The 72089-nt window shown below is 48.0% G+C and overlaps 1 protein-coding gene across 1 annotated transcript; it reads left to right on the top strand.

The window, feature by feature from the left end:
* Positions 1-55623: 55623 nt before the first annotated feature.
* On the top strand, positions 55624-57428 carry LOC138471427 (uncharacterized). Its single transcript, XM_069609062.1, has 2 exons — positions 55624-55669; positions 55816-57428. Exons 1-2 carry the CDS (start codon positions 55624-55626, stop codon positions 57426-57428), a joined length of 1659 nt encoding a protein of 552 aa, XP_069465163.1.
* The last annotated feature ends 14661 nt before the right edge of the window (positions 57429-72089 follow it).

The following is a 72089-nucleotide window of genomic DNA, read 5'->3' as shown; positions in this document are numbered from 1 at the left end:
TTCTCTCTAGCTCATTGTTGTAGCTGAGCAGTCTCTGGTTCACATTCCCTTCTCTCCAGCACAGTGGTCTACCTGAGGTGTCTCCAGTTCACGTGGCCTACTCACCAGCATGGTGGGCTACATGAGGTATCTCCAGTTCACGTCGCCTTCTTGCCAGCATAGTGGTCTACCTGAGTTGTCTCTGGTTCACGTGGCCTTCTCACCAGCACAGTGGTCTACCTGAGGTGTTTCTGGTTCACGGGCCCTTCACTCCAGCACAATGGTCTACCTAAGGTATCTCCGGTTCATGTGAACTTCTTGCCAGCACAGGGGTCTACCTGGGTGTCTCTGGTTCACATGCCCTTCTCTCCAGCTCATTAGTCTACCCGAGGTGGCTCTGGTTAAAATGACTTTCTCTTCAGCACAGTGGTCTACCTAAGGTAGCTCTGGTTCACCTGGCATTCTAGCAAACACAATAGTCTACCTGAGGCGTCTCTGTTTCACATGGCCTTCTCACCAGCACAGTGATTTACATGAGTTGTCTCTGGTTCACGTGTCCTTCTCTCTAACACAGTGGTCTCGGTGAGGTGTCTCTGGTTCATGTGCCTTTCTCTCCAGCCCTCTGCTGTACCTGAGGGGGATCTGGTTCATGTGGTTTTCTCGGCAGCACAGTGGTCTGCCTGAGGTGTCTCTGGTTCAGGTGCTCTTCTCTCCAGCACAGTGGTCTACCTGAGGTGTCTCTGGTTCATGTGCCCTTCTCTCCAGCACAGTGGTCTACCCAAGGTGGTTCCGGTTTACATGGCCTTCTCGCAAGAACAGGGGTCTCCTTGATGTGTCTCTGGTTTCTCGTGGACTTTTCTCCAGCTCATTGGTCTACCTGAGGTGTCTCTGGTTCAGGTGCCCTTCTCCCAGCACAGTGGTCTACTTGAGGTGTCTCTGGTTTCCGTGCCCATCTCTGTAGCACCGTGGTCTGCCTGATGTGACTGTGGTTCACGTTGCTGTCGCACCAGCACAGTGGTCTACCTGAGGTGTCTATGGTTCACGTGCCCTTCTCTACAGCACAGTGGTCTACCTGAGAAATCTCTGGTTCACATGGCCTTCTTGCCAGCACAGTGGTCTACCTCGGCTGTCTATGGTTCACTTGCCCTTCTCTCCAGCACAGTGGTCTACCTGAGTTGGCTCTAGTTCACGTGGCCTTCTTGCTAGCACAGTGGTCTACTTGAGAGGTCTCTGGGCCACATGCCCTTCTTTCCAGAACAGTGGTCTACTTGAGGTGTCTCTGGTTTGCTTGCCCTTATCTGCAGCACAGTGGCCTACCTGATGTGGCTCTGGTTCACATGGCCTTTTCGCTAGCACAGTGGTCTACCTGAGGTGTCTCTGGTTCATGTGCCCTTCTCTGCAGCACAGTGGTCTGCCAGAGGTGGCTCTGGTTCACATGGCCTTCTCACCGTCACAGTGGTCTACTTGAGCTGTCTCTCATTCATATGGCCTTCTCTCCAGCTCATTGGTCTACCTGAGCAGTCTCTGGTTCACGTGCCCTTCTCTCCAGCTCATTGGTCTACCTTCGGTGGTCTGGTTCACATGCCCTTCTCTCTACCAAAGTGGCCTACCTTCGGTGGTCTGGTTCACATGCCCTTCTCTCTACCAAAGTGGCCTACCTGAGGTGTCTCTGGTTCACATGTCCTTCTCTCCAGCACAGTGGTCTACTTGAGGTGTCTCTGATTTGCTTGCCTTTCTATGCAGCACAGTGGTCTACCTGATGTTGCTGTGGTCCACATGCCCTTCTCAAGAGCACAGTGGTATACCTGAGGCGTCTCTGGTTCACATGCCTTTCTCTCCAGCCCACTGCTCTACCTGAGGGGGCTCTGGTTCACGTAGTCTTCTTGGGCGCAAAGTGGTCTACCTGAGGTATCTCCAGTTCACGTTGCCTTCTTGCCAGCACAGTGGTCTACCTGAGGTGTTTCTGGTTCTGTGCCTTTCTCTCGAGCCATCTGCTGTACCTGAGGGGGCTCTGGTTCATGTGGTCTTCTCAGCAGCACAGTGGTCTTCCTTAGGTGGTTCTGGTTCACATGGCCTTCTCGCCATCACAGTGGTCTACCTGAGTTGTCTCTGGTTCAGGTGCCCTTCTCTCCAGCACAGTGGTCTAGCTGAGGTGTCTCTGGTTCATGTGCCTTCTCCAGCCCACTGCTCTACCTGAGGGGGCTCTAGTTCACGTGCCCTTCTGTCCTCTTCTCCACTCTTATAAACAGGTCTCTGATTCATTGTTCCTCTCTCTGGCCTTCTCACCAGCACAGTAGTCTAGATGAGGTGTCTCTGGTTTACATGCTTTTCCCTCCAGCCCACTGCTCTACCTGAGGGGTCTCTGGTTCACGTGCCCTTCTGTCCATTTCTCTACTCTTATACACAGGTATCTGATTCATGGGTCCTCTCTCTATCCTTCTCACCAGCACAGTAGTCTAGCTGAGGTGTCTCTGGTTCACATGCCTTTCCCTCCAGCCCACTGCTCTACCTGAGGGGGCTCTGGTTCACGTGCCCTTCTGTCCATTTCTCTACTCTTATACACAGGTATCTGATTCATGGGACCTCTCTCTATCCATCTCGCCAGCACAGTGGTCTACCTGAGTCGTCTCTGGTTCACGTGCCCTTCTCGCCAGCACAGTGGTCTCCCTGAGGTGGCTTTGGTTCATGTGGCCTTCTTGACAGCACAGTGGCCTACCTGAGGTGTCTTCGGTTTACGTGGCCTTCTTTCCAGCACAGTGGTCCACCTGAGGTGGCCTCGGTTCATGTGGCCTTCTTGCCAGCACAGTGGTCTACAGGAGGTGTCTCTGGTTCACGTGCCTTTCTCTCCTGCACAGTGGTCTACCTGAGGTGGCTTTGGTTCACGTGGCCTTGTTGCCAGCACAGTGGTCTACATGAGGTGTCTTTGGTTCACGGGCCTTTCTCTCCAGCACAGTGGTCCACCTGAGGTCGCTTTGGATCACGTGGCCTTCTTGCCAGCACAGTGGTCTACCTGCAGTGTCTCTGGTTCACGTGGCCTTTTCACCAGCTCATTGGTCTACATGAGGTGTCTCTGTTTCATATGGCCTACTCTCCAGCTCCTTGGTGTACCTGGTATACGTGCCCTTCTGTCCATTTCTCTTCTCTCATTCACAGGTCTCGGATTGAAGGGCCCTCTCTCTAGCTCCATCTTCTCTCAAACCCATCTCCAGCTATCCGGTCAGTCTCACTGACACCTGGGTCTTGTCTCTCTTAGTTAGGCTTCTTCTCTGCCCCTCAGTCTGTCCAGCCTTGGCTTTCCTAATTGGTTACCCCCCTCTTGAACCGACGTCCATGTTCTCAACGTGGCTGCTTTACCCTTGTTATATTTTCTACTGTCTCTTATCTACCTTGCGTTTCTATGTATGCACATCTACTGCATTTCTTCTCACTTATCTTCTCAGCGTATATGATTTCTATGTATTTTCATTTATGTTCACTTTGTTACTTCAGTCACATTCATTCTTTGAGCATTCAGATATTGTTTCAGTGTGCCCTCGTCTCTTCTCTTCATGACGTCAATTTACACCTGTCAGACTTCTATGTCCATTGGTGTCTGCAGACTTCCTTCTACTGCATCAGTTCAAGGGTATTTATTTATTTATTTGCATTTTTAAAGCGCTCATACAGCCCGCAGGCATCGAGGCGCTGTTACAGGAATTTTGTATTTTCTTAGTTTCGTAATTGTTTTTTGTTTTTTTTTGTCTTAGTTGCAATTTATAACGCGCTTAAACACCCAGAGGTTTTTAAGCGCGGACCTGGGGATCGAACCTGTGTTGCTTCGTGTCGTTTTGCTTCCAAGGCGCGCACGTTGCCGCTGAGCTATCCTCCCAGGTACACTCGGTACAGTTGTCTGAGTGCATAGCGTCTTTCATATCTTCTATGCGCTATTGGGAGGATACCAAGTGTCATGCACAGTGCTTTCTTGCTTATCTTCCAATATGATGGAAGTGAGGAGGTGGGCTCCATGAGTTATGTGTACATCTGCTTCTCTACATCCCCCCTCTGGTCAAGCCTTCCACGACCACCTCAATTTTCTTCACCTTTTCTTCAGATTGTGGTTTCTTCAGAATCCATATCTTTGGCAATGCACTCAGGCCACCTGCCTTCTTTATGTGTTCTTGTGCACTCCAGGTTATATGGCAACACTCTACGGTTGGTTGACAGAATACCCAACGCCCTACATAGTTCTTATGATCCTTGGGATGCCAGGGCACTTCCTTTCAGGTGCTCACGGATGGTGTTTTCGGTCTCTGTGTGCTCATCAGTTACAGCATTCACATTGATCATTATCTTCATCCCAATAGCTTTTTTAGCTGTTTTCAGGCATTGTCCTATGATTATCCTTATAATACAGAATACTAGCAATACAAACACTAGTATTGCTGCCAGTAGTTTGAAGGCATTTGCCATCCAGGTTGGAACCCATGGAAACAGGGACGAAAACCAATCTTCATCTTCGGTCTCATCTACTTCTTCCACCATATACATATGCAGGGTCGACAGCATAGTTATTGCTTCTGTCAGGGTTCCATTTTCTCTATAATGGACTGGTGGGTACATACAGCAAGAAGGTCCGATCTTGGTGCACACGCCCCCTTCCATTGCTGTAATCAAGTCCAGGACATACCTGATCTTGAGAGTCATGAGCCTGATGGCCCTCAATTCTTCACTAATAGCATTAAATCCTTTTATTTTTGTGTTGATTGTCTGTAGCAGTTCCCACCTGGCAATTTGTAATCACTTGGCATTCACTGCAGTTTGAATTCCTGGCATGAATATAGCTGTAAATATCACTGCCGTTTTACTGAACAATTTATGCTAATCTGGAATGTCATGGTATGTCGAAAAACATTTCTCTCTCTTCTGTCGGGTGAGGTTAAGCGAACTCTTCTTCCTTTGTTGTGCATCCATTTTTGGAAAGCTGTCTATGTTGAGATCACTTTGGGGAATCACCAATGCAGGAACACGTATGATCACTATATGAGCATGTTCCTCCCCAATATTTAGGCAATTTCATATGAGCTTTGGATCTGCATGCCCAATAGTGGTCCATTAGCACGGTAGTTCCTCCACTAATTCCTGATACTTCAACTATTTGCCTGCATCCTTTATTTTCTTCAACTGTGGTCAGTCCCCTGTTTCTGTGTACAGTGTTGCATTCTTCATAGGTAATATGGACACAGGTCTTGCTTCATTTTCAACCCATGTTAATAATTTCAAATACTTGGCCCATTCCTTTAGGCATTCATCATTCACTATTTGCACTATTTTTACTGGTGCTGTCATCTATAAGTGTGCACTGCATGTTAACATTCCTTCTTCCCACCCTGTACTAGTGGCAATTCGTCCATGTACCAATAGCTGAGGCCTCTCCCAGCATCCTGGTAATCCTGGTGTTTCCCAGGTATCTGCACAACCCAGTCTCTTTTGCTCAACAATCCTTATCTGTTCTCCAGTCAGACCACTGAACAAATATGAGCATTCTACTTTTTCAACCTTGGTCTCTTTCCATTTTCTGCATTTTTATGTAGGTATCCTCATATGGGAACGTTATTTTCGACATCCATCGTAGGGTTGCCCATCTTCCTACAAATTGACGTCTTGTTGTGCATGCTGCAAGATGGCTCAGAGACCTTTTTATCATGTATAGGCATTTCTGTTGCAATTCATGTTCTGAGTGCTCTCATGGCATAAAGGATGAGAGAACACACATAGCAGCTCTCACCTGACGTCCTCCTTCCCCCTTCCTTCATGTATTGGTACCGCATGCTATTCTTTAAATGGGCCAAATTATCAAGATTTAAGGTTATATCCTCATTATCTTGCACAGGATCCCTCTTAAGTCAGATCATTTGTTTGGAAATATCAGGGACAATATCACTTGTGCTTTTGGTAGGGATAGAAATTGATGTACATACGTATTATAAAACATCATTTGGTGAAATGTTATAAGCATCAGAAAGTAAAGGGAGCACATTGTGCAAAATTTAACTGCAAGAGGCACTGCAAGAATATCCATGTGTCAAAATATATCCTGTACAGTAGGCGTCTTCTTGCTAGCAATGTGTATCTTATATAATGGAAGATTCCCATTCTCTTTAATTCATTCGTTCATGTTCTGTCACTTTTATAAACCACACTTTTACAACAAAAATAAAATTGTAATATTATTGCAATGATGATCTGGCAATTAATAGGACTGTTTCTAGGATTTTCCAAAACTTTGACAATATCAGTGTGCCGTCTCACTAAAGCTGGACAAGATTGAAGTATGTATATTTTTCAGGCAACATGAAGTGTCATGTGCAGTCTTTGTGTAATTCTGTGAACTCTACGCGGTTTGGTAGTTTCCCTTTAAACTTGGGAATTGTCCAAAGTTGACATTATTTTTACTTCATATGTTCTTTGTTTTGGCTCTTGGTAGCCGATCTCGTCTGTATGTATGGAACTTCTTCTCTTGCTTCACTGTCAGCGGGTGTAGGAGGGGTAAGGGTCTCTCCTTTGTAAAGTTTTACATCATTAAAGTTCAGCCAAGCTCTTCTTCCTTTGAGTTTTACAGCAGTAGGAGTGACCCCTTCTACTGAGTATGGTCCTTCATAGCGGGGCTTATTCCAAGTGCGGAATAAACTTTTTACAAGCACTTGGTCCCCTGGATATAAACTAGGTGCTTTTAGCAAGTCAATATGATCAACTGTTTGACTGTCTTCATCAATCTTCTTCGACCCTTCCCTCCAATTTATGACCTGTTGAGAAATAAAAGAAACACCAGCAGTCATATTTGTCAAATAATCATTAATCTCATCCCTACATTTTTTGCTACACTAGGGGTATCAGTTTTTATTTGAGTGGCAGGAGCAAGGGGTACTCTCCTGCAGCATCCAGTCACCAACTCGTGAGGAGTTAGGTGGTGATTTGAGCTAGGCTGGTTTCTCAGGGCTAACAGAACAAGGGGTAGGCAATGTAGCCATCCCTTCTTTAAGGTAATTTTGATTTTAGCTATCCTTTCTTTAAGGGGTCTATTTAGCCTCTCACAGATACCATTCTCCTGTGGGTGAAAGCAGACGAAAACCTGTGCTTTATGCCTAATAGTAGAGCTATTTGTTCGAACAATTCATTTACAAAATGCGGCCCATTATCAGACCGCAGCACTTTACACACACCCCATCTAGGAAATACCTCACGTATGATAGAACCTGGCAGCACATGTGGCATCAGGGTATGTGCATGGACCTGCCTCAATCCATCTGGAAAAGGAGTGTACTACCACTAACATGTATCTGTAGCCATTGCATGTTTACAACATATCCACATAATCTATATGTCGATGCTGAAAAGGACCATTGGTTCTGGGTATTGCTCCTCTCACTGTTCGCAAGGTGTGCCATGCTGTGCCATGCTGTGAACTTCTGGCAAACAATGTAGTTCACAATAAACTGTGCAAAGTGTTCTAAATCATTTGATGAAAACCAGTCTACTGCAATCATGGCAGCAAGATTCTATCTGGTTATATGTGCAGATAATATATAATGGTTGTTTTGAGCTATCCCTTGATAGTGCGCCGAAAAATAATGGAATGGCAAGTAGTGATGATTAATAAATTCCTTTTATTTTTGTGATGTTAGAGCCTTTGTGGATGACACATGTTTCGGCAGAGCTGCCTTTATCGAATCCAGGCTATATAGATAGCTCATAAGTCACTGCATAATGCATAAAGGTGCTGAAGTTCACAGGGATGAATCCCTCCTGGTACAAAGAAGTATACGGAGGACTTCTTTGTACCAGGAGGGATTCATCCCTGTGAACTTCAGCACCTTTATGCATTATGCAATGACTTATGAGCAATCTATATAGCCTGGATTCGATAAAGGCAGCTCTGCCGAAACACGTGTCATCCACAAAGGCTCTAACATCACAAAAATAAAAGGAATTTATTAATCATCACTACTTGCCATTCCATTATTTTTCGGCGCACTATCAAGGGATAGCTCAACACAACCATTATATATTGTCACAAACGGAGTGGAGGGACTCTAAGTCTCCGTAGTAGCTAAACCTGGTGCGACGCAAGATCTTTAACATCACCTCAACTTTCATGGACAAACCCTTTTAATTTAACGGGGCGCGTAGGTACTGCGGCAGGTGTCATCATAAACAGTCCCTCACCAAGAATGCAATATGTGCAGATAATGAAGCTGATCCAGCACAATGCTCAGTGATGCTAGAGGCATTACTGGCTTTCCAGTGCTATCCTGCCTCCATATAGCCTCTGTGGGGGTGTAAAGTAGTGAGCCAGAGACAAGAAGGTAAGTTACCCAATAGTATTTTATTTTTACAGCTCACCAGAGGTTCAATGGTTGTGCACCCGGACTTCTCTTTATCCAATTAACTTCACTTAGCGTTCATAGCAACAAAAACGAAAATAAAAGGTCTTCCAGGTTGCTCAAAAGACAAAACTCAAGGATTGCAATATTGCTTGTCCACAAATGAATGCAGTTCAAAATATGGAGAACACAGGAATGGCAGCCTTTCTTTGTTCAAAACAGCAATATTCAGCCCAGAGCGTTTACTCAACACTTCCGAATGGTTCAGAGCCTTTCTGTTCAAGCTCTGCGGCCGGTGCTCGGAGCCAGCCGTTCCACACTGGCCTTGGCTGGACTTCAGTAAATAAGCAAACTTTCCTTTTTCCGCCGTTGGGACTCAGGCGTCTTCATCGACTGTGCAATCGGATTTGACCACAGGTCCGGTACGGTACACTCCGGTGAGTTTTCCTTTTTTCTCTAATACGCCCACCGGTATGGGGTACTGTCCTCGTACCATTCCGAGTCCACTCTGTCAGCCTCCTTCCAGTCCTGCAAAACGAGAGACAAGTTGAGCTGTTTTCTGATGCTTTTAACCCCGGTGAGTCTCCTGCCCAGTAATTAGCGTTAAGTGTTCCCAGCCCTGGGCTCCTTACACCTGAGGCTAATTCACCTCTTCCCAGCTTCAAATTCACAGAGTTAGCTTTGCATTTATCCCCCGCCTGCCCGGAGCCCCCATTATATGGAAACGTGGTTTTTCGTCTTTCTTGTCTGATTTCTATTCCCATTTTCTGGCTTTTGTTTTGATTATGTATCCGTTGGGGCATTCTGGGATATGTAGTTTGTGTCTTTTCTCTTGTGTCTCTTATATTTGTATTGTCCGGTGTGATAGTTGATTGGTGGGGCATTCTGGGACATGTAGTCTGGGCTTTTACTTGTTCCCGTGTGTCTCTTAAACTTGTCATTATATGGTCTGGTGTGATCATAGACTCACCCCCCTCCCTCTTGTTTTGTTCCGTATTGGCTGCTATTGGTTCCTCATCACATACTCCCCCCAAAGACTCATGCCGTTCGGGCATGTCAATGGCTCTGGATAGATAGTCTGCTACCAATTGATATCTTCCAGGTTTGTGACCTGTTATGAAGTGGTATGGTTGTAAAGTCAAAAATCCACCGTAGGACTCTTTGTTGGAGTCTTTCTGTGTTGCCAACTACTTCAGTGGAGCATGATCAGTAAAGAGGGTGAACCGCCTTCTTAGTAGGTAATACCTTAGTGTCTCTACTGCCCACTTAATTGCTAGGCATTCCTTTTCCAGAGTAGAGTACGGGATCTCATGTGGAAGTAGTTTCCTGCTATAGGACATAGGTCTTGTTCGGTACCCTGTGAGAGTACTGCTCCCAATCCACATCCTGAGGCATCTGTTTGCAAATAGAACTTTTTGTCAAAGTTAGGACAATGTAGAATGGGTTTGGAGGAAATCATTTGTATTAACGTTTGAAAAGCCTGTTTTGCCTCAATGGAGATTTGTAGAGGACGGTTTGTTTTCAGAGCGTCCGTAAGGGGGGCTGCTATGGTTGAGAAATGAGGAAGGAACCTCCTGTAGTACCCCACAAACCCTAGAAAGGCTCAAATTTCTTTTCTTGTTTCCGGCATTCTCAACTTTTGGATGGCTTGAATTTTGTCTATCAATGGGGTTACGATACCACCTCCAACCTCATACCCCAGATATTTTGTGGTTTGGGCAGCCAGTTTCGATTTTTTTGGGTTAATATGTAAACCGGCCTCTTTTAACGCCTGTATTACTTGGGTTAAATGTAATAAATGTTCATTCCACGTTTTACTGAAAATTATAATGTCGTCTAGATATGCAGCCGCATATCGTTCATGTGGTCTCAGTATTTTATCCATTAGTGCCTGGAAAGTAGCTGGAGCCCCATGTAACCCAAAGGGCAAAACCATGAATTGGAACAGGCCCTGGGGTGTGGCAAATGCTGTTTTCTCCTGGTCAGCCGGTTCGAGGGGAATCTGCCAATAACCTTTTGTCAAGTCTAGGGTACTCAGGTATGTGGCTGAACCCAGTCTTTCTATGAGCTCATCAATTCTGGGCATTGGATACGCTTCATACCTCGAAATGGCATTCAGCTGCCTAAAGTCCATACAGAACCTGGTGGAGACGTCTGGTTTTGGCACTAAGACGACTGGAGAACACAGGCGCTTTTTGAGGGTACAATGGTTCCTAGAGCCAGCATCTCTTCGATTTCTTTGGCGATCTCTCCTCTTTTTGCCTCCGGAAATCTGTACGGTCTAAGGCGTACCGTTTTCCCTTCCTCCGTTGGTATGGCATGGGTTGCCAAATGTGTTCGCCCTGGTATACCCGAAAAGGTTTCGGCTACTGGGTTCAATGTATCAAACAATTCTGTTCTTTGGTTCACATTCAATTGTTCTCCCAATTGCACATCCTGTATGCTACTAGTTTGGTTTGGAACCACTTGTTCTGGGATGGACATATCTGATAAGGTTGAACACAGCACACTTTGGGTTCCTTCTTTCCACAGCTTGAGTAGGCTGATGTGGTAATTTTGATATTTGTTTTTCCGTTTGGGTTGTTCCACCTCATAGTTTACTGGTCCCAGGATTTTGGTTACCTGATAAGGCCCGTGCCATTGGGCCAGCATTTTGTTAGTGTGGGTAGGCAGTAGTACCAGTCCCTTGTCACCTATCTTCAAGGACCTGGGTCTGCTTTCTTGGTCATAATACTTTTCTTGTCTTTCTTGGGCTCTACCCAGGTTTTCTTGAGCATAGTCCCTCAGTTTCCCCAATTGCTCCCTCGGGTCGTGAACATAGTCCGTGAGGGATGTTTCTTCTTGTTGTTCCCAAGTGTCCTTCAGTAATCCCAGCACCAACTTGGGTTGTCTTCCGAATAACAGCTCAAAAGGGGAATACCCTGTGGACGATTGAGGTGTATCCCTTAGAACCATTAGCACCCATGGTAAAACCCGTTCCCACCCCAGTCCTTTAGGGCTGGTGGCTCTCCTTATCATCTGTTTAATGGTCTTATTATATCTTTCCACCAAACCATCTGTCTGTGGGTGGTACACTGAGGTTTTTAGGTGATGTATACCTAGGGTTTTGCACACTTCCTTCATTACAACATACATGAAATTGCTCCCTTGGTCTGTCACAATCTCAAGGGGTATTCCCACCCTAGCAAAGAAGGGTAATAGTACATCGCACACCTATTTAGCTGAGGTTCCTCTTAAGGGGAACGCCTCAGGGTATCTAGTGGCGTAATCCACTATTACAAGGAGGAACCTAAATCCTCGATTAGAGGGTTCTAATGGCCCCACTATGCCCATTCCTATCCTCTGGAATGACTCCTTGATCAGGGGCATTCGTTGCATGGGTCCTCGGGCTGGTGTGTGGTTGCTCGTTTTCTGACATATGACACACTCCTGGCAATATTTAGCTATATCTGTGTATATCCCAGGCCAGTAGGAGTTCTGTAACACCCGCTTCCTTGTCATGTTTTCTGCTAAGTGACCTCCTGTGGAATGATCATGTGCTAGCTGAATCAGCGTCTTCCTATAGGACTGGGGAACCAACAGTTGTTCCTTTTCTTCGTTATTTGTTCCTCGTGTCACCCTATAATATAATCCTTGTTTCTCCTTGAAGTATGGAGAGGTAGCTGGGTTCTCCTCTTTCTTTAAGGCTTGTTCCCGGGCTCGTTTCAGGGTTTCGTCTAGACCTGATTCAGTCCGGAAGGATGGCAGATGATCCCCCACTCGCCAGTCTATGAGGGCAATATCTTCTTCTTTTTCCCCACTCTGTTTATTCTTCCTTTTCTGGTTCTTTGTGAGTTTTCCCCTTATATACCTTCCTCTTGTCTCTGTTTGTGAAAAAGGGGCTTCCTTTAACCATTGATCAAACTCAGGAATGTCTGTTCCTATTAGGACGGGAGCGGGTAGGGTAGGGATAATGGCCCCTTTAACCAGTAGTTCCTTCCCCTATAACCCTAATACCACTTCTTTTGTTGGGTATCCTTTAATATCCCCATGTACACATTTAATGTCAATAGATCTCACCTGTCCTGGATCAGGTTCGCTCACATGTGGTTGTATGGCCGTCTGTCGACTTCCGCTATCCATCATAGCTTGTTGAGGATGTCCATCCACTGTTACCTCTATCACATAGGGCAGCTTCTTCCGATTTCCATGAGGTTGTAAGGTCCCTATTTCCATGGGTTTGGTTTTGTTTCTCTTGGCACAAAACCGGGCAATGTGCCCCCATTCCCCACATTCTAAGCATTGGGGCGTCTGTCCTTTCATTAGGTTGGAGCCGTTATTAGTTTTCAGATCAGGTCTTGTTCTCGGCTCCGGGGCGCCTCCTCGGTTGTTACCGCGCAATGAAGGTATATCATGGTGGTGCCTTGATGGTATCGTTGTAACACTGCGAGGGATTCCAGCTTTTTGGTAGGCCGTGGCTACATCAATAGCTTCCGACAGGGTCAAGTGGTGATGTTGCTTAACCCACCTCTGGATGGGCCCGGGTAAGGCTTCAATAAACTGCTCAAGCATTATCTTCTCTTTTATTTGCCCCAGTGTGGCTGTATTGGTCTGTAACCATTTCTCCGTTAGGTCCTGTACTCGAGAAAACAGCTGCCTTGGGCTTTCGCCGTTTTTTAGTCGGTTTTCCTGGAATTGGAGCCTATATGATTCATCGTCCATTCCTAGCCTCTCAAGTACAGACTTCTTGATGTCGGCATATGGGGTGTCCCCATTAGGATTGGCCGCCTGATAGGCTCCATGCATCACTCCCGTAAGAAGGGGCGCCAGAAAGAAAGACCATCGGTCCTGGGGCCATTGTGCTGCTCGAGCTATTCTTTCAAAATTTACAAAGAAGAAACTGGGATCGTCTCCCGCCTGGTATTTTTGAAGCACAGTCGGTGGAATGGCTGGATGTGACCTCTGTGCCGCTATTGATTCCCCCAGGATCCTCAGGGCTTCCCTGCCCTGCTCTTGGGCTGCAGTTTGTACCTGTAGAGCCTGTTGCAGGGCTTGTCGGTCTGCTTGGGCCTGATGGCCTTGCACTTACACTAGTTGTTGCAACGGTTGCCCCTTAGCCAATGCCTTTATGACTGCCTCCATGGTAGACGTGTCTCTGTGAATCCCACCGCTGCCACCACTGTAAAGTAGTGAGCCAGAGACAAGAAGGTAAGTTACCCAATAGTATTTTATTTTTACAGCTCACCAGAGGTTCAATGGTTGTGCACCCGGACTTCTCTTTATCCAATTAACTTCACTTAGCGTTCATAGCAACAAAAACCAAAATAAAAGGTCTTCCAGGTTGCTCAAAAGACAAAACTAAAGGATTGCAATATTGCTTGTCCACAAATGAATGCAGTTCAAAATATGGAGAACACAGGAATGGCAGCCTTTCTTTGTTCAAAACAGCAATATTCAGCCCCGAGCGTTTACTCAACACTTCCGAATGGTTCAGAGCCTTTCTGTTCAAGCTCTGCGGCCGGTGCTCAGCCGTTCCACACTGGCCTTGGCTGGACTTCAGTAAATAAGCAAACTTTCCTTTTTCCGCCGTTGGGACTCAGGCGTCTTCATCTGCTGTGCAGTCGGATTTGACTACAAGTCCGGTACGGTACACTCCGGTGAGTTTTCCTTTTTTCTCGAATACGCCCACCGGTATGGGGTACTGTCCTCGTACCATTCCGAGTCCACTCTTTCAGCCTCCTTCCACTCCTGCAAAACGAGAGACAAGTTGAGCTGTTTTCTGATGCTTTTAACCCCGGTGAGTCTCCTTCCCAGTAATTAGTGTTAGGCGTTCCCAGCCCTGGGCTCCTTACACCTGAGGCGAATTCACCTCTTCCCAGCTTCAACTTCACAGAGTTAGCTTTGCATTTAACCCCCGCCTGCCCAGAGCCCCCATTATATGGAAACGTGGTTTTTCGTCTTCCTTGTCTGATTTCTATTCCCATTTTCTGGCTTTTGTTTTGATTATGCATCCGTTGGGGCATTCTGGGATATGTAGTTTGTGTCTTTTCTCTTGTTTCGCTTATATTTGTATTGTCCGGTGTGATAGTTGATTGGTGTGGCATTCTGGGACATGTAGTCTGGGCTTTTACTTGTTCCCGCGTGTCTCTTAAACTTGTCATTATATGGTCTGGTGTGATCATAGACTCATCCCCCTCCCTCTTGTTTTGTTATGTATTGGCTGCTATCGGTTCCTCATCACAGGGGGATAAAGAACACCTTGTATCTTCCTGTTAAGATCGACCTTACAGCTCTATTAACTGTACACTGGATAACATATTAAAACCTTCTCTCATCAGCATGCAATGTTCTGGCATTTGCTTAACATCTTCTACTTCAAAATTAGAAACATTTGGAAAATAAGCTATTCTTTTGGCTTCAATGTCTGTGGCTTTATTACCGCTAGAAATTATGTCTGCCCTCTTAGTATGGGCTGTGCACTTCACCATGGCAATAGCCAATGGTAGCTTTAGTACCTTAATGAGCTTGTCCAATAGCGGCACATGTTGCACTGGTGTGCCATCTGCGCAGAGGAAACCCCTCCTTTTCCAATTTGACAACCCAGTGTGAACGGTTCACGTCACATAGCCGGAGTCAGAATACACTGTCACTTCCTCATCCTCATATCTCTGGAGTGCGACGATAAGCACCACTAATTCTGCAGCCTTTGCTGAGCAATGTGAAGGCAATCTTGCACTTGTCAATACTTCAAATTCACCATCACGTTTTAATTTTACTATTGCTGATGCAGTATGTCTGTCTCCTGTTGTTTGATCAATTTTTGAAGAACCTTCCATGAATAGAATTTCCCCCTCTTTGAGAGCCTTTTCTCTAACATGGGGAATATCTTGTAAAACTCAGTATATGTTGTGCTGTCGTGTACATAGTCCTCCTTCCCTACTGGTTCTGCTATGAATGTTGCTGGATTCACTGATAGAAATAAAATATCATATCATACTGTACATCTAACACTTTTGATCGCAGGGTTCGAAATAATCAATTGATACCCTGACACTCCTTGTGTAGGCAATGTGCTTTTGGGTTTCTCCAAAATGACAAATAAGGAATGCTCGACGAATAACGTCATTGAACATCCCATTATAATACTTGCAGCTTTTTCAATTGTGAAAGCATCAGCAGCTAATGCCTATTTGCAAGGGTAATGTCCTTTCATTACTGGGTCTAGAATACCACTATAGTAGGCTAATGGTTTATTTCCATGTCACAATGTTGCCTTCTGTGCAAGAACTGCTGTCTTCACTTCTCCATTTGAATGTGAGAATAAGTTAAACTCCTCATTATAGTCCGGAATCCCTAACAGAGGGGCTGTACAAATCATCATTTTTAATTCTTCGAATCCTTCAGTCATCTCATCTGTCCATGTTATTTTAGTTTCACCTATCTGTGCTTTCTTGAGTCCTTTTAAAAGTGGTAGAATATATGTACTATAGTCAAATCCCAGGCACTGCAATAATTACATAGGCCTAAAAATGGTTGCATTTGCCTCACTGTCTCTCGTGTTGGAGTTTTGATGATCGATTCTGCTCTCTCAGGTGTCACCTTTCTCCTCTCTTGAGAGATTAACTGTCCTATGTACAGGACCTCTTCCTGGCAATGTTGACATTTCTCTTTGTCTACCTTGTATCCTTTCTCTACTAGTACTGTCATTAGTCGTACTGAATCTTCTCTGCACCCTTCCCTTGCTTCACTGCACACTAACATGTCATCTATGTACTTAATTATTGTGATCTCAAGTTGTATGTTACCTAGGTCCATCTGAAGAACCCCATTAAAAAATGATGTAGACTCACAGTACCTTCGAGGTAATCTTGTATGTTTCCAGGGCCGGTTTATATACAAAAATGAAGTCAAATCTTGTGAGTCTTCATGAAGGGGAATTGAAAAGAAAGCATTTTTAAATCTGTGAATGTTGCATAATATTGTATCTGGATTCGGAACCAGCGGAAACTCTGCTTCAACAATATTGTTTAGAGCGTATAGATCCTGAATAAATCTCCACCACCCCCCTGTTGCTTTCATCATTCACTGGTACACAGCCATGTTACATGGAGATTCTGATGGCACCAATATTCCCTGCTGTATTAAAGCAGCGAATCGTTTCAAATATGCCCTCATCTGCTTCTCTGGATATAGGGTAATGTTTTGCTCATAGAACAATTACTCCTGGTTTGAGTTTTGTTTTAACTGCTCCTGCTCCACTCAATAGACCCATGTCATATGAACTGCTGGTCCATAAGATGCTTGGCACCTTTTCTAAATCTTCTTGGGAGAAAGGTGGTTTCTTATTCACCAATACCATTCTCTGTGGTACCTCCCTATTCTCAACTTTAATCCAATAAGTAAGACTTATGAAAAATACTAATTCATCATCTCAATAATCATCTCTGAACAAGTCTTCATCTGTCAAGTCTGTTAGTCTGTATCCTTCACCAAGAGCTATTACTGTTCTTCATGCTCTTCCTTCATCACCCGTCCCATGAACAACCACCCTTTCCTCTCTTACAACTGCTGCTTCTAGTTCTTTGGGAATAACCTGTCCTCCCTCATCATCCATAGTTATTTCTGGCCTAACCAATAATTTGGCAGGTATTCTCAACAATTTACCTATCAGTCTAGGAAGTCATGTCAACAAAATATGTACTCCATACAAAAATACTTCTGGGTCTAAAGGAACCCGTGGTAATGCCATTTGACCTGTAAATGCTAATATGAACTCTCTTACATTCATTTAATGTATCCCTGAAGTGGAACGCACTATCCCTTTGTCAGTAAATGATATCTTCATGTTTAGTTTTGTCATCAAGTCACACCCTAATATGTCAACTGGTGTCTGTCGAGAAAACAATAGTTGCATAGACAAATCATGCTCTCTTATGGAAAGTGGTAATCCATCAGTAAAAAAACAAAATTGTAGCCACAGAGGATCCCTGCATATTCATGGTGATCCCAGACATTGGGCACTTTCCCTCTCAAACACAGGAACCAGTTGCTCCCATGTCTACTAAATGGAACTAAAATGTCTTGCCTCCTATCATTACACTGACCGTTGGTTGCTCTTGTCGGCCTGGTGTCACAGATAGTGGTGAACACATCAAGTCACTCTGTGGGCTCTCCTATTGTGGGTATAAATTAATCCTTATACCTGTAAAAGGATTCCCCCCCACTACTGTCACACTCGCTATCCTGGGTGTGGAAACTTGTGGGGCTTCTGTATTCACCTTCCATTGTGGCACTGTTGCTTGTTGTATCAGAGCATAATGTGGTTGTTTTGTCTGTACTTGTTGTGTTTGGATAGGTGCTTGCTGTGGTTGCCCTTGTGGCAATTGTGTCTGCAGCAGGATCTGCTGCGTTTGCTGTGTTTGTGGCACGCGTGTCTGATACTGCGTGTGATCTTGGGCGTAATACTCCTGTGGTTCTGTACTATACTGTGGAAAGTAGCCCATCCCCCTCTCGGATCTTGCCAGTTTTGCTGCATGCCCCCTCTACTTCTACATGTGTGTACTATATGTCCTGTCCTTACACAGTTCCAGCATTGCTGCGGTTCGGTTGTCCTCCATGAAATCCTCCTTCCCCTTGAGTGTTATGAAATCTGCTTCGTCCTCTATGTCCATTCCCTCTACCTCATGGCCAAGAATGTTACCCACCTGGATCTATAGGGTACCCTGCATTGCTTGGCTGCGCTGGCTGTAACTCTTGTGTGGCCACGCCTTCTCCACTCGTCAATATTGTTACTTCTACGGCAAATGTTGACAATTCTTTCTGAAGCAACTTTGCTTCCTCCTGCCTTCTATTCTCATCTTTTTTCTTATTATTTCTTGTAATTGTCGACAATGATGTACAATAGTCAACTGTATTTCTGGCCATGGCTTCGCTTCCATCCGCACATGTTTCTTAATTTGCTGTTGCGCTGGGTTGGAGAGTCCCTGACATAAAATATGATAAAAATAATGCTACTGTTTTGTCCCATGGATCCCTCGTCTCAAGACACCAACGTTCTTGAATCTCATGAATAAAATCAACAGGATCTTCATCCTCACCCATTTTTTGTGTAATAATCGCGCCCATGTCTGACGTATCTGGATATTGTACTCTTAGTGCCCTTCATATGTCTTCTCTACAATTATTAAATGGTGTTCTGTCTTGTGTCGTATTTTGTGCTGTCACACTCTTATATCCCGCTCGTCTCCACATTTCGTGAGATCTCTCCCCTATAATAGCTGCTAATATGCCTTTCAAGTCACCGACTGCTAGCATCGTTCCTGCTGTCATTCTTTCTAATTTACATTTCAAATTTTCTTTATTCATTGGTGGCATGGTTTATATTGTGTTCACTTCCCCCTTTCTCTAATAATGGAAATTGCATAAATCCTAGTCCGCAATCATATCCACCTGTGCTACTTGTCTTCCAGGTTGGGCTAGTTTCACCCGTTAGTCATCAGCCTGGTAATGTGACCTTAAGCTACTTACATAAGGCGAGGATATATCACCTGCACTACGTGACTGTGCTTGTGGTCATTCAGAATATGGTGTAGATTCTGGTGTTTTTTCCTTTGGGTCCTCTAAGTTTGACCACTTTACCCCTCTTTCTATATTCGGATCTACCGAAAAGCCACATGCGCCCTCTCTTCACGCTCTCTCATTTTCTTCCCTTTCTTAATCTGACATCACTATACCCCAACTGGTAGGACTGTTGTTATTCCTTTCCTCATCATCAAGATCTAGTTTGCTTAAGGACAGTGTGTTATGCTTGTCCATCATTAAGTTATCCTATCTGCCTCTTGCTTCTTCGGTGGAGATCCTTCGATACGCCCTCTGGTCTCATAACCATCTTTGTCCCGCATTTGCCTATGAAGATCCCCAATCCTTTTCCCTATGCCTTCTGCCTCATGCTTATTAGCCCATGTCTGTATTCTTGGCATCACCTGCAGCTCCCTTCGGGGCTGTTGGGACCCTCTCTATTCTTCCCATCTTTTTCGTGTTTCAATTGGAACTATAGATCTATTAACGATGTGATCTACTTCGTCATCCCTTTGTCCCCTACTCCTTCTCATTTCTTCTTCCCTTCTTCTCATCTCCCTTTTCTCTTCTTTCTCTCGCCATCTTTTCAACTTATGTTCTTTCACTCTCTGTGCTTCTATTTCTTCTCTTCTATTCTCTCTTTCTCTTCTTTGTTCTTCCTTTTGCTTCCTCTCTTTTTCCTTCTCCTCTTTGTATGCCCTTTTTGTTCCTTTTCCTTCTTTTCCCATTCCTCTCTTTCATTGACAACCTCAATACCCTTTCCATCCAATTTGAGTAGTATCTGTCCTCCCATCCACTCATCCTGTACTATTGTCACTCTGCTGGCTCTGTCTTTTTCTCCTTTTTGTCTCTTAGCTTCTTCTTCTCTCTATCTGCCTGTCCCTTCTTTCATCACACTCTTCATGTTCATCTTGTGTGGACACATATTTTTGCTCCTTAATTTTGCTCTCTTCCATGTTATCCTCACTACTATAAGCGGGCGGGGGGGTATCCACTCCTTCTTGGGCAGAACTTCTCTCTCACTCTGGTACATTTTCCATAGCTCTAAAATAGCTAAACTTTTCTGTAACTTCTTCCCTCTATATGCAGATTGTAAGTATGTTGTCATGTGTTGTAATACTGTTCTTGATAAGGAACCCTCTTGAGGCCACGGCATGAACATTTTATCAGCCCTGCCTTTAACCACTCAGCATGATGTTTCCTAATCTTAGGTGTGTACCTTGGTAATGTTTTGCACAGTTGTAGAAGGGGAGTGTCCCCCATGATGACAAGTCATTGTTAACTGTCAATACTTGCTGTTTTTTGTATTCTGTTATTACTTTGATTAATTACACCATAATAATCAACTTGGGCAAGCACCATCAATCGCAATCCCTTTCCCAAAAACAATTCTTTGAACAATATTCGAGCCTATAAAATAATATTCTTTTTACTTCTTCATTTACCGTTCTATCAAGTCTTACTATGCTGCTTTTGTTATTGACAATCTAAGAATCTTATTTTATTCTATTTTTCAACTACTGCCCTCCTATGATTGGCGCCATTCGCTTGGTTTTTAGGTTATGATAACCGGTCGAATTCATTACTATTGTTCAACAGTTTCAGTATACAACCTATATTATCACAACCAACACCCAATACATCAACATTTTAAACTAAAATGTTCACAACCGCAAAAAAAAATGTGAATATCAATTTCTGTGATCGTCTTCCTTATTGTCTCTAGTAAAAGTATTTAGAAAAAGTATCTCATTTCTATTTTACTCCATTTTGTGTCCATCTTTGGCTTAGCCGCAGGAATCCCTTAAATAATACTCCGTTCCAGAGTTTGACACGGTCCCTTCTATTCTCCTTGAGATTAGTAAACAAGGTATCTCTCCTTAATCAAATCCTGTTTCATTCCACACTATATATTTATACATGCAATATGATTCCTTCCCTTTCATTTTCCACTTTCAATGTTTCTACTTATTAATAATAATAATAATAATAATAATAATAATAATAATAATAATAATAATAATAATTTAGCATTTATATAGCGCTGCGAACCCTCAGGTATCTGAGCGCTGCTTATTATTACCCACGGTGTGTGTCGGAAGGATGAAAGGCTGAGTTTGGCCCTGCCGGGATTCGAACCTGCGTCAGCAGGCTTTGAACAGATGTCAAAACAAGCGCAGTTCTATCAGATTTACGGCTTTTTGTTCAGTTTGAGCCCTCCGGTATCGACTCTTCCCCAATCAACTACTTTGCCTTCAGTCTGTGGGGAACAGACAGGAATTTCTTCAAAGTGGTACCTGCCAACCGTCTCATCTTACGCGTGTTTTTCTCCGCTCTCCACAGCAAACTCTGCAGTCTTCTGGCTGATGGTGGAAGACATCAAGAATCCATGGGTCTGGATCTTGAACCATCCGCACCGACACCAAAATGTGAAATAGCACCTAGAACGTATCAGGTGCTGGGCCGGATTACCACAATAACTGATTTCAAGACCAAATAACCGGACAGACTCAAAGAATATGGCAAGGTACTACTTCATTATCAGTTCAATAATGTAGGGAAATCTGGCAAGTATGACAAATCACAGTTCACACACTCTCGAATAAATTTCAGTTGCACAAAAGCTTTATACCTCAATATATGTCAGCTAGGACTTCATCCTACATGGCAAATAATGAATACCTATTGGGTGGAGGGATTAGTTAAGGGAACACATATACCTATAGATCATTTAGGTGTTAGTAACATCATTGGCTGCCCCTTGTTGAGTAGGCATGCATGGAATAACCTCTAACTACATATAATACAGATGTGTATTTCAGTGCCTGTCAGCTCTGCAGCCTTGGTCTCTTTCTTGGGGCTTCTTAGCGTACTATTATACGAAACCGACGTCCATGTTCTCAACATGGCTGCTTTACCGTGTTATATTTCCTATTTTAGCAAGCTTCTATATGTCTCATCTAACTTGCGTTTCTGTGTATATACATCTACTGCATTTCTTATCTCTTATCTTTTCAGCATATATCATTTCTATGTATTTGCATGTATGTTCACGTTGTTACTTCAGTCACGTCTTCATTCTTTGATTATTCATACATCATTTCAGTGCGCCCTCGTCTCTTCTCTTCATGACGTGACTTTACACCTGTCAGACTTTACTTATAGTTCTTCTATGTCCATTGGTGTCTGCATACTACCTTCTACCGGATCAGTTCGAGGGTACAATTTGTAAGGTTGTCTGACTGCATAATGTCTTTCATATCTTCGATCAGGTATTGGGATAATACCAGGTGTCATGCACAGAAATTCTAATGGTTTGGAATTGTTTATTTGTAGAGCGCTTATGCACAAGTGAAGTGCTTCAAAACGCTTCAAGGGGGGAAGGGAACAAGGGAATACAGTTGTCATTCTTAGGCCTTGAAGATTCCGAATGATCGAACAAAAATAACTAGCATACTAGACCAGAGGCATTTCTACTAGTGCAAGTGCATGACAGGAAGAAATGAAAGACGGGGGGGGGAGAGCATACAATCAATAAACTACCGTACTATGTCTAACGACTTGTCAGATAGTGCATGTGCATGACAAAGAGTGGGGAGAGAAGGGGTGGGATGAGAGGGAAGGACATACAGAACAAAAAACTACCATATTAGGCGTGACAACATTTCAGATTGATTGGTGGTTGGTCATCACTAATGCGCCTATGCACAAGTATTTCAGACACAACCAAGCTAGGGAGGAAACACAGTGGGAGGAGAGGACAGACAAACTTGCTAGGCCCTGCAGAGGGGGGCCCAAGTGTTGATGGTGCATAAGTGGGTGCGGAGGAGAGAGAAGACAGGATGTCCTGTGTTTTCGTGGAGAAGTGTGCAGCCAGGGCCCTGCAAAGGGCCTGGGTGGGTGCAATAGAGGATAAGGCTGTAGTAGGGTTGGCCAGTTCCTTGCAGACTTTGAAAAGTTTGGCTGTGTTGTTGGAAGCCACGGAGATGCAAGCTTGAATATGAATTATTTTCTTGGACCAGATGCAGAGTCTATATTGCCTTGGTAGAAGGCGGCAGGCTAGCTTGTCAGAGCATTGCACAAGTGTGCAGACAGGAAGTGCAAGAGAAAGGAAGGGTGAAAGTGCGCCCAGTCCAGCAGGGGCCTGGGTTAAGTGTAGAGTGGCTGCCCCTCTCATGTAATGTATTCCGAGTGCAGTAGTGCCAATCAGAGGGCAGAGGCCCGGAGGCAAGTGCAGGACTGGCGACAGAGCATGGGGCCTGTGAAGCTCTGGAGGTGCATCAGGCGACCAGTCACCAAACTGAGCAAGTTGGGGAAGAGAAAGAAAGAGGGAAGCAGGAGAGAAGAGAAAGGAGGTTAGTATGGGACCGGGAGAGAGAAAGAGGAAGAGAAGTGGAAGGTCTTGAGGAGTTTCCGGAACTTAAGGAGGTCTGGCTCAAGATGGAGAGAGGCAGGGAGGCTGTTCCACAGGGAGGCACCTGCAGAGGATAAGGATCTACCCCCAAATCTCTGTTCAGAAAAACAGCTCACCCGCAGAGAGTTGGAGGAAGCCGAACGGTGGGTTCTAGAATGAGAGTATTTAGGAAGAGAGAGTTATAGATAGTACGGGCCATGGCCCCAGAAAGCCTTGTGAACTATGCAGAGGGACTTGAACTTGACTCTTGCAGCCACGGGGAGCCAGTTGTCAAGAATTGGTAACGCTTCCCTTAACTCCTCCTCACCTGTCTCTTTGAATGAAGCTTCTTGTCTCTCCGAGTCCTTCTTCCTTCTAGGCTTCTTGACCTCCTTAGTCTTCTTTTACTTTTTTTGATGTAAATAGGGACGCGCTCCCTCGGTGGCCACTGTGACCGGGAGAAAACCCAGGTCCTAGGGACTCCCAAGGAGCATGCTCCTTAAAACAGGGAAAAAGCCAATGGCAAAAAAAAACTGTGTATTAGTGTAGTGGTGTTTTTCTTGTTAGAATTCGAATGGAGTCGAAGATAGGCAAGCAACAAGATTCCAGGAAAAAGACCAGGCACAGTGTCCCACAAAAGTCTTTTTTCCTTATGACTGGAAGAGTAGTTCGGATCCTGGTAGCCCTTTTGAAGGGATAGGAAATAAGTTTGTAGGCTGCAGCTCCTCTCAATTGGCGTCTAGGAAAAGATCTGAAGAGTACTGGCACCGCAAACGTGGAAAGGAGTGTGTTTGCAATAATGATGAAAACTGTAACAGAGCTGAAAGGCGGCTGTATAGAGGAGACTAGAAGGAGATAGACAGAATCCTAATGAGCAGAGGGAAAGGGGAATTGGAACAGACGCCCGAGTACGGGTAAACAGAAAGATGGTTTCAAAGTAGATCCTTTATTAAGAAGGAAAAAGAATAGAAGCGTAGAATAACTTGAGAACCCGAATTATAGACACAAGGAAGTAGCGTTCCTACAAGGGTAGAGAAATGCTACGGTGCGCGAAAGTAAAGTGAAAGTTGCCCAAAGCGCAAATACCTGAGAGAAGACGTAACCTCCAATAGTGCATGAAAGCAGGAACAAGGATACTAGTAACTGGAAGTAAACAGTGTAAGAAAAAGTCAAGCGAGTCTCTTTGGAACCGAGACTCGCAGCGTCAGATAGCATAGACGATACAACGCATAGGAGGAAGGGTCTGAGTTCCGGTGGCCATATTGGAAATACACTAGACCGTAAACACGGAACCTTCATCTCCATGTTAGGAGTATCTCCATTTCTGCCATATCTTCCATGGTTGATGCATGACACCAGTGGAGGGATTTCAGCGCCAGAGAGATGCGATCCCTGGGCTTGAGGCCAAGGATAAGTCTTGCAGTTCTATTCTGGGTAAGTTGAAGGGGTCGGAGAGTAGAAGTAGGAAGATTGAGAAAGAGACTGTTGCAGTAGTCCAGTTTGGAGAGCATCAGGGCTCTGGAGACTGTGAGCCTCTGGGGGAAGTTGAGAAAAGGTAGAATACCTCTGAGGAGGTGCAGCTGATTGTGGGACTTTTTGGAGATGTCCGAGATGTGAGAAGAGAAGGAGAGAGTAGAGTCAAAGATGACCCCCAGATTTTTTGCCTCACTGGTGGGTGAGGCCACAGGACAAAGGTAGGCCGACCAGAGTGAAAGTGGGAAAGTGGGAGCATGGGTCCCAATGAGGACGATCTCTGTCTTATTGCCATTAAGGTAGAGCTTATTAGCAGCACACCAGCACTAAATTGCGGACATACAAACAGTTAGGAATGAACAAGGAGGAGGAAGAGAAGAGGCCGATGGTAGCCTGAATGAGACGGCTCCATGTGTTAAAATTGCGGCAAAAAATGGCCATGGACACAAAATATTGAGCATAAAGGCTGTGGTTTTGCCGCCACAATCCATGTAAAGGATGCAGGGGGGACTCCCGCAACTCTCAGACCCATTATACCATTTAAGGGGAGCGAGGGGACACCCCCGCAATCACCATCCCCCTTAAATGGTGTAATGGGGTACACCTTTAACCGGTCAAACCACAGCATTTTTGCTGTGATTTATTTTGTACAGGCAACATTTTTGCTGCGATTTTATCACTGCATACCAAGCTGTGTGTCATCCACATAACACTGAAAGTTGGAGGTGAAGGCAGAGATCTTGTGGGACAATGGGGGCCATGTAGTCATTGAACAAACAGGAGGATATATTAGGTCCCTGGGGGACATCACAAGTGGAGAGAGTGATGGCAGAGAGAAAGGACCCAAGTTCCACCTGGGAAGGATGGTCAGAGAGAAAGGATGCTAGCCACGCCAGGGCCTGATTTGTGATGCTGAGGGTATCTGGATGTTGTGGTTTACCGTTTTGAGTGCAGAGGAGAGGTCAAGAAGAATGAGGGCAGAGGGAGAATTAGAGTCAAGGTTTGAGAGTAGATCTTCACGGGTGTTCAGAAGAGCAGTTTCCGTGACTCTGGATTCTTTAAAGCCAGACTGATGGTCATGGAGACAACCAACATATTCAGTGTTGAGGGTAATCTGAGAGATAGCCAACTTCTCCAGGGGTTTGCGCAGGAAAGGAGTGATAGAATTTGGGTGATAATTTACCAGAACAGAGGGCGTCGGCAGAGGGTTTTTTGAGCAGAAGGTGCAAAAGAGAATGCTTGAGGGAAGTGGGGAAAACTCCAGTGGTGAAGGAGAGGTTGCAGAGGTCTGCCAAGGCTGGGGCTAGAGAGTCAATGTTGTCCTTGATGGTTTTGAAGGGGCAAGGGTCCACCTATGTGGAAGAAGCTTTCATAGACCGAACTTGTCTGGCGACCTCCTCAGGTGAGACAGGCAAGAGGAAGGAGAGAAGAAGGGGAGTGGTGGAGGGGGGAGAGGGGGGCCCAGGAGTTGATGGTGCACAAGTGGGTGCAGAGGAGAGAGAAGACAGTATGTCCTGTGTTTTGGCACTGAAGTGTGCAGCCAGGGCCCCGCAAAGGGCCTGAGTGGGTGCATTAGGGTTGGCCAGTTCCTTGCAGAATTTGAAAAGTTCAGCCATGTTGTTGGAAGCAACAGAGATGCAGGCTTGAATATGGATTCTTTTTTTGGACCGGATCCAGTGTCTATATTGCCTTTGTAGAAGGCGGCAGGCTAGCTTGTCAGAGGGTGCACCTGAAGATCCCCACATCCGTTCAGCTGCCCTCCACTTGAGTTTAAGGTCAACCAAGTCAGAGTTGTACCAAGAGTTGCATTTTTTGCCAGGCTTCAGTCGGACCCTCATGACAGGGGCAAGGATGTCGAGAGTATTGGAGATGGAAAGGTGAAAGTTAGAGAGGGCTGTGTCAGGGTGGGTGTCAACTGCCAGAGTTGGAGAAGGAGAGTAGGTGGAGGCAAAGGCATCCACTGGCACTTTTTTCATGGGTTCGGGGGACCCTGACGGTGAGAGGCAGTTTCGGATGTGCCAGTGCTAAAGCAGAAGAGAGCTGCAAGTGAGAAGAGAGCAGAGAGTGATCAGTCCATGAGAGTGAGGTAGTGAGAGGGATAGAGAGAAGGATGTCTGTGGCGATGAGAGCATCCAAGGTGTGGCCAGCGGAGTGTGCCAAACCAGAGGGTAGAATGTCGAGAGTGTGAGAGAGAGAGAGAGTCGAATAGGTTGCGGAAAGATCCTGAAGAGTCAGAAGAGTCAAGATGGATGTTAAAATCCCCCAGCAGGAGGAATTGGGAGGAGGAGGAAATGAGAGGAGATGCCAGGTCATCCCATTCCAAGAGGAAGAGGGTGGACTGGCCCGGCAGCCTATAGAAGGTGTCCACATTAAACAGGAGAGAGAGGGAGAGAGAAAGGCCTAAGGGGGAAGGGTGGAAACAGGGATCCACTCTGGAAAGATCAGGGCAACTCCGCCTCCTGGCCTGTTGAGCATGGGCTCAGAGAGGATCCTGTAGCCTTCAGGGAGAAGTGTGTCAAGACCTGTGACAGAGATGTCCTTAAACCTGGTCTCTGTGAGAGCAAGAACATCAAAGTCCAGGTGTTCAAGGAGGTGGTAAATGTCTGAGGAGTGCTTGACTCCAGAGAGAGAGTTAAATGTGGCAATGTGGAGCAGATTGCCATTTTTGAAGGATTTACGGGGGATGCAGGGTACAGAGGTCCCCCCGTAAGCGTAATGGGTGCCTGAGAGACAGAGACAAGAGAAGGCCGAAGGGAGTGCAGGCAAGGGAGCCGGGACAGTGGAAGATGGCAAGGGAGCCAGTGAAGGAGGGACCACAGGGGGTAAGGGAGCCCGAGATGTGTTGGCAGTGGGTGGCTAGGGCACCAGCGTGGGAGAGGCTGACAAGGTTGTCAGTGCAGAGAGTGTGGACAAGGGAGCCAGAATAGTAGAAGGAGCCATGGTAAGGGAGGCAGTGTGCCCAGGCAAAGGCAAGGTAGCCAAGGTGTACCTAGCAGACAAGGGAGCCAGGGAGGCCGTGTGTGTAGTTGGCAAGGGAGCCAGTGAAGACGAAGGTGGAAAATTGATAAGGCGTGGGAGGAGCCTGTCATGAAGAAGGCGATTGGGATGAGGCCCTTGCACCAAGATGGTACCATTTCGATAGACCTTTCTGATGACCCTGGAGGTTGAGGAGAAGGCAAGAAGGACCTCCCAAGAGTAGGGGGAGAGCAGAGCAACCATATGTACAGTCCAAAGGTTGGGAGAGGGAACAACAAAGAGGATGTCGGTGAGAATCTGTCTAGCGGATACACTGACGTATGTGTCAGCAACAGGAAGGCCTGGGTTGGGGGCCAGTAGGTCCTTCTTGAGTTTCTTCCTGCCAGACTTAGTGAGCGGTGAAGGATAGGAGATATAGAAGAAGTTAGAGACGATAGGAGAGATAGAAAGCACCATTGTGAGGGGGCACAGAGTGTGGTACACTTAACTAGGCTGAGTAGCTGAGACACAGGGGAGGGAGTTGACAGGAGAGCGCAAGTGCACAATGCAAGCCCACAATAGGACTGGGGGAAAAAACTGTGGGAGCTAAAGGGGGGAGAGGGTACAAGGGAACAAGAAACGGAAACAGCACAGAGGGCAAGGGAGTGAGTTGAATTTTTAACTAGCAGAACAAAACAAATGTAGGTGTGAGCACACCCTAATTCGATTTTTAAACTAAGAGTCACAACAACACAGGATGAACGCTCACATAGATTTGATTTCTAATCTAACAGTCAGAACAATACAGGCTGAAAGCATACCTAAAAAAATAGTGTGACACAGGTGTTACACCACAGCAGTGCAGAAGTGGTTGCAGTGGGAATGCGAGCTCAGGAAATGTAGAAAACAATCTAAAAGGTAGACCATGAAGTACAAGGGGACATATGTCAGCAGAAATAGGGCAATGAGAATGCCTGGGAGGCAGAGAGTCAATCAGTACTCACGTGATGGCAGGAGGGATGCCACAGTCCATGGGTGCTAGGATGAGATACCCAGCATACCGCATGTCTTTGCCGGCAGTAATAAGAAGGGGGCCTGCATGCCCAGCAAGGCCCTGACAGGCACAGACATGGCCTTAAATGTGGGCCTTCGGTGTTGGGGCCGGCTTCAGAGCCTGCTGGCCACCCGGTTGGCTAGTTGTAACAGAAAGGAACCAATCAGGATAAAGGTGTCCCCATCGTCAAGGCTACCGTCTGAGGCCCTGCGGTGTTGAGGAAGAGGGCAGCAATGATTTTGTAGTGGAGTTGCACATGCTCACAGTGTCTTTCGGCCTGTTTTTCAATGAATGAGGGCACAGTGCTTTCTTACTGCTCTTTTAATATGACAGAGGTGAGGGGGTGGGCTCCATGAGTGACGTGTACATCTGCCTCTCTACACTTTCACTCTTACACATCTCCGGGTATGTTATGTACCTTATTTGTGTCTAGTTCACAAGCTCTTCTCTTCCATTCTGTTCTCTTACTCAGGTGCTCAGATGAAAGATTTAATCCGGGTAGATATGCATTAGAGCAGATATTCGAATGGAATGGAATGCAAGCCCTTTGAGTGATCAGAATGATAGTGTGCCCTAAGTGATGGTAGTGACGCTCCCCACCCCCCCCCAATGTTTTTGTCTGGATCATTTTGTGTATTATTTTGTAATTGTCTAGGATTATATTGAGTTGACCCAGATAGGCAACTTCATTCAACCAAGCTTCTGCGATGGCGAGGAAGTGCATGTTGCAACCAAGCCTCTGCGATGGCGAGGAAGTGCATGTTACATACATGATGGTGTATCCTGCATTGATGAGAGAACATGCAACGTGCGCTTGTGTCACTTCCTGCCACATATTTTGCGCTAGTGGGTTTGGGTTGTAGTACTGGGGTTTTAGGATCTGCCTGTGCCTTTCTGAGACTTTCCTGTGAGATGGACCTGAGTTCTTAGTTGGCGGTAGGTGCCCCCATGCTAGAGGGTCTCCTGAGCTGATATAAGGAGGAGGGACACCTATATTGGCATGTGCATGTTGAGGCAGTCTGTAGATACCGTGGATAATAGCAGTCATTTGCTGATGATGAGGTGTGTGTATTCTTGCATACGAGAATGAGACTGGGATGCCAGGTCACGTGCTACTACTTTCAGTGATCGGACATTTGATGTTGATGTAATGTATGCAGTGTCATAACATGTCGGAGAGTCTGGTATACTGCCCTTTGTTTTAAACAAGAGATAGATAGCTCATATCAACAGTTACAAACATTAAATCTATACTGTTGCTCATAGCACATATTTAGTTTATTCCACAAATACATATAAAAATACTTGTTTATCAAAAACACATTAAAGGTTAAAACACTATATAAAAAATACAATTCAAAAACATGACAAGAGCTGCCTTAAAGACAAGGCGGTGATCTAAATATATCAGATACATTTTTACAAGTGAGGCTATAATTGGCGTCTCGGTGTCAAAGGTGTCCTTTAATTGACATATTTAAAGTCTAAATGGTTATTACATTAGCCATTTTCATGCACTCGGACCTTTGTGCCATGTATGTTTTGGATCGGCAAGGAAAGGGGCGGGGGGGTAGAGTTAATGTGAGCTCTGGGAAAGCATGATGTGAAATCCGAGGTGTTGGTGTATGCAGATTTAGGTCAGTCGGTTTAGGACACTGGGGACTTTGTGTTCCCAATGGGGATCCACAGGTATTGTGGTGCTCCTTTGTGTATTAGACAGCTTCTCCATGAGAGCACGCATGGGTTTGGGGGTTGCGCAGGCGTGGGCCACTCGGTCATGTGGACAGTGCTGAGTGTGTGATAAAGGACTGTTCGAACAGATGGGTGGCTGATGTTTGCTAGTTGACTTATGTCATTGAAGGGGGAAAGAGGGTGCTTGTTGTGGTGGTTTGTGTGTTAGAGGCCATGTTCGTGGGTGTTTGGTTCCTTGCGTGTTCCTAGAGTTTGACGTGGCATAAGCCTTCTCCTGTGACCCTGTGGTCATCAGGATCGATTGTATTGATGAGGCATTCTCCTGTTCAGGTGTTCTTTGAATCAGCCAGGCATACCTCGATTAACCCTTCGATTACCCTGTGACCATTGAATTCCCTGGACTCTGGTATACTGGGGGTGGTGGGTGCAGCACCCATAGGGTTGATTGTAGTAAAGAGATGTTTCATACAGCTGTACGAGTAAGCAGCACCAGGGAATCTTAGCTCACTTTTTCATGGTTATTTAAGAGGTGATCTGGCCGGCTGCAGACGTGTCGGATTTTCGGCGTGTTACCCTAGTGCAAGATAAATTGCACTGTGCTTGGTCCACTTCGAGAGGCAGGAACAGAAGATATTCTCGCCATTAGTAAACATAGCGGTGTGGTCGTCGTGGCTATGCTTGGATTGGGCAATGGGACCTTCCGTTATTGCCGGTTTTTACATTTCTACTGAATTTGGTCGATTAGTGTCTGCTTACACTGCTGACATGTGTGCCTCTTTTGCTTACACTGCTGACATGTGTACCTCTTTTGCGTACACCGCTGACATGTGCACCTCTTTTGTGTACACTGCTGACATGTGTGCCTCTTTTGCTTACACTGCTGACATGTGCACCTCTTTTGTGTACACTGCTGACATGTGTGCCTCTTTTGCTTACACTGCTGACATGTGCACCTCTTTTGTGTACACTGCTGACATGTGTGCCTCTTTTGCTTACACTGCTGACATGTGTACCTCTTTTGCGTACACCGCTGACATGTGCACCTCTTTTGTGTACACTGCTGACATGTGTGCCTCTTTTGCTTACACTGCTGATATGTGTACCTCTTTTGCGTACACCGCTGACATGTGTACCTCTTTTGCATACACTGCTGACATTGAAAGGGGCCCCTGAGGGACCCTCGGATGTGGAAACAAGGCACAGTCACCACACTCGAATAGATACTCCAGAAATGAGGTTCCATTCCCAAAATCTAGGGTTTATTGCAATACAAAAGAAGTCCCAGTTGGCCAAATGGTCCCACGCCCCGCGACGTGTGTCTAACAGACCTCGGGGGACGCAAGAGAGAGTGAAACGTACATCAGTTACATATATACAAATCGAGCACCTTACAATCAGCAATGACACAGTATGACACATTTGATGCCGCCCTCAATTCATTTCCCTTTGAATTAGAGGCGATGATTGACCAGTATGACAAATATGACACCTTAGACCACCATATTTAGTAACGGTTTGCAATCTTCAATTTTACAGACACCATTCTTTATTTGCGAGAACACAGCGTTTCTGTTTTTCATGGGCAAGCTGCGCATAGGAGACTAGCACATACCAGACCTCACTACCTCTTAGTTTCGATTCTCGCTCTAGAGGTCAGCCCGCTCTCCGGGGCCTCACTGGGCTCAGAAAGGGGGCCGTAAAGAAGAGCATAATTCAACTCTTTAAATGCTAGTTTCGTACATTGCTATTCTTTCAGGAGACTCGCTGGCATTCGTGTACTGATTATATGCCTTGCTCCCTGTCTTCAAGGATACGTGAGGGAGGGAATCGGGCATTCCTGTCTGGCTCTCCAGTGTAATGTTTCAACATGTTTCTTAGCCTTGGACCATTGAAGCAAAATAATATCTACAGCAAAGCAGTTTTCCATGAGGCAAAGTGGCAACGTTAGAGAGCAGAGAGAGAAAACAAAATGGCGATTCTGGTCATCTTAAAATGGCCTCACTCTAGTTAAACTAATAGCTACGTAATAACTAATGACTAATGAATATATATTCTTACACTGTAAATGAGGCGGTTGGTCTTTGGCCAACCAATTATCATTCATTTCCGGACCCTCAAGGGGTGTTTGGTTTTTCTGGACTTTTGCTTACACTGCTGACATGTGTACCTCTTTTGTGTACACTGCTGACATGTGTGCCTCTTTTGCTTACACTGCTGACATGTGTACCTCTTTTGCGTACACCGCTGACATGTGTACCTCTTTTGCATACACTGCTGACATGTGTACCTCTTTTGCGTACACCGCTGACATGTGTACCTCTTTTGCATACACTGCTGACATGTGCCTCTTTTGCTTACATTGCTGACATGTGTACCTCTTTTGCGTACACCACTGACATGTGAACCTCTTTTGCATACACTGCTGACATGTGCCTCTTTTGCTTACATTGCTGACATGTGTGCCTCTTTTGCTTACACTGCTGACATGTGTACCTCTTTTGCGTACACCGCTGACATGTGTACCTCTTTTGCGTACACTGCTGAAATGTGTGCCTCTTTTGCTTACACTGCTGACATGTGTACCTCTTTTGCGTACACCACTGACATGTGTACCTCTTTTGCATACACTGCTGACATGTGCCTCTTTTGCTTACATTGCTGACATGTGTGCCTCTTTTGCGTACACCACTGACATGTGTACCTCTTTTGCATACACTGCTGACATGTGCCTCTTTTGCTTACATTGCTGACATGTGTACCTCTTTTGCGTACACCACTGACATGTGTACCTCTTTTGCATACACTGCTGACATGTGCCTCTTTTGCTTACATTGCTGACATGTGTGCCTCTTTTGCATACACTGCTGACATGTGCCTCTTTTGCTTGCATTGCTGACATGTGTACCTCTTTTGCGTACACCACTGACATGTGTACCTCTTTTGCATACACTGCTGACATGTGCCTCTTTTGCTTACATTGCTGACATGTGTGCCTCTTTTGCTTACACTGCTGACATGTGTACCTCTTTTGCGTACACTGCTGACATGTGTGCCTCCTTTGTACACATTTTGAACACCACTATTTATATCTTATTTATGTGGCTGATAAGTGTAATTAATTGTCTTAATGCCTACTGTCTGTATTGAGATTGTATACTGTATTGCATTTAAAATATTGCTTTTATGGAATTATCTGCTACTCAAAATAAACATCCGTGATGATGTTGATGATTGAAGATGCTGATTCTTTGACAGGTGATGGGGCCATCTTGCGATTTGATGTTAGTGGCCACCTGGAATTCCCAGCAAAGCTGTGATGCGGGCTATTCTACACTAGGGGCGCTGGAAGTGTAGATTATAAGATCAGCGATGGTCTGGATAGCCTTAAACAATCGGGCATCCTCAGAGGAGAAAGATCTTGGTCTTTGAATGTTATTGTTGCCCCTTTTCTGGTTGCTTAAGGATTGTTTAATGGGGCTAGGGTTTTCCAACTCCAGGCCTCGAGGGCCAGATCTATGTCAGATTTTCAGGCTACCCCTCATCAACATTCATGAGGTAAATTTGCATGCACTGATTCTAAATGTATGCAAACATTTTCTTATGAATATTAATGAGGGGTATCCAGAAACCCTGTCAGGTTTCCGGCCCTTGAGGCATGAGGCTTGAAAAGCATTTGGGCTTAGAAGCGTGCTGGTGGCATGCATCTAGTGTGCCTGGCACAGGTATGGTGGGGCTGCCGGGGTGGGGCTGGTGGCATGCATTCATATAGTGTGCCTGGCACAGGTATGGTTGGGCTGCCGTGGTGGGGCTGGTTGGGATGGTGTGGCCAGGTGTGTCATGATGAGGCAAGGGACGTTTGCGTCTTTTGGCAGCTGTTCTTGCAAGATAGGTCTGGATCCCTCTGAGGTATGGATCCCTCTGAGGTATGGATCCCTCTGAGGTCTGGATCCTTCTGAGGTCTGGATTCCTCTGAGGTTGGTGCATCGGTGAGTTATAACCAAATTATTTTGAAGGTGGCCTGCTCGGTTGGGATGGTGTGGCCAGGTGTGTCACGATCAGGCATGAGGCAAGGGACGTTTGCGTCTTTTGGCAGCTGTTCTCGCAAGATAGGTCTGGATCCCTCTGAGGTATGGATCCCTCTGAGGTCTGAAGCCCTCTGAGGTCTGGATCCCTCTGAGGTTGGTGCATCAGTGAGTTCTAACCCAATTATTTTGAGGGTGGCCTGCTCGGTTGGGATGGTGTGGCCAGGTGTGTCACGATCATGCATGAGGCAAGGGACGTTTGCGTCTTTTGGCAGCTGTTCATGCTAGATAGGTCTGGATCCCTCTGAGGTGTGGATCCCTCTGAGGTGTGGATCCCTCTGAGGTCTGGATCCCTCTGAGGTATGGATCCCTCTGAGGTCTGAAGCCCTCTGAGGTCTGGATCCCTCTGAGGTTGGTGCATCGGTGAGTTCTATTAACCAAGTTATTTGGAGGCAGCCCTTGAATCCGCGGGAGCAGGCCACCCCGCCTTTGCCATTAGATCTGCTCGCGCATATGTGCACGGAGACCAGGGCTTTCCAGGGTGATCAGTGCCCTGGCTGGGAAAGGTGTGTATTGAGTTTAATTATAACTCTAGGATACATTGTCTGTGGTCTATATAGTAGGTGCAGAATAATATTAGACGAGTCTGAAGAAAATACCTCAAGCATAAGGTAATGAATCCTTGCAATATCTTTACTTTATGTTTTCACCAGGCCTTGTTTTCTGCATATTGTATTTAAGTTAAATTAAGAGTAAGTGTGTGCACACTGATAGCGCTTTCATCACTGATTGGTAGTTACTTCTTGGGAAATTACTGAGTGGCATTTTTCTTTCTTGTAATCCGGGGCACCCTCTAAATACTCCATACTATTCGCCTACGCACTCCCTTACCTCTGCTTACCCAGTGTGTATGCCCTTTACCCCTCTGCATATTGCTGTCTATTTTACCCACCACAAAGTAATGTACCACTCAGTGATTTCAATCCATGAAACCACAGCACAGAGTTAGAGGTTATGTTGGGTTTCTGCAAGAGAGTCAGATTGCTTGAAGTTTCTTTTAGCGGGTCGTTGGGCTTGTATTGTTCTTTGTTGCTGTGTCATGTCTTACGCCTTTGTGAGGCAGTGATCCCAATACAGAGGTGGGGGCTGCAGCCTGCGGTGCAGGTACCTGAGCTTGGCTTGTTCCCTCGCCTTCTCTGATGTTGGCAGCTCCAATAGTCCAGTCCCAGGAAGCACCTGGGGAAGATGTGCAGTGGTCAAGCATTGGTGGACAAAGAACCAATGTTCCAAGATGGCGGCCTGCAATGATCCACATTCCATATGACCCCAACTGGAGTAAGCAGGGAAGAGCCAGAGCCAGGCTATATGTCTGGAAAAGCACCATTTGTGCCAGCTAGAACCATCAAATGTCCCAGTTCATTCCACGTTTCTCATTTTCTCCTGCCCTCGTTTTCCTTCTGTTGTGTTGACTCGTCCTGTGTGCCTGACATGTTCCTGCCATTAGTAACCACCAACACGCTGAACCCCTGCCTGAATGTTCAGCGCTCGAGAGGTTTTTGTCCAAAGGGGGTTTCCTCCGGGACTGGTACCCCTTCTAGTGCTAAGCTGGTCCAGCTGGTTGTCATCTGGGGCAAGGTGGCGCTTGGAAGGGATCAGGTATATATACCAGACACAACTCCAGATGAGAACAGTAGTGTGGTCCCGGCCATTCTCTACTTTGTACTTCCCTGCAGCTTCCACCAATCACTGAGCCGATTAATTGAATTTCCTGCATCACACATCCAATTAGGCTGAGGAGGAACCCTCGTGCTGGGGATGAGACTGGGTACTCATCCTGGCCAATCATTCAATGATTTGGCTGGTTTAGTCAGAACCCAGCTCCAAGGTGAGCTGTCTGATGCCCAGTCGCTTGTAAATGAATTGCACAACACAGTGAGAAGTTTAAAAGGTTGATCAGTGACAGCTGTGTGGCACTAACTTCATGCCAGCTTTAGAGAAGTCTCCCTGGAGGGAGTGGGAAGGGTTGGCGAGGATCCTCTCAGCTCTGTGTTCAGGGAGACAGGGTGCCTCTCTAATCAAGAGCACACGGTTTCGTTTTTCGCTCCTCAAGGTTCGAAGCTACACCTATATCAAATTTGGTCTGGCTGCTGACATAGGGCCTCATTACGACCCAGGCGGTAACTTACCGCCTGGGTCGTACCTTTACCACCATGGCGTAAACTACGTTTACACCATGGTGGTTGGCGGACTTACCGCCCCATTCCAAGGTGAGTGGGGCGGTAAGTCCCCATTAACCCATTTACCCTTCCCCATTCCCATTTTTGCCCCATAGGGCATAATAGGAGTGGGGAAGGCGTTAATTACGCCACCGTAAATTACGGTGGCGTAATTAACAACAAGGGGCCTCATTAGGACCCAGGCGGTAAGGGGTTTACGGCAGCGTAAACAGCGCCGACCCTTACCGCCTGATTCCGAGGTCCCTTAGCGCCATGGCGGATTTAACACCTGCTTTTAGCAGGTGTTAAAATCCATGGCGCTAAGGGACCATGTGTCACGACTCGCTCCCTTCGCTCCCGTTCCCACCGCTTGGGGGCATGAGTTGGGATTTATTCCCTACTGGACTTTTCCTTCGAACATTATGCTACAGTGCAGTGATGAAGTGGGAGCGCTAAATCCCTATTTTCCAGGCTACTTCCCTTCCGGATCCATTCCAGGTTTTTGGCAGCCAGCATGCTTCTTTAACCAAATGACTATGCTTCCCAGAATGCCTGGCCCACTGCTCCACCTCCACCCTTGCAGGACAAGGTTGGGTGGAGGATAGGTAACAGCTGTGGCTGCAGGTGCAGCAATCAGCACACCCGAGGCGTGTGCTCGTTAAGCAGCTTTAAAAGCCTCAGTCTTACTTCAGTCCAGCGCTGGTCATCGTTTGCAGTGTTCCTGTTTTTGACTAGTCCCTGGTTCCTGGTTCCTTGCCTTTGTACCTACTTCCTTGTTCCTGTTTTCTTGTTTCCTCCGCCCTGAATTTCGGATTCATGCGCTAATTGATTTCTGCTCCCTTGATTTCCCTTTTTGTCTTCCCCTGTTTGCAGGCAGCAATTCTCAGTGCTTTCCCCTTTTAGATGCAGCACAGTTTGTCTGTGTTCTATATTTCTTTGACTCTGTCCTTTGCTGCTGTTACCCATTTGCCTTAGCCTTCCTCTTAGTTTAGTTTCCTGTCTTTTCCTTGGAGGGGTAGGGAGAAGTTTGCATAGGTTATTTCGTTTTTCCCTGCTCCTGATCCTTACTTTCTAGAGGATCCATTCCATGTTTTCCATTGCACTTCTGCATCCATTTCCCATTTGATCATTAGGTGTGGTGTGTGGTGGTAGCTAGCTCCTGTGTGAATGCTTATGTTTTCCCCACTAATTTGTAATCCCTTTTCCAACTTAGGTATTTAGTTTTCTGCAGCGGATCACGCTCCGCTGCCTTCCAGTCTCCGCCCTTGCCCTGCGGGCTCTACACATAGCAGCGGATCACGCTCTGCTGCCTTCCAGTCTCCGCCCTAGCCCTGCCGGGCTCTCTACATTGCAGCGGATCTCGCTCTGCTGATTCCCAGCCTCAGCCCTTGTCCTCTGGGCTCCCTGCCCGGCAGCCTGCCTCATTCCGGCTGCCTTCAGCCCTTGTCCTCTGGACCTCCCTACTTCTCCCATTGCTGTTATAGCCTTTCTGGGTCCCAGATACATCAACAGGATTCGTGGGCTAGCTGACATTCAAGAGGTGTATCTCGTCCTCGTGAGTACAGTTCCTAAGTTCCCTTATGTAATACCATCAAGAGTGTTAGTACACAGATCCTGTCATTGCTGGCCCTCCACGTGGGTTTAGCGCTGTCAGTACCTGTAACAGCAATTGGGGGTAAGGTGCTTGCCGACTTTCCTCGCGGTCAGGTGCTTACCCCACATCCCTTTTTCATATATTGGTTTGATGTCACACTCTATTTTGCACTCCTGGGTTCTAGCATACCTGAGTCGTTGTTCCTGGGTGCACATTTCCCTTGCCATATTCGCTGCCTTAGTACTCGCCTGACTAATCCTGACAGTATGGCCAGCCCTAAATTCCCATTGAATATGGCAAGTTTAAGAAAGAAAGGCAGCAAGGCCTCTAACAAGTTTGTACAGAAAGCTTCCCCTACATTTACCTGTGACAATCAAATCACTAGTCCTGACTCCAATGAACTCCTGGTCACGAATGGGCATTTACGTGCAAAGTATTTTTCCCATAGGATGGCACATCCTACATGGCCTGCTCCTAGTTCTATCTTTGGTTTTGATCCCGATTCTATGTCAGCACAAGCCTTAGCCGCAGAAAACAACACACTGTTAGACTTATTATACGAGAGTACCTCTGTTGTTGAACCCCATGATTCCAGTTGTGCATCACCTCAGATAGAACAGTTTCATGATACCAACATAAAGAATGGAGGGATTTCTTGCATAACTTCTGTTTTCTACCCTCAGTCTAACGCATACTCTGTTGCACAGGTACAGACTGTAGTCCCTAATGCCAAGAGGTCTAAAGTCAATAGTTTGTTTAAGGGAAACAGAGACCAAGTTGAAAAGATAAACTATAAATCACAGAACCTGCAAGCAATAGAGGACAATGTACAATCGATGCATATTCAGATTGCTAGTGCAGGATCCAGTCCTGATGCCACTATGCTTCCCCCTGTGCCTACTGATAGTGATGTACAGTTAATGCAGGGCATGCTAAGAGCTAAACTTGAGGAGTTAAGACAAAAACTCATTTCTGCACAAGAGGAAAATAAAACCTTACACTCTTTACTGAATACACCTCAGACTTTATCTGTTGATGTGGAGGAAGTGAACACTGTTCAGCCCCTGACGGTAGAGACTTTGGTAAACCATGATATTGGTCGATATGTTAGATCTATTGGGAGTGAAGGTCTTTCGTCTAGCACAGCGCTTAATCTAGGCACAGGTTCTAACAATTGTTCTGCTGTTTATCAGGGATTGCAGTTAGCCGAAGAGTTACAAGCCACTCCTTTACCAAAAATACCCTGTGTAGCAGTTTTTCATAATTCTGAGCTAGCACACATACAAGCTTCTGATTTCCAAACACAATCCACAATGGTGGCATACACAGATTCAGTCACTACCGTAGGCTTAGGCCCTGCTCTTGATACAGCTGCTGAGACTGAAGTAGATGTTAAAGCTGATGTGGAAAACAATGTTACCTCTGGGTTCACTCTTCCTTCTGCCACTTCTGATCAATACGAACAGTCAGAGACAGTACAGATTTCATGTTCTGATGGACTCATTCCACAGTATACTGAACCAAAGAATCGTCAGGCGGTTCCTGAACTGTTGATTGATAATCTGCCTCTTTCAGAAGCCAAAACAGAGGAATGGACAATAGACGAAATCCTGATTAACAGAGACTTTACTATGGTGATTCCACTGATTGATTTGGACTTCTACAAAGAAAAAGACTCTGTGTCACCCATTAAAGAAAGGGACTGCAAGGGTACAGCTCAGTCTTTGGTTACTGGTGCCAAGGAGTCTACTGCCCTAAAGGTGCCCTTCATTCCTGAGCCACCGATGGGTCTGTCAACTTCTGAGACTTCTGTCTGTCCTCCTACAACCATTGACTCTTCTATAATTCAATCCACAGCCCTGCCGTCATCTTTGGCACACCTGTCTTCAACCAATGAACCGCTGCCATGTCTGCCATTTACTCAAGAGCCAGTCCCAAAGACCTGGACATGTTTGTATCCAGCAACCGAGATTGCTCCAGCTTGCATGCCTTCAGCCTCAAGGTTTCCCCTGACCTGCCTGTCTTCAGCTACAGTGACTCATCCTGCAGATCATCCTTCAGCTTTAGAGCCTCCGGTAGTCCATCAAAAGAGCATGTCTTCAGTCCCGGAGTATACTGAGTATTTGCCTTCAGTTCATGAGACACCTGTATCCTGCATAGCCTCGCTGCCAATATCAGAGGTATACCTGTCTACACCAAAAGATTCGGCTGTGTTTTCTTCTGCGCCAGCGATTCCTCCTGAATCCCAACCATTTACAGTCGATGAACGTCTAGCCTGCCTTTCTTTTGCTTCAGGAGGAGCACCAGAATGCCTGCCTTTTCCACAAGACGATTCTCCCAACTGTTTCACTTTAGCATCAGAGCCTCCTAAAGATGCAGCATCAGAGTTTGAGACTTTTGCCAGCTCCCGCTTCAGAGTCATCAAGCTGGACCAAGTGGTGAGTCAGAACCACTCACTTGGGTGTGCACAAGGGGTGGTGCAGACCGGCGTATTACCTACAGGACTTGTGCAACAGAATTCCGCCAAGAAGCACCAGTCGGGTGCTAGTAGCCAAAGGAAGGGAATGACTGCTGCAGTTCAAGATGTGTTTGTTATTGCTCCTTCTGCGAGTCTGCCTGAAATACCAAGTACTGCGTCTATCACTCCTATCAGGATGCCAAACATCCCTGCTGTGGTATCCCATGTGAAACAAGGTGGCTACACGACTGTCACCAGGAGTACTAGCCTTGTACAACCCATTGGACTTTCAGGTCTCCAAGGCGTAGAACATGTGCAGTCAAACCTAAGTCACTTTCAACCAAAAGCCTTTTCCCAGATGGATGACAGAAGGAATTCTGAACCTCTACCTCAGCCACCACCTTCTTTAATGGCTGAGCATAAACCTTTCCTGAAGCCAGCATTTTCCTCACCTCCCGCATGTCCACTCTCGGCAGAAAGGCTAACAGAACTTCTACCATTGCCTAAGGCACGTTGCACCAGCCTGCCTCTCTCCTCAAAGACTTATAAGGGTCCACTCCCAGTGACTGAGCTTCCTGGACCTTCCAACTCTGCTTCTGGTCCTGCAAGTCCTTCATGCCTTTCTTCGAACCATGTGTCTCTTCCTCATCAGAAACCACCGTTTCCATCAGTGCCACCTCCAAAGAAAAAGCGCTTCCATCATGGAAAGAAGACGGCCGTAGGAGGGGGCATACTGTCACGACTCGCTCCCTTCGCTCCCGTTCCCACCGCTTGGGGGCATGAGTTGGGGTTTATTCCCTACTGGACTTTTCCTTCGAACATTATGCTACAGTGCAGTGATGAAGTGGGAGCGCTAAATCCCTATTTTCCAGGCTACTTCCCTTCCGGATCCATTCCAGGTTTTTGGCAGCCAGCATGCTTCTTTAACCAAATGACTATGCTTCCCAGAATGCCTGGCCCACTGCTCCACCTCCACCCTTGCAGGACAAGGTTGGGTGGAGGATAGGTAACAGCTGTGGCTGCAGGTGCAGCAATCAGCACACCCGAGGCGTGTGCTCGTTAAGCAGCTTTAAAAGCCTCAGTCTTACTTCAGTCCAGCGCTGGTCATCGTTTGCAGTGTTCCTGTTTTTGACTAGTCCCTGGTTCCTGGTTCCTTGCCTTTGTACCTACTTCCTTGTTCCTGTTTTCTTGTTTCCTCCGCCCTGAATTTCGGATTCATGCGCTAATTGATTTCTGCTCCCTTGATTTCCCTTTTTGTCTTCCCCTGTTTGCAGGCAGCAATTCTCAGTGCTTTCCCCTTTTAGATGCAGCCCAGTTTGTCTGTGTTCTATATTTCTTTGACTCTGTCCTTTGCTGCTGTTACCCATTTGCCTTAGCCTTCCTCTTAGTTTAGTTTCCTGTCTTTTCCTTGGAGGGGTAGGGAGAAGTTTGCATAGGTTATTTCGTTTTTCCCTGCTCCTGATCCTTACTTTCTAGAGGATCCATTCCATGTTTTCCATTGCACTTCTGCATCCATTTCCCATTTGATCATTAGGTGTGGTGTGTGGTGGTAGCTAGCTCCTGTGTGAATGCTTATGTTTTCCCCACTAATTTGTAATCCCTTTTCCAACTTAGGTATTTAGTTTTCTGCAGCGGATCACGCTCCGCTGCCTTCCAGTCTCCGCCCTTGCCCTGCGGGCTCTCCACATAGCAGCGGATCACGCTCTGCTGCCTTCCAGTCTCCGCCCTAGCCCTGCCGGGCTCTCTACATTGCAGCGGATCTCGCTCTGCTGATTCCCAGCCTCAGCCCTTGTCCTCTGGGCTCCCTGCCCGGCAGCCTGCCTCATTCCGGCTGCCTTCAGCCCTTGTCCTCTGGACCTCCCTACTTCTCCCATTGCTGTTATAGCCTTTCTGGGTCCCAGATACATCAACAGGATTCGTGGGCTAGCTGACATTCAAGAGGTGTATCTCGTCCTCGTGAGTACAGTTCCTAAGTTCCCTTATGTAATACCATCAAGAGTGTTAGTACACAGATCCTGTCATTGCTGGCCCTCCACGTGGGTTTAGCGCTGTCAGTACCTGTAACAGCAATTGGGGGTAAGGTGCTTGCCGACTTTCCTCGCGGTCAGGTGCTTACCCCACATCCCTTTTTCATATATTGGTTTGATGTCACACTCTATTTTGCACTCCTGGGTTCTAGCATACCTGAGTCGTTGTTCCTGGGTGCACATTTCCCTTGCCATATTCGCTGCCTTAGTACTCGCCTGACTAATCCTGACACCATGGGCCTCATTCCGAGTCCGGCGCTAATGGAAAAACGATGGCGGTAAAGTAATTCCGCCATCCTTTTCCGCCGTGGACTATTCCGACCATTCACACCGTAATTACCGCCGCCGTAAAGTACGACGGCGTAAATAGCGGACCAGTGTCGCGCGCCCGACACACCACGTCGGAAATAACGCTAAGGCGTAAACCAGTGCTGATCCCAAGTAAAGCGGACACGGTAAAAACGGCCTCCACAAGGGCGCAAAGTACCTTAACGCCATGGCGTAATTACCGGCATCGCAGAGAAGGTGTTAACAACCCTGAACAGTGCCAGAAAGAGGAACAGGTGCACCCAATCAGCACAGGTGGAGTCCATAGAGTCAGGCACAGCACAAAAGGAGCACACCCACACACCACACCCCCTCCCACACCAAGATGATACCAATTCTCGCAGCATTCATGGAGCTGGAGGCCCTGCTTGCAAGGCAGCAACGACGACAACATCAACAACAGCAACCACAGCAACCACAGCCCCCACCACAGAGGATACACAGGAGGAGAAGGAGGCAGAGACAGGCCCAGCATGCCCTACCGGTGCAGCCACCATTACCACGCCGTCAGCCCCCAATTCCACGCATCAGACCCACCCCCTTCAACCTCACACCAGAGCAGATACACACCCTGTACCGGCTTGACCGGGACACGATAACCACCATAGTGGCCCTGATACATAACGACATAGTGAGCCTAATAGAAATCAGCACTGCCATCCCCCCTCTACTAAAGGTAGTGTCTGTGCTCCACTTCCTTGCCACAGGGACCTACCAGCATACAGTGGGGCACATGCATGGCATTTCACAGCCCATATTTTCCCGGATACTCAACCAAGTGCTCGATGCCCTCCTCAAGCACAGAAGGGACTACATATGCCTCCCCCGGACTCCCCAGGAGACATATGATACCAAAGCTGCCTTCCATGCACTTGCAGGCATGCCAAATTGCATAGGTGCCATCGACTGCACCCACGTAGAATTGGTGGTTCCCCATGCCATGGAGGTGCCGTATCGCAACCGCAAGCAATATCACTCCATCAACGTCCAGATGGTGTGTAATGCCAGTAGAGCCATCACACAATGCAATGCCCGATACCCCGGATCAACTCATGACTCCTTGGTCCTGCGCAACTCTACACTACCACGCTACATGGCGCGACATGCTGAACGACGTACCTGGCTGCTTGGTGAGTAACCGGAATGGGCCATGGCAGTCCATTGGGGCTGTGAGTAGGCTGTCAGCATACTCCACCCGGGTGGTAAAGGGTGGGGTAGAGAGATGCATAAGGGTGGGACAGTCAACGCCATTGTACGATGTAATGGGGTGACTGTATCCTGGGACATGTGTGCATGGCCAGTGAACACCTGTTGCAATGTCAGATTAGCCCAATTCTCCACCATGATTGCACGAACACTTACCTTCATTCCACTCTCATGCAGGTGATGCTGGCTACCCATTGAAGCCGTGGCTCATGACCCCGGTCCGCAACCCACAAAACAGGCACCAGGAGGACTACAATAGATCTCATACCCGTACACGGGTGGTGATAGAGCAGACCTTCGGCCTTTTGAAGGCACGATTTCGTTGCCTCAGCCGGTCAGGTGGGGCCCTCATCTACAGCCACGAGAAGGTGTCCAAGATCACCATGGCATGTGCAATGCTGCACAACATGTGCATCCATCGGAACGTGCCACTGCCCCCTGACGTGGGTCTGCTACCACCAGAGGAGGAGGAGGAGGAGGAGGAGGAGGAGGAAGGAATGGCAGGACAGCATCACGGGGCCGATGCACAGGAGGGACATCACGTGCGACAAGCATTGATTGACCAATATTTCTGAGTCACAAGTCAGCTAAGGGGGTGAGGATGACAGGACATTGGGCACTGGGTGTGGGGATACATGTACTACATGCACTGTGAGACATTAAAAGACACATGCACAATGATCAATGTCCACTCTGTTTTCCAGGATACACCAAACTGTGTATTGTATAATCATGTGAAAACGTGTACAAATAATCCTCCAAACTCACCCCCCTCCCCCCCAACTCCCACGCACACCCTCACCCCCCTCTCCCCCAACTCCCACGCACACCCTCCCCCCTCCCCCCCAACTCCCACGCACACCCTCACCCCCCTCCCCCCCAACTCCCACGCACACCCTCCCCCCCCTCCCCCCCAACTCCCACGCACACCCTCACCCCCCACCCCCCCAACTCCCACGCACACCCTCACCCCCCTCACCCTCCCCCCACAACAGCCCCACAATGGTCCCATCAATACTACATAGGCCACATGTGTGTGGCTTCATAGTCAATGGGCACGCCCCGAGCATGAGGAATCATTTTCGCATTGTGCGTTGTGACCTGCGGACCGGGCTGGTCTGCGTGGAGGAGCACTGGGAGGGTGGTTCCTCCTGCTGGGGCTGAGGTCTGGGGGTTGCTGCCTCCAGGGCATCAGCAATCCTGCCGAGCACCTCACAGAGCCGGTTTGTTGATGTAGTGATGACCTCGCCCAGAGCCTGCAGGTCATTGTGATGCACCAACCCTGATTCCCGGTTGTCCCGGAGAAACTCCTCAATCATGGCCGTGAGGTTCTGGGAGTGCACAGCTTCTGCGGCCGATGTGGGGGATGTGATTGGCAGGCTCGGTATTGGGCCTGCAGGCCTCTCAGGTGTTTCGCCAGGGGAAGTGGGCTGATGTGAGACAGGTGTTACCCCTTCGCCTGTGAGACCTGGCCCATCACTCGACCCGGAGTCGCTGTGTGCAACCTGGCTGTATGATGGTGACTCAGGGCTGTAGACGTTGGTCTCCTCCACGTTGACCACGGAATGGGATGTGGGGCTGTCTGGCACACTAAGGAGGCACATGGCAGCATTCTCCTCTGACATGCTGGATTCCTCAGGGTGCAGCGTGGGGCATGTTTCCGGCGGAACTGCAGCCATGTCCAGGTGCGCGGGTGGGGGTTGTGTACCCTCCATGGGGGTTGCTGGAGCAGGTGGTGTAGTATGGGCCTTATGTCTGCCAGCAGGTATGCGCTGTACCCTGTCCCGGGAGGTACTTGGCCGGGAGCCTTCCTGCTCCTCACTTTCATGACCGCTACCTGTGGGGGGCAAGAGAGAGACAGCATGATCATTGATCTGGGGGTCATCATGACTTCAAGCCTATGGTAACACATTGGGAGAGCAGCGTCTTGGTGATATTTTGGTTGGTGAGTGAACTTGGCTTGGATGCTAAAAGCATACTGTTGGTGGGGTCAATCATGTTGGCGGAGTACTGTGGTGAGTGACATTGACCAGCTTTCTGTGTGGAATGGCCAATATGGGTGTCAGCCTTGCACCTGACATCATCCTGGGTCCCACTTGTTACGACATGGTTGCAGGGGGGGGGGGCTACGAAGCAAACATGATGTGACTCTTTGGCCGGCCCTTTGCGGTGAATTACATTAGGGATGCATGTACTGTTTGGACTCATGACACTCACCTGCATCAGCGGATGAGGGATCACCGCAATCCATTTCGCCCACACCTTCGATGGCTTCTGTGCCCATCATCTCCGCACATGTTTCCTCCCAGGGCATCATTTTAATGGGTGAGCCTGGGCCTCCTCCTGTCTCCAGGGCCTGCTGACGGTTTGCTGACATGATGGCCCGCACCCTGAGACGGAGGTCATCCCAGCGTTTGCGGAAATGCGTTGTGCTGCGGGGGGTGTTCCCAACGGCGCTCACCCTCTGTGCGACCAACTCCCATATCTCCTTCTTTCTGAGGATGGTGGGCCTACGCATGTCGCTGCAGAATACGATATCTGCATGTTCATGCAGAGTGTCGACCAGGACCTGTAACTCATCCTGGGTGAATTTTTCTTTTCGGATGCGCGCAGCGCCCTTTTTCAGAACTTTAGGCATGATGATCTTCTCTGTTGTATATTTGGTCGATCTGAGTCCTGTATGGAGTCCTGTATGTCCTGTATGGAGAGGATTGCAATGGATTGTGATTTTAAATATGGCCGCCGTGATGCTTCCCGCTCCTGTGCGATGACGTTATTTCCGTTTCCGGTATTTAACGGTGGCCGTAATTTACGGTTAGCGTAAATTACGGTCTCCGCTAATTACGGATTCCATCGAAGGCGATGGTGTTAAATGCGTCTAGGTTTATGGCGGTAAGGACCTTTTGCGCTATGCCGCAAGGGTGTTTACCGCCATGACGGAATACTCGTGCACGCGAAGTCGGAATATGGTGGAAATAGCGCCTTCCGACCACATCGTACATGGTATTTATGCCATGGCGGTAATTACTGTGACTTACCGCCGGACTCGGAATGAGGCCCCATGTTGTTAATTACGCCACCGTAATTTACGGTGGCGTAATTAACGCCTTCCCCACTCCCATTATGCCCTATGGGGCAAAAATGGGAATGGGGAAGGGTAAATGGGGATTGGGGACTTACCGCCCCGCCAACCTCGGAATGGGGCGGTAAGTCCGCCAACTACCATGGCGTAAACATAGTTTACGCCATGGTGGTAAAGGTACGACCCAGGCGGTAACTTACCGCCTGGGTCGTAATGAGGGCCAAGGTCCCTTAGCGCCATGGATTTTAACACCTGCTAAAAGCAGGTGTTAAAACCTCCATGGCGCTAAGGGACCTCGGAATCAGGCGGTAAGGGTCGGCGCTATTTACGCCGCCGTAAACCCCTTACCGCCTGGGTCCTAATGAGGCCCATAGTCTTCCTCAGAAACCCCTGGTAGGCCTCAACACCTCTGCCATTAGAATACAGCGACATCCTACAACAAATTCGTTCTAGCTGGGCACACATCGAGTCTCCTGCACTAGCCACCCGCTCATGTACCGGTTGCTTACTGGAGCCCACTCTTCGAACGCTCCTCACGCCTGGACTTCGGTCCCTGAGGGTGTTCCAACCACAAAGCACATTGAGTCCCTAGAAATGGGGAAATGGTGCTATATAAATGACAACTGCAATACAATACAAAAGGTTCGCCTAGGAGTGGGACCAAGCCTTATTTGCAAATGGTCTTCCCCTTCTGTAATGGCTTACCAGGTGAAGAACAATGGTCCCAGGGGCAGGTGAAGAACAATGGTCCCGGGGGTTGCCCAGAGCACTTGCTAGAGGTTTAAGATCCATTCTAAACCTCCAGCCATCGCCTCTCTGTAACAGTCATGGGGTCACAAAGTGTAACTTAGACCTCTAAGTGATGCCCATGTTGAGATGTTTAAGAAAATACACTTTGTTAATAACAGTATGTTGTGCAATTTAAAGGTGAATGAAACCGATTCCAAACGTTTTTAGGAGTATCTTTGGGTCGTGACCCCCCTAGCTAGTCAAACATTCAATCATAAAGCAGGTTCTTTGAGTACCACATTGGCCAGTCTGCACCTCAGAGTTGCCTTAGGGCATGTATATGTTCAACCAGAGCTAGGTCTCTCATCAGGTTCATTTGGAGAGAAAGAAGGAGGAGAAGAAGAAGGAGGAGAAGGAGGAGAAGAAGAAGGAGGAGAAGAAGGAGGGGAAGAAGGAGGAGGAGAAGGAGGAGGAGAAGAAGAAGAAGGAGGGGAAGAAGGAGGAGGAAAAGGAGAAGAAGAAGAAAGAGGGGAAGAAGGAGGAGGAGAAGGAGGAGGAGAAGGAGGAGAAGAAGAAGGAGGAGAAGGAGGAGAAGAAGAAGGAGAAGAAGAAGAAGGAGAAGAAGGAGAAGAAGGGGAAGGAGAAGGAGAAGAAGAAGGAGGAGGAGGAGAAGGAGAAGGAGAAGGAGAAGAATCCTCGGTCAGGGTGAGCAGCCTCCACGACCACATCGGCTCCAGTGTTTTTTGATCATTTCCCAACCAGGAGATAATTGGCCTCCACTCCTTTGGAGGAGCAGAGCCAAAGGAAAGGGCTTCTAACAAGGCAGAGGGTGGGTGATCGCATGGCGGTGCCTGTAGAAGGTGCATTAATACTTTATAACAGCCTCGGCGGGAACGGGAAACTCGTCGCTGACTTCAGAGTGCAACTGACCAGCTAGGCAATGCTTGCTTACAGGCAGTGCTGTGTGACAGATAGTGCCTCCAGAGACGTCAGCTGATCAGCAGCAGAAGGTGCCAGTGTTAGATTCGAATTGGTCGCTCGGTCGAGCATTATGGCATCACGTTGTTTAGAGTTGTTGACAGCTGGCCTGTGTCTTACCTTAGAGCCCCCATTCCAAGCATTCTAATTGGTCAATCCCAATTAAGCGATAACACTTCCAGCAGCGGGTTGTGCCGGCTGGTAATGCCCACCATTTCTAGTTACTCTGCTCTTGCTTCGAGAGGGCCTTTCGCAGGGACTGTATCACCGCCCCCTCCCCTGGTCCATACAGCCCTTCTCACTCGGTGCCATCACCCCTTGCATTTATTTAGGTAAGCACCTTTGCACCCTGAAAAGCAATCCACTCGCAACATGAACAGGTTTATGAAAATAAAATAAAAACACGTCTAAAAACTATTCCGGTGTTTGCTTAAACAGGAGCACCGAATCAAGGCTCCTTTTCAGGAAAGAGGAATTCTGGAGGCACTTGGGAACGTTACAGCAGCAGCTGCAGCACTCCTCTCCCTATCGGCTGCCTACGAGACAGTCCACCATCAGACAGTCCACCATCAGACACTCCACCACCAGACACTCAACCACCAGACAGTCCACCATCAGACACTCCACCACCAGAGAGTCCACCACCAGACAGTCCACCACCCGACAGCCCACCACCAGACACCCCAACACCAGACACTCCACCACCAGACAGTCCACCACCAGACACTCAACCACCAGACACTCCACCACCAGATAGTCCACTATCAGGCACTCTACCATCAGACACTCCACCACAAGACACTCCATCACCAGACACTCCACCACAGACACTCCACCATCAGACACTCCACCACCAGACAGTCCACCATCAGAGACGCCACCACCAGAGAGTCCACCACCAGACAGTCCACCACCAGACACTCCACCACCAGAGAGTCCACCACCAGACAGTCCACCACCAGACAGTCCACCACCAGACACTCCAACACCAGACACTCCACCACCAGACAGTCCACCACCAGACACTCAACCACCAGACACTCCACCACCAGATAGTCCACTATCAGGCACTCTACCATCAGACACTCCACCACCAGATAGTCCACTATCAGGCACTCTACCATCAGACACTCCACCAGCAGACACTCCACCATCAGACACTCCACCACCAGACACTGCACCACCAGACACTGCACCACCAGACAGTCCACCACCAGACAGTCCACCATCAGACACTGCATCATCAGGCACTCCGCCATCAGACACTCCACCATCAGGCACTCCGCCATCACACAGTCCACCACCAGACACTCCACCACCAGACACTCCACCACCAGACAGTCCACCACCAGACAGTCCACCACCAGACAGTCCACCATCAGACACTGCACCACCAGACACTCCGCCATCAGGCACTCCACCATCACAGTCCACCACCAGACACTCCACCACCAGACACTGCACCACCAGACACTGCACCACCAGACAGTCCACCACCAGACAGTCCACCATCAGACACTGCATCATCAGGCACTCCGCCATCAGACACTCCACCATCAGGCACTCCGCCATCACACAGTCCACCACCAGACACTCCACCACCAGACACTCCACCACCAGACAGTCCACCACCAGACAGTCCACCATCAGACACTGCACCACCAGACACTCCGCCATCAGGCACTCCACCATCACAGTCCACCACCAGACACTCCACCATCAGACACTCCACCACCAGACAGTCCGCCACCATGCACTCCACCACCAGACAGTCCACCACCAGACCCTCTACCATCAGACAGTCCACCATCAGACACTCCACCACCAGACACTCCACCACCAGACACTCTACCACCAGACACTCTACCACCAGACACTCCACCACCAGACCCTCTACCATCGGACAGTCCACCATCAGACACTCCACCACCAGACAGTCCACCATCATATACTCCACCATCAGACACTCCACCACCAGACCTTCTACCACCAGGCGCTCCACCACCAGACACTCCACCACCAGACACTCCACCACCAGACACTCCACCACCAGACACTCCACCATCACACACTCCACCACAAGACCCTTCACCACCAGACACTCCACCAACAGACACTCCACCACCAGACACTCCACCACCAGATACTCCACCATCAGATACTCCACCATCACACAGTCCACCACCAGACAGTCCACGATCAGACACTCCACCACCAGACACTCCACCACCAGACACTCCACCACCAGACAGTCCGCCATCAGACACTGCACCACCAGACACTGCACCACCAGACACTGCACCACCAGACACTCTGCCACCAGACACTCCACCAACAGATGGTCCACCATCAGACACGCCACCCCCAGATACTCCATCACCATACAGTCCACCACCAGACACTCCACCACCAGATAGTCCACTATCGGACACTCCACCACCAGACACTCCACCACCAGACGCGCCACCACCAGACGCTCCACCACCAGACACTCCACCACCTGACACTCCACCACCAGACACTCCACCACCAGACACTCCACCACCAGACACTCCGCCACCAGACACTCCGCCACCAGACACTCCACCATCAGATACTCCACCACCAGACACTCCACCACCAGACACTCCACCACCAGACACTCCACCACCAGACAGTCGACCACCAGACAGTCGACCACCAGCCCACCACCAGACAGTCCACCACCAGACAGTCCACCATCAGACACTTCACCACCAGACAGTCCACCATCAGACACTCCACCATCAGACACTCCACCACCAGACACTCCACCACCAGACACTCCACCATCAGACACTCCACCATCAGACAATCCACCACCAGACAGTCGACTACCAGACACTCCACCACCAGACACTCCACCACCAGACACTCCACCACCAGACAGCCCACCACCAGCCCACCACCAGACAGTCCACCACCAGACAGTCCACCATCAGACAGTCCACCACCAGACACCCCATCATCAGACACTCCACCACCAGACAGTCCACCACCAGACACCCCATCATCAGACAGTCCACCACCAGACAGTCCATCAGACACGCCACCACCAGACACTCCACCACCAGAGACTCCACCACCAGAGACTCCAACATCAGAAACTCCACCACCAGACACTCCACCACTAGACCGTCCACCACCAGACCGTCCACCCCCAGACACTCCACCATCATACACTCCACCATCAGACACTCCACCATCGGACACTCCACCATCGGACACTCCACAATCGGACACTCCACCACCGGACACTTCACCATCAGACACTCCACCATCACACAGTCCACCACCAGACACTCGACTACCAGATACTCCACCATCAGCAACTCCACCATCAGCCACTCCACCATCAGCCACTCCACCATCAGCCACTCCACCATCATACAGTCCACCATCAGCCACTCCACCATCGGATACTCCACCACCACAGTCCACCACCAGACACTCCACCACCAGACACTCCACCACCAGACAGTCCACCATCAGACCCTCCACCACCATCAGACCCTCCACCACCATCAGACCCTCCACCATCAGACCCTCCACCATCAGACACCCCATCATCAGACACTCCACCACCAGACACTCCACCACCAGACACTCCACCACCAGACCCTCCACCACCAGACCCTCCACCATCAGACCCTCCACCATCAGACCCTCCACCACCAGACACTCCACCATCAGACAATCCACCATCAGACATGCCACCACCAGATACTCCAGCACCAGATACTCCAGCACCAGACAGTCCACCATCAGACACTCCACTATCAGACCCTCCACCACCAGACCCTCCACCACCAGACCCTCCACCACCAGACCCTCCACCACCAGATGTCCACCACCAGACACTCCACCACCAGAAACTCCACCACCACACACTCCACCACCAGACACTCCACCATCAGACAGTCCACCACCAAACAGTCCACCACCAGACACTCCACCACCAGACACTCCACCACCAGACAGTCCACCATCACACCGTCCACCACCAGACACTCCACCACCAGACTCTCCACCACCAGACTCTCCACCACCAGGCAGTCCACCACCAGACAGTCCACCACCAGACACTCCACCACCAGACACTCCACCATCAGACACTCCACCATCAGAGAGTCCATCCCCAGACACTCCACCATCAGACACTCCACCATCAGACACTCCACCACCAGACAGTCCACCACCAGACAGTCCACCATCAGACACTGCACCACCAGACACTCCGCCATCAGGCACTCCACCATCACAGTCCACCACCAGACACTCCACCACCAGACACTGCACCACCAGACACTGCACCACCAGACAGTCCACCACCAGACAGTCCACCATCAGACACTGCATCATCAGGCACTCCGCCATCAGACACTCCACCATCAGGCACTCCGCCATCACACAGTCCACCACCAGACACTCCACCACCAGACACTCCACCACCAGACAGTCCACCACCAGACAGTCCACCATCAGACACTGCACCACCAGACACTCCGCCATCAGGCACTCCACCATCACAGTCCACCACCAGACACTCCACCATCAGACACTCCACCACCAGACAGTCCGCCACCATGCACTCCACCACCAGACAGTCCACCACCAGACCCTCTACCATCAGACAGTCCACCATCAGACACTCCACCACCAGACACTCCACCACCAGACACTCTACCACCAGACACTCTACCACCAGACACTCCACCACCAGACCCTCTACCATCGGACAGTCCACCATCAGACACTCCACCACCAGACAGTCCACCATCATATACTCCACCATCAGACACTCCACCACCAGACCTTCTACCACCAGGCGCTCCACCACCAGACACTCCACCACCAGACACTCCACCACCAGACACTCCACCATCACACACTCCACCACAAGACCCTTCACCACCAGACACTCCACCACCAGACACTCCACCACCAGACACTCCACCACCAGATACTCCACCATCAGATACTCCACCATCACACAGTCCACCACCAGACAGTCCACGATCAGACACTCCACCACCAGACACTCCACCACCAGACACTCCACCACCAGACAGTCCGCCATCAGACACTGCACCACCAGACACTGCACCACCAGACACTGCACCACCAGACACTCTGCCACCAGACACTCCACCAACAGATGGTCCACCATCAGACACGCCACCCCCAGATACTCCATCACCATACAGTCCACCACCAGACACTCCACCACCAGATAGTCCACTATCGGACACTCCACCACCAGACACTCCACCACCAGACGCGCCACCACCAGACGCTCCACCACCAGACACTCCACCACCTGACACTCCACCACCAGACACTCCACCACCAGACACTCCACCACCAGACACTCCGCCACCAGACACTCCGCCACCAGACACTCCACCACCGGACACTCCACCACCAGACAGTCGACCACCAGACAGTCGACCACCAGCCCACCACCAGACAGTCCACCACCAGACAGTCCACCATCAGACACTTCACCACCAGACAGTCCACCATCAGACACTCCACCATCAGACACTCCACCACCAGACACTCCACCACCAGACACTCCACCATCAGACACTCCACCATCAGACAATCCACCACCAGACAGTCGACTACCAGACACTCCACCACCAGACACTCCACCACCAGACACTCCACCACCAGACAGCCCACCACCAGCCCACCACCAGACAGTCCACCACCAGACAGTCCACCATCAGACAGTCCACCACCAGACACCCCATCATCAGACACTCCACCACCAGACAGTCCACCACCAGACACCCCATCATCAGACAGTCCACCACCAGACAGTCCATCAGACACGCCACCACCAGACACTCCACCACCAGAGACTCCACCACCAGAGACTCCAACATCAGAAACTCCACCACCAGACACTCCACCACTAGACCGTCCACCACCAGACCGTCCACCCCCAGACACTCCACCATCATACACTCCACCATCAGACACTCCACCATCGGACACTCCACCATCGGACACTCCACAATCGGACACTCCACCACCGGACACTTCACCATCAGACACTCCACCATCACACAGTCCACCACCAGACACTCGACTACCAGATACTCCACCATCAGCAACTCCACCATCAGCCACTCCACCATCAGCCACTCCACCATCAGCCACTCCACCATCATACAGTCCACCATCAGCCACTCCACCATCGGATACTCCACCACCACAGTCCACCACCAGACACTCCACCACCAGACACTCCACCACCAGACAGTCCACCATCAGACCCTCCACCACCATCAGACCCTCCACCACCATCAGACCCTCCACCATCAGACCCTCCACCATCAGACACCCCATCATCAGACACTCCACCACCAGACACTCCACCACCAGACACTCCACCACCAGACCCTCCACCACCAGACCCTCCACCATCAGACCCTCCACCATCAGACCCTCCACCACCAGACACTCCACCATCAGACAATCCACCATCAGACATGCCACCACCAGATACTCCAGCACCAGATACTCCAGCACCAGACAGTCCACCATCAGACACTCCACTATCAGACCCTCCACCACCAGACCCTCCACCACCAGACCCTCCACCACCAGACCCTCCACCACCAGATGTCCACCACCAGACACTCCACCACCAGAAACTCCACCACCACACACTCCACCACCAGACACTCCACCATCAGACAGTCCACCACCAAACAGTCCACCACCAGACACTCCACCACCAGACACTCCACCACCAGACAGTCCACCATCACACCGTCCACCACCAGACACTCCACCACCAGACTCTCCACCACCAGACTCTCCACCACCAGACAGTCCACCACCAGACACTCCACCACCAGACACTCCACCATCAGACACTCCACCATCAGAGAGTCCATCCCCAGACACTCCACCATCAGACACTCCACCATCAGACACTCCACCACCAGACACTCCACCATCAGACCCTCCACCATCAGACCCTCCACCATCAGACCCTCCACCATCAGACTCTCCACCACCAGACACTCCACCATCAGACCCTCCACCATCAGACTCTCCACCATCAGACCCTCCACCACCAGACAGTCCACCACCAGACAGTCCACCACCAGACAGTCCACCACCAGATACTCCACCATCAGACACTCCACCATCAGACAGTCCACCACCAAACAGTCCACCACCAGACACTCCACCACCAGACACTCCACCACCAGACAGTCCACCATCACACCGTCCACCACCAGACACTCCACCACCAGACTCTCCACCACCAGACTCTCCACCACCAGACAGTCCACCACCAGACACTCCACCACCAGACACTCCACCATCAGACACTCCACCATCAGAGAGTCCATCCCCAGACACTCCACCATCAGACACTCCACCATCAGACACTCCACCACCAGACACTCCACCATCAGACCCTCCACCATCAGACCCTCCACCATCAGACCCTCCACCATCAGACTCTCCACCACCAGACACTCCACCATCAGACCCTCCACCATCAGACTCTCCACCATCAGACCCTCCACCACCAGACAGTCCACCACCAGACAGTCCACCACCAGACAGTCCACCACCAGATACTCCAGCACCAGACACTCCACCACCAGGCACTCCACCACCAGGCAGTCCCCCACCAGGCAGTCCCCCACCAGACACTCCACCACCAGACACTCCACCACCAGACACTCCAGCACCAGACACTCCACGATCAGACCGTCCTCCACCAGACACTCCACCACCAGACACTCCACCATCAGACACTCCACCATCAGAGAGTCCATCCCCAGACACTCCACCATCAGACACTCCACCATCAGACACTCCACCACCAGACAGTCCACCACCAGACAGTCCACCATCAGACACTCCACCATCACACCGTCCACCATCACACCGTCCACCATCACACAGTCCACCACGAGACTCTCCACCATCAGACACTCCACCATCAGAGAGTCCATCCCCAGACACTCCACCATCAGACACTCCACCATCAGACCCTCCACCATCAGACCCTCCACCACCAGACACTCCACCACCAGACAGTCCACCACTAGACAGGCCACCATCAGATACTCCAGCACCAGACAGTCCACCATCAGACACTCCACCACCAAATAGTACACTATCAGACACTCCACCATCAGGCACTCCACCATCAGACACTCCACCATCAGACACTCCACCACCAGACACTCCACCACCAGGCAGTCCCCCACCAGACACTCCACCATCAGACACTCCACCGCCAGATACTCCACTGCCAGACAGTTGAACATCAGACACTCCACCACCAGACACTCCACCACCAGACACTCCACCATCACACAGTCCACCATCAGACACTCCACCATCAGACACTCCACCACCAGACACTCCACCACCAGACAGTCCACCGTCAGCCACTCCACCATCAGCCACTCCACCGTCAGCCACTCCACCGTCAGCCACTCCACCGTCAGACACTCCACCACCAGAGACTCTCCACCACCAGACAATCCACCACCAGACAATCCACCACCAGAGACTCCACCATCAGACACACCACCATCAGACACTAGGTCAGGTGGGGAGAGATGGTACTGCCTTTTAGTGGAACACCATCTACCTTGACGGTCGCACCCTGTGGGTTAAAAGGGGAGACTTCAACTCACAATCTTCCCCCAAAAGTGTGGTGTCCCCCAGGAATCTATCTTATCCCTCTGGCATCCATTTCATGCTTACATTAAACACTGAGCAGACATTACAAAACACTTCTCAATTGTAGGCAGGTGATTTTCAGGCCACCCTGAAGCTGGAACAAGATCACAACAATCAGCCTATATGTGAACTCCTCCGGAGAATCCAGGATGGCAGGCGCCTCTAATCAGCCTATATGTGAACTCCTCCGGAGAATGCAGGATGGCAGGCGCCTCTAATCAGCCTATATGTGCACTCCTCCGGAGAATCCAGGATGGCAGGCGCCTCTAATCAGCCTATATGTGCACTCCTCCGGAGAATCCAGGATGGCAGGCGCCTCTAATCAGCCTATATGTGAACTCCTCCGGAGAATCTAGGATAGCAGGCGCCTCTAATCAGCCTATATGTGCACTCCTCCGGAGAATCCAGGATGGCAGGCGCCTCTAATCAGCCTATATGTGCACTCCTCCAGAGAATCCAGGATGGCAGGCGCCTCTAATCAGCCTATATGTGAACTCCTCCAGAGAATCCAGGATGGCAGGCGCCTCTAATCAGCCTATATGTGAACTCCTCCAGAGAATCCAGGATGGCAGGCGCCTCTAATCAGCCTAGTCAGTTCACTGGACCAGCATCTCCACCTGAATCCTGGAGGATCAGGAGCTCCCTCCATCCACTGCAGGAGCACCAGGCTTCAGGATCGAGGCCCGCGTGCCTTGCCAGATGCAAGGTAGGCCATATGCCTCGCCCAGCTGCACTCTAGATTTCTGCAGCATGATTGTTTTGTCCGCCACTTTTGGTAATTGTACCTCAGCATTCTAACCCACCAGCTTGTGCCTCTAAATTTGCGCTCTGACACACTACTGCTGTCTTCGCACACAACACTTTAGCTTTGTAGCTTTAGGCACGACTCGGAACTCAGTTGCTGCCCTACTGCACTATTAGCTTAAGTGTCCTACCCGAACCCAGGCGATGCCTAACTCCTCTTCAGCTTATGCACTATTCTGGACTTAGATGCTGCCACACTGCATCAGGTGTTGTGCCTTATTGTCGCCAACAGACCACATTTGATTGATTAGTGTTGTGCCTTAATGTCGCCTACAGACCACATTTGATTGATTTGTGTTGTGCCCATGGTCGCCTACAAAACCACATTTGATTGATTTGTGTTGTGCCTATGGTCGCCTACAGACCACATTTGATTGATTTGTGTTGTGCCTATGGTCGCCTACAGACCACATTTGATTGATTTGTGTTGTGCCTTATGGTCGCCTACAGACCACATTTGATTGATTTGTGTTGTGCCTTATGGTCGCCTACAGACCACATTTGATTGATTTGTGTTGTGCCCATGGTCGCCTACAGACCACATTTGATTGATTTGTGTTGTGCCCATGGTCGCCTACAGACCACATTTGATTGATTTGTGTTGTGCCTTATGGTCGCCTACAGACCACATTTGATTGATTTGTGTTGTGCCCATGGTCGCCTACAGACCACATTTGATTGATTTGTGTTGTGCCCATGGTCGCCTACAGACCACATTTGATTGATTTGTGTTGTGCCCATGGTCGCCTACAGACCACATTTGATTGATTTGTGTTGTGCCCATGGTCGCCTACAGACCACATTTGATTGATTTGTGTTGTGCCTATGGTCGCCTACAGACCACATTTGATTGATTTGTGTTGTGCCTTATTGTCGCCTACAGACCACATTTGATTGATTTGTGTTGTGCCTTATGGTCGCCTACAGACCACATTTGATTGATTTGTGTTGTGCCTTATGGTCGCCTACAGACCACATTTGATTGATTTGTGTTGTGCCTATGGTCGCCTACAGACCACATTTGATTGATTTGTGTTGTGCCTTATGGTCGCCTACAGACCACATTTGATTGATTTGTGTTGTGCCCATGGTCGCCTACAAAACCACATTTGATTGATTTGTGTTGTGCCTTATGGTCGCCTACAGACTACATTTGATTGATTTGTGTTGTGCCTTAATGTCGCCTACAGACCACATTTGATTGATTTGTGTTGTGCCCATGGTCGCCTACAAAACCACATTTGATTGATTTGTGTTGTGCCTATGGTCGCCTACAGACCACATTTGATTGATTTGTGTTGTGCCTATGGTCGCCTACAGACCACATTTGATTGATTTGTGTTGTGCCTTATGGTCGCCTACAGACCACATTTGATTGATTTGTGTTGTGCCTTATGGTCGCCTACAGACCACATTTGATTGATTTGTGTTGTGCCTATGGTCGCCTACAGACCACATTTGATTGATTTGTGTTGTGCCTATGGTCGCCTACAGACCACATTTGATTGATTTGTGTTGTGCCTATGGTCGCCTACAGACCACATTTGATTGATTTGTGTTGTGCCTATGGTCGCCTACAGACCACATTTGATTGATTTGTGTTGTGCCTTATTGTCGCCTACAGACCACATTTGATTGATTTGTGTTGCGCCTATGGTCGTCTACAAAACCACATTTGATTGATTTGTGTTGTGCCTATGGTCGCCTACAGACCACATTTGATTGATTTGTGTTGTGCCTTATGGTCGCCTACAGACCACATTTGATTGATTTGTGTTGTGCCTATGGTCGCCTACAGACCACATTTGATTGATTTGTGTTGTGCCTTATTGTCGCCTACAGACCACATTTGATTGATTTGTGTTGCGCCTATGGTCGTCTACAAAACCACATTTGATTGATTTGTGTTGTGCCTATGGTCGCCTACAGACCACATTTGATTGATTTGTGTTGTGCCTATGGTCGCCTACAGACCACATTTGATTGATTTGTGTTGTGCCTTATGGTCACCTACAGACCACATTTGATTGATTTGTGTTGTGCCTATGGTCGCCTACAGACCACATTTGATTGATTTGTGTTGTGCCTATGGTCGCCTACAGACCACATTTGATTGATTTGTGTTGTGCCTTATTGTCGCCTACAGACCACATTTGATTGATTTGTGTTGCGCCTATGGTCGTCTACAAAACCACATTTGATTGATTTGTGTTGTGCCTTATGGTCGCCTACAGACCACATTTGATTGATTTGTGTTGTGCCTATGGTCGCCTACAGACCACATTTGATTGATTTGTGTTGTGCCTATGGTCGCCTACAGACTACATTTGATTGATTTGTGTTGTGCCTTAATGTCGCCTACAGACCACATTTGATTGATTTGTGTTGTGCCCATGGTCGCCTACAAAACCACATTTGATTGATTTGTGTTGTGCCTATGGTCGCCTACAGACCACATTTGATTGATTTGTGTTGTGCCTATGGTCGCCTACAGACCACATTTGATTGATTTGTGTTGTGCCTTATGGTCGCCTACAGACCACATTTGATTGATTTGTGTTGTGCCTTATGGTCGCCTACAGACCACATTTGATTGATTTGTGTTGTGCCTATGGTCGCCTACAGACCACATTTGATTGATTTGTGTTGTGCCTATGGTCGCCTACAGACCACATTTGATTGATTTGTGTTGTGCCTATGGTCGCCTACAGACCACATTTGATTGATTTGTGTTGTGCCTTATTGTCGCCTACAGACCACATTTGATTGATTTGTGTTGCGCCTATGGTCGTCTACAAAACCACATTTGATTGATTTGTGTTGTGCCTATGGTCGCCTACAGACCACATTTGATTGATTTGTGTTGTGCCTTATGGTCGCCTACAGACCACATTTGATTGATTTGTGTTGTGCCTATGGTCGCCTACAGACCACATTTGATTGATTTGTGTTGTGCCTTATTGTCGCCTACAGACCACATTTGATTGATTTGTGTTGCGCCTATGGTCGTCTACAAAACCACATTTGATTGATTTGTGTTGTGCCTATGGTCGCCTACAGACCACATTTAATTGATTTGTGTTGTGCCTATGGTCGCCTACAGACCACATTTGATTGATTTGTGTTGTGCCTTATGGTCACCTACAGACCACATTTGATTGATTTGTGTTGTGCCTATGGTCGCCTACAGACCACATTTGATTGATTTGTGTTGTGCCTATGGTCGCCTACAGACCACATTTGATTGATTTGTGTTGTGCCTTATTGTCGCCTACAGACCACATTTGATTGATTTGTGTTGCGCCTATGGTCGTCTACAAAACACATTTGATTGATTTGTGTTGTGCCTTATGGTCGCCTACAGACCACATTTGATTGATTTGTGTTGTGCCTATGGTCGCCTACAGACCACATTTGCAACCCTTGCTTACTAGCATCATGTATTGGTGCCTATCTACTCTCATCCACCTACTGTATATCTACACCAGACGTTGGACTAGTCAACCTAATCCATTTCCTAGTCAAGACACTTACACCTGCACACGCATGTTAACCACCACCCTCACCTCGTGGCCTAGCACCATGACACCTGCTAACCCGTACTTGGATGATCCAGCACTCTGGATACGTCACTTTGCTACCAGTCCAACACCTAACCAACCTTGTACTATGGCTATTAGAAACACTAGATTAAATTCTAGAACAAGCCCACCTACCTTTCCATGCTCTTCCCACCCTAGCATCTCAACCAGAAACTTTAGATTAAGAACCCGCAGCATGAAACATTCGCATACTGACCACAACCCTGCCAATTCGACCACTGACTCAGTCAAGTTAGCCCATACCCATTTGCACGACCTACCTATACCACCTGAAAAATCTTCCCAAAAAGACAAACTCATTAAAGCAGCCTTGGTGAATGCTAGGTCTCTTCCTGCCCATGCTCTCGACATCGCTGACTTTATATCTCATGAAAAGCTCGATCTCCTCGCAGTCACGGAAACTTGGCTTAATGCTGCCTCCGGTCCATCTCTGGCCCTTGCTATACCTAATGATTATGCTATTATTAGATGCGACAGAAACACCACTCAAACGAAGGGAGGTGGACGCGCCATGATATTCAGAAATACATTCGACATCAAAGTCATCCAGGACTCTCAAATCCCCTCTGCTGAATCCTTGTCTATTAAGCTACCTCTATCACCTAACCACACGGCATCTTTGCACCTTATTTACCGACCACCAGGTCCCATTTCCTCCTTTATAGAGGACATTGCATCACTCATAACCACAGATACCAAACCCAGCCCTCAAACGATCTTACTTGGGGACTTTAATCTTGGTTTTAACGACCCTAAGAACACTAACGCCCATGACCTAGCTAACACCTTATCGGATTTGGGTCACACGCACATTATTCACGAGCCCACTCATATCAAAGGCAGAACACTGGACTGGATCACTCACCTCAATTGCTCTATTGACCTTCTATCCAATGACCCATGCATTTGGTCGGATCATCACATAATAACCTTCTCTATCAAAGCCAATACACCTCACCTGGCGCCTATCATCGCCCCAGCTACCAGCACGAGAAATAAGAAAGACATTACACCTGACAAACTCTTACCCATACTACTCCCCATCCTGAACAATATCGACCCAGAGACTGACCCCACAGTCTCAGTGGATATCTACAACCAGGCTATACTTAAAGCACTGAACACCATTGCCCCCCTAAAATTGCGGAAACCCAAACCACAGCGTCACCTTAACACTTGGTTCACGCCGCAGCTAAGAGAATTACGCAAAGCTAAGAGAACCGCAGAGTCACATTGGAAAAAACATCCCACAGCATCCAATAAGACTGAGCTAACCCTAGCCTCCTCTAGTTACAAAGAAGCCATCTTTATTGCTAAAAAGGACACATATAACAAAAGGATTACACAGGCGGAATCCAACACAAAGGAACTCTTTAAGATTTTGAAAGAACTAGAATCCCCCATTGCCCCCATAGACAAATGTGTTACAGATGCACTATGGTGTAGTAATATTCAGAAGGCTTTATTAGATAAAATAGCTCGCCTACAATCTAAAATCAACGCAAAAAAATCCCTGCTACTTGCTGACCCGGACTATAAACAATTACCTAACAAATCACCTACCTTTAAGTCAACTTGTAAACCTTTCACCTTCTCACCCCTCTCAATCTGGGAAGTAGAAAACATCATCAGGAAACTTAAACCTTCAAATTGCCAAGGTGATGCCTGCCCTGCCCCGATCATCAAAGCTGCTGCGCACGACCTGGCACCATTCATAACCAACCTCATCAATGCCTCCTTCAAAACTGGAGTAGTGCCTGATAACCTAAAAGATGCGTGGGTCATCCCACTCCTTAAAAAACCTACTCTTGATCCAGCCAACCCGTCTAACTATAGACCGATAAACACTGTACCTTTCTTATTAAAAATACTGGATAGAGCAGCCTATTTACAAATACAGGCCTACTTAGAATCAAACAACCTCCTAGGATTTAGGCAGTCAGGTTTCCGACCGAGACACGGTACGGAAACTGCATTAATAGATCTCACTACCCAGATCCAAATCCTGAAAGACAATGGTAAACTTGCACTCCTCTTATTGCTTGATCTGTCAGCAGCTTTTGACCTGGTCAACCATCAAACACTCTGTCACCACTTGAAAACTGCAGCACACTTCTCAGACGCAGCCACGGCCTGGATCAGTTCCTTCTTGGCGAACAGAACCATGAGGGTCTTCTCTCCCACTGATTCTGCTGAACCTTCACCAGTACATCTAAACAGAAAAATGTACCCTTGCTAATAATTATTTTCATATTATTTCTTTTTTTCTTTTTGTTTCAAATAATGAATTAATATCTCTGAGAGGTTTCCAAATTGTGGAAATCCTAAAGTATGAATCTACCGCTGTTCTTATATAACCACCCAAATAATAAAAAAGTAGCTGTGTGTTTCAAAGGACAAACATTACGGTGGTGCTTCCAGTGTTTGAGAAATAAAATAAAAGGTAACTCATATAATTAAGGAAAAAGTGCAAGACATTCACTTTCTACCTCCGAGGACATCAAAAACATATATTTAAAGAAAACCAGAACACATAATCGGAAGTCAACAAAGTTATAATCTCAACCGAAAAATAGAACAAAATACAAATACATCCACATAATACATTTAGGAAGCAACGTTTTTTTGTAGAAAGAGATTACAATGTGCATAAGTGTTTTGACACAATAAAAAACGAAAAACACAAAGAACATTGGATTAATATTCATTTCTTTACATTATAATGATTAAATCATAAAGAAGAGTGCAAATAGGACATACATGTGATATTGGTTCAGTAAATAAACGAGTATCATGGCCCAATTTCTAGGTATTGTTCAATGATAGTCCCTTTTTGCAATTGTTAGTTTCAAGCAATTAATGCTGCAGGGTCTTTGATACAAGATATCTTTTTTAACCACCAGTACCCTGTGGAGTCCCGCAAGGCTCTTGCGTGTCCCCGACACTCTATAATATATTCACAAAGCCCCTCTTTGATATCCTTGACTATCTGGGTGTCACGTATACCAATTACGCAGACGACACCCAGATACTCATTCCTATCTCGGGGAACTATGAAACAGACAGCAAAACCCTTAATGAAATCTACTCAGTAATTCAAGCATGGATGGCACATCATGGACTCTGTCTCAATGACGAAAAAACCGAGTTGATCATCCTTGGCACTCACGCCAAACTCAAAAATCTCAATCCCGCATTTAAATCCTTCACCATAGATGGCAATCTCATCCCCGTGTCAAATAACACCAAAACCCTTGGGGTTTACATCGATGCCACCTTATCCTTCTCCAAACAAACTAATGCAGTAGCTTCATCAGCCGCTTACACCTGCAAGCTGATCACTGCATGTAGGCCGTTCATCTCCTCACCCAATTGCATTACTCTTGCTAGAGCATTAGTCCTATCCAAGATAGACTATTGGAATGCCCTTTACTTAGGCACGAGCTACAAAAATATCAACAAACTACAAGTAATTCAAAATAATGCCATCAGAGCTGCCCTCAACATCCCCAAAAAGATGCACATCTCGGAGACTAGACGCAAACTACGTTGGCTTCCAGTCAAGCACAGAATATCCCTTAAAACTCTGGCCCTTACACATAAAGCCAGGGCCAACCTTGCACCAGCCTACCTCACCAACCAACTTACACCTCACACTTCTTCAAGACCTCTTAGAGCGGCACAAGCTAACACTATGTCCATACCGAGATTTAAACTTCATAACTCGGGTGGTGCTAGCTTCCCTGTACAAGCCTCCAAATTATGGAACACAATACCTGCGCTTTTGCGAGCAGAACCTTCATTTAACCCATTTAAACATAACACGAAGTGTTGGCTTCACAACATGGACTCTTTGACAGCCTAACCGCCTGATCCCAGTATGATCGACTATCACTGGCACACTTTTGTAATTTATGTACTTATACTAGACTATGTATATATGCATTTGCATGACTAAGTTTGTACCCACCTGTAACTGCAATGTAACGTAACCCTTATTGACTGCTTCAATTGCAACTGTAACCAGATCTAACCTATGCGCCCGTATGCCCCTGGGCCTGGCCGCGCTTTATAAATAAAATAAATACAAATACAAATACAAATATGTGAATCCTCCAGAGAATCCAGGATGGCAGGCGCCTCTAATCAGCCTATATGTGAACTCCCCCGGAAGAATCCAGGATGGCACCGGGGTTGACAATGTCTGCCTTCGTGCCTCTAATCGGCCTATTTGTGAACTCCTCCAGAGAATCCAGGATGGCACCAGAGATGATAATGTCTGCCTTCGAGCCTATATGTGAACTCCTCCAGAGAATCCAGGATGGCGCCAGGGATGATAATGTCTGCCTTCGAGCCTATATGTGAACTCCTCCGGAGAATCCAGGATGGCGCCAGGGATGATAATGTCTGCCTTCGAGCCTATATGTTAACTCCTCTGGAGAATCCAGGATGGCACCAGGGATGATAATGTCTGCCTTCATGCCTCTAATCGGCCTACAAATGCGAACTCCTCCGGAGAATCCAGGATGGCACCTCGGATGATAATGTCTGCCTTCGTGCCTCTAATCGGCCTACATGCGAAGTCCTCCGGAGAATCCAGAATGGCACAAGGGATGACAATGTCTGCCTTCGTGCCTCTAATTGGCCTATATGTGAACTCCTACAGAGAATCCAGGATGGCATCAGGGATGATAATGTCTGCCTTCGTGCTTATATGTGAACTCCTCCAGAGAATCCAGGATGGCGCCAGGGATGATAATGTCTGCCTTCAAGCCTATATGTGAACTCCTCCAGAGAATCCAGGATGACACCAGGGATGATAATGTCTGCCTTCGAGCCTATATGTGAACTCCTCCGGAGAATCCAGGATGGCACCAGGGATGATAATGTCTGCCTTCATGCCTCTAATCGGCCTATATGCGAACTCCTCCGGAGAATCCAGGATGGCGCCAGGGATGATAATGTCTGCCTTCGTGCCTCTAATCGGCCTATATGTGAACTCCTCCAGAGAATCCAGGATGGCGCCAGGGATGATAATGTCTGCCTTCGAGCCTATATGTGAACTCCTCCGGAGAATCCAGGATGGCGCCAGGGATGATAATGTCTGCCTTCGAGCCTATATGTGAACTCCTCCGGAGAATCCAGGATGGCGCCAGGGATGATAATGTCTGCCTTCGAGCCTATATGTGAACTCCTCCGGAGAATCCAGGATGGCGCCAGGGATGATAATGTCTGCCTTCGAGCCTATATGTGAACTCCTCCGGAGAATCCAGGATGGCGCCAGGGATGATAATGTCTGCCTTCGAGCCTATATGTGAACTCCTCCGGAGAATCCAGGATGGCGCCAGGGATGATAATGTCTGCCTTCGAGCCTATATGTGAACTCCTCCGGAGAATCCAGGATGGCGCCAGGGATGATAATGTCTGCCTTCGAGCCTATATGTGAACTCCTCCAGAGAATCCAGGATGGCACTAGGGATGATAATGTCTGCCTTCATGCCTCTGAAAGAAGCATTATTTTCTCTGGGATCTGGAACCCAAGGCCACTAGCTGCTGTATGGGCACGCCACTCCCCCTGACGGACTAGTCCAGGAATCTAGGCATCATTTTCAACACTAAACCCTCACTACAACCAGAAACAGACTCCCCCTTCCCGTTCCACATCCCTAGGAGCAAGGTGCCCTATATGCAGGGCCACAACAAAGGCTACATTTCAGGGGTAGCGGGCAGGGGGGGGGGATAACTGGTGATGGGGTGGTCACACTTCAGAAACTGTGCGGGGAAAACTTGGAGGCTCTGCCCCCTCTGTTCTACCCCAAGGGTTGTCTGGCGTGGGGCCCACGTATGGTACATTTTACAGTGCAATGTGCCAGTAAGAATGACAAAGTGATTTGATTTAAAGATAACATACACATCTAGTTGTTTTGATCATTTTTATATCTAAAGCCCAGTTATCTGATCAGGCATCACCCTTTAAGCAAAGTAACCGCCAGGGGACCAGGCAGCAGTACAGTGTGCCTCAAATCCAACTTCCATATGAGATACAAACCATGCATTTCAGTCCACTGTACCATTAAATGCCAGTATTAAAAAAATGTCATGCTGGCTGCACCAAAATGTGCCAATATTCCAATGTATGAACATAATGCATAACGCCAGCAATGATACTATAAGAAAACATGTCCTTTGTGGCCTCTGCCAATATTTGGCAGTATTCCCATGCAATGGCACCCATTTGGTGGCTTTTCCATTAAGAATAAGAAAACATGTCCAAAGTGGCGGCACAATGTGGGCGAGTCTAGATGTAATAACACTTATCGTATTTACTTTAGAAGTGTAAAAAAAAGTAAAGTCACCAAAAGAAATGACTAGACTGGCTGCACCAAAATACCATTCCAGCCACATAACACATTATCATGCTTACTTTATCAGTTCATAAAACTTTATTTCGGCGAATAAAGTGTAAAAGAGAGAATAAAGAAAAGAGAAAAAGGATAAGAATGAATCAGGATACATTTTGAAATGAATAAAACGAATAAAATCCACTATTAGCTAAAACATGAACCTTGGACCTTCTCGGAGGTGCTTCTCTCAGTTGATAACAAATTACAGTGTGTGTGTGGGGGGGGGGGGGGTAGAGTAAACCTCGCCGCCGTGCCCACATCACCCAGCTTCGGAAACACCTACTTTTTGATGGATGCTGCCTGAAATGGCATGTTTAGTGAAATCCCCGCTTACCCACCCGACCCTCTCCCACCCACACAACCCCCACCTCTCACACTCTAACATCAGCTAGTGGGACCAACATTAGACATAAGCAAGGGCGCGCGCACACACACGCACACACACAATCACACAACATTCCCTCTCTCATTTAAACATGCTGTTCACGTGCGCCCCCATTCTCGGTACACTTGCTAATTTACCCCCGTGCACCCAGCCCCCATACATCATACATTCATTCACACACACATTGCATAATACATATACACATGTATACACAGTGGTGGAAATGGAAAAAAGAATAGGTGGGGGAACCCACAAGGGCAGGGGCGGAGGCGGATTTTGAGGGACAGTGCCTGGGGAGGCTGGGTTTAGGGGGGGCAGAGTTGGCAGTTGACCTGTAATCAAAGGAAATGTCCAAAATAATAGTTTAAAGCGGCTCTATTTCTTTCATGCTGCTTCTTTCCAAACTATATATCAATTCCACTTTAAACCACTTCCATGGCACTGGTGATGAGTTACTTCACAATGAGGATAATAGTTTTGACCAGTGTTGCTAAGTAAATATTCTTTAAAATGCACAATTTACATCCCATTTTATTAAAAATCTCCCCCTTGGGTTCTATTCAAACAGGGTGATTTCTGTTCACCATAAGCAACGTTTTTTTTTACTTGAACCCCACCCGGCACAGCTCCTGCAGCTCCCCTCTGCAAGCAGTTGAATGGCTACATCGTGTGGGATAGTTTCAATGTTAATAGGGGTATTTTGTCGGATACCTGTATATTTATTTATTTATGCAATGTTTGTCGGATACAGGTACCCGACAAACTTTGCATAAATAAATAAACCAATAATCTCAATCCATGTATCTACCAAACATTGCATAAATAAATAAATAAACCTGGTCGTAGCTGAGGACCAGGTCGTGGCCGAGGACTGTAATTTACTCTTGTGACCCCTTGCACGGGGTCACCAGAGGAAGTAGCCGTTTTCTTGCGGGCGCTGTTAAGACGGATTTCTGAACTCTGTCCTGGTGGCGCAGAAGTTCAGAAGGCCAACCTAATTACTTGGAACAGGGTAACCTCTGGACGAGCCAGACCAATCAAGGTAGCGATCGCGGCGGTCAAGACTAGGTCTCAAGAGGGGTGAGGGTGACTGAAAGCCCGCAATGAGCACACAAAGCAAGAGCGCTTACAAACTACTCCAAACAGTTGTTATATCAAAAATATATACACATTTATTTTAAGGCCTTTAAAATAATGACCGTAGCGAGAAAATCACAATATCACAATATTAAGCCAACACATACCATATCAACACAATATATATACAAATACGACAGTCGCAAGCGTTATATGCACGAAATGTGTAGTCCACCTGAAAGGGAAGGAAAACAGGCAGTGCGATAATGCTTTAGACTCAGTTCGCCTTCAGAGGCACCTAACTAGATGGAAGTCCGAGCCCTGCGAAGAGTGGAGCCTTGTGCTCAAAGTACCTGCACACGCTGGTGCCAACGGGCAAAAGGAGAAGCTCTTCGGAGGAAGTCAGGCAGTTTGGGTTAGTGCACAACAGAAGGAGAACAGGTTCCGCAACTCAAGCGCAGCCTCCACAGCGAGCAGAAGCAGAGCGCGAGTACGGACAAAAGGGTGCTGTTTTTACACAGCGGGGAAAAGCAATGGGCTACTGCAGGAGGGCGACCAGATCCTAGCTATACTACTCACCGGTCCCCGAAGCAAGCAGACCCAGGCTTCTCCACGTTAGTTTCAGCAGCTGGCAGGTTCAGAAGAGCAGGGAACGCCTCGTAGTCGTGTAGAGCAAAAAGACGTCCCAATCGACGAAACCAGCACAGTTTTGTCACCACAGCAGGGCAACGGAGCGGCCGTGTGTATCCGAGCCAAATGTACACTCCTCCCTTCAGACTTGGGAACGCCAAGTGTACGAAGCGTGGGAGAGTGACAAGGACTCGAAATACAACACAACCTGGCGGCGGTTACAGAGCAGGACTCCCTTGTAAGCTGGTCAGTCAACTGGATGGCCCAGAGACGCTTCCGAAGGCTTACTTGGCAGGAGATGATGAAGTCGCCGGGAATAGCTGTTCCTGCTATTCCAAAGGTCGAAGCACCAGTACAGGCCTTCTGGTTCGATCAAAGGAGGAAAGGGTTTCACAGGACGACAGCAGTGCAAAGGAGGAGTCCTTCAGCGGGTCACCAGCGATTCCTCGGTCCAGCCTCTTGGTTGCAGGATACTTGGCTCCTGTATTCCTTCGTTCGTGAGAACTCAGGAGATCGACATGGTAGTGGTGTTTCCAGCTCCCTCTTATCCACGGTTCCCTTCGCGCCAAAACAGAGGGGAGCCAATGGGAGATCCGCTCATCAACACACACACCATACGTGGACCAATCACGGACCACGGTGGTCCCAGGCATTCACACCACCCTAGACTCTCTGGCACCCAGGATGTGTATTGGGACCAGACATCCCAGCCCACACCCTGGAGGCACACAAACGACATGTAGAAGCCCGCGAAAGCAACCACGTTTCGCGGGAAAGTACATGCCCAAATAAGGAAGGCCCCGGGTCGCTCGACCTGGGGAAGGTGAAGGGAGCAAGACGGTCAGTGGACAAGACAAAGGAGCCTCGTGGTCTGGCCATTTTGGGAGCCAGGCCACCATTTTGGGTTCAGTGCGAAAAACGTGCTCAGAACGCCAAAAGGAGCTCAAAATAAACAAAACGATCGCTGCCACCATTCGAGTCCCTGAATGACTTGCACCGATCAAATACCATCCTAAAAGAGTATCTAGGGTCTGTAGAATGCTAGAGACCCAAGAGAGCTGTAACTTAGCTTACAGTGCCCTCTTGTGTCATGTTGCACTAAAGCCGCAACACGATAAAAGAAACTACGGGAAACAGCGTTCCCCGGTACTGACTGTCTTAAGGGCATGTCAGTTTCCCCATAAGAAAAGGAGCGAAAGCCCAGAGGAGTGCGGCAGAAGGCTGCACTTCTCTGGCAAAGTCAAGAACAAGGTGAAGACAACAGCAAAAAGTTTAGGGGTTGCCACATGGAAGGAAAATTACCTACAATTATGAAATCTTTCCTAACAGGCGCT

The sequence above is a fragment of the Ambystoma mexicanum genome, chromosome 8, assembly GCF_040938575.1.
Source record: "Ambystoma mexicanum isolate Mex_15411 chromosome 8, UKY_AmexF1_1, whole genome shotgun sequence".
Taxonomy (NCBI): Eukaryota; Metazoa; Chordata; class Amphibia; order Caudata; family Ambystomatidae; genus Ambystoma; species Ambystoma mexicanum.
Note: the sequence above shows the minus strand (reverse complement) of the source record. Positions and strands in the feature narration are given on the sequence as shown.

Excerpts from the sequence above, each read along its gene's own strand:
- LOC138471427 (XM_069609062.1), top strand. The coding sequence starts at position 55,624 with ATGCCACCACCAGATACTCCAGCACCAGATACTCCAGCACCAGACA. Across the intron at positions 55,670-55,815 it reads AGATACTCCAGCACCAGACA|ACACTCCACCATCAGACAGT; the intron begins GTCCACCATCAG and ends CTCCACCACCAG.